Below are 61,113 nucleotides of genomic sequence, written 5' to 3' on the forward strand. Positions count from 1 at the left end.
GAGGAATATAAGGGGATGCTGGGTGGAGGATCTTTTCGAGGAGAAGATGGAGTGAGTATTGTAGGGAGGAGGAAACACAGAGGACAGCCAATCGTTCCACAGCCGATCTATTGAACTCGAGAACATGTCGTAGAAATTACCCATTCTCGTGTAACAAATAGTGTCAATAGTGTAATAGTGTTGGGCGAGTGTTTGGCGTTTTTCCTGACAATGCACCGGTGTCGAAGGGATAAATGACACTAGTTCGTCGGGGCATCTTCCATTGTAATACCGGTAGAACAACAACAGAATACCTACCTGACGCTTGGCTCTAAAGATGGCAATCCGTTCGTCAAGATAGGGGAATCTTTCAAACGGACCACCCGTTTCGGCACAGAGTCAAGGGTTTTCACATGTATTTTGGGGTGGCTGTCAAATTCAACGGTGGGGCGCACTTGCGATTTATAAGATCAGCAGTTGTGTACTATTAAAGTACCTGCGGGTCCTGTACAGTACGCCCAGCTTCTGAGATGCAAACTTTAATCTGGCTTTGGTGAAGCCCCCGTGCCTGAGCCGGTGACTTAGAATTAGACCAAGCATATCAATGAAAGGCATGTTGTTTGTCACAATGTGTTTCAGGGCGGTACAGCAAAATCACCCATTCTTCTAAGATAGAAATCCGAATTTGCATTGGTTTTTCAAAGCAATTCCACTTTTCGTAAAAAAAAAAAAAAATTTCAAAAACTTTTTTTTTTTTTTTAAAAAGAAAGACAAACATTCCCGGGTTACGAATAACCCAACAATGTTTGAAAATCTCCTACTACCACCACAGAAAGCCGAAAATGTTGCTTGTGTTGTGGATGGAGGACTTAGCCAGCCGAGGAATCGAACACGCGACGCTAGGGTGAGACCCAAGCGCTATGCCCACTCAACCACTGACCGGTCAAAATAGGGGAATAATAATAATAATAATAATCACAATACTTGTATGTATTGTGTTCATAGCTTTACCCACCTTCTACGCGGGTAGGTACCGTCTTCGTATAAGTATTTGTACATAGCCAGTCGGATTGCAGTCGGTCAAACAGATTTCGCATTTACTAAAATTAGCGATTCATCGAAAGCATGTTGTTTTATGGTACCCAAATGGCAGTGGACCGTTGAATTATGACAGTAAAACACAATTTAGTATCGTTTGAGATGCATTATGATTCTTGGCTTCCTTTGTAGAACCCTAACTGATTTTAAGTCATTGGATTGCATGAAAACACTCTACATTTCACTAGTTAGAAGCCAAGTGGAATATAATTCACCTATTTGGTCTCCTTTCTATAAAGTACACTCTAACAAATTAGAACGGGTTCAACACAAATTTCTTAGGTACTTAAATTTCAAGCTTAAAATTCCAATAGAAAACATTAATTATGTAAATTTGATGAATGGACTTAATTTAATTACGCTGTCTGACAGAAGAACCATTTCAGACCTAATTTTATTATACAGAGTCATGAACAACCTTATTGACAGCCCTGCCATCGTTGCTGCTATTAAACTCTATGTACCGACAAGAAATACTAGACAAAATACAACATTCTTTTGCGACACATATAAAACCAACTATCAGTCAAACTCACTTACCAATAGGATGCATGATTTGGGCAACAAGTTTGGTGGTATTATAGATATATTCCATGATTCCCTTTATAATCTTAAATTCAAATTAAACCAACACTTTGTGGAATCATACAAATTATTGTAATAGATTTAACGATTAGATATGTTATTGTAATGTTTTATATTATATTTTGTTCTTTGTTATTGTTAAATATTATGTTGTTTAAAATGTTTCTTTACGCCATATTCTTCAAAAACTACTTGTATATTTTTTTAAAATTCTTCACTTTTATAACTCTTAGTATAAATTCTAACTCGATAACTTATGTAAAACTTATTTATAATCTATGTAAAAGCCCCTATGGGCGTATAACAACAACAATAAACAATAAACAAATTATAACAAAAAACAGCAAAAATTTTCTTCCAAATCATTACCTACTGATAAGTAAGGACGCAACAATTTAAAATCCACACAAATTCAAAAGGTGTTTCCTTAGTTTCACGTCTCATTATGTGTGGATTACAAACCTCAACGCAAATGTTGCCAGCAAATAACGTTAAGACTAAGAGATGACATAATTACCAATAGAGCATTATCACTGCAATATCGAATGATTTTGTTGGATTCGCAATTTGCTGTCGATAACAAAATTAAAAGTTAAAATATTTAACTTACTGTGCTTTTAGTTATCTCTTGTGAAAATCTGGTGGAAATTCTGGCGAAAATCATGTACCTATTCCAAATATGAATGATTCTATATTCTGCCTATTTTCTTGGAGGTTTCAATATTAAAAACATATTTTATTGTTTGTTCTTACACATTTATTTCTTATTAAATTATTTACAGACAAGATAAATAAAATATCACAATAAACCAAATATGTACATAAAAAAATTACATAAATCTTTCCCCAAAATTCTCAATAAAAAACTTTTTACATAACTTTTATTTGGATTGAAATCAATTAAATAATGGTGCGCAAAAACATTAATTAGACCTCAAAATAACAGTAAGACTTACATCAATACATATAAACTTCTTAACACAACTCTAACTTTTGGTGCAAACGAATTACAGAAGGCACATTTAAATATTGGCTTAATAATTCAAAATAATGATGAGAAAATGATTAATCTTTTCTACGCAACTGTCACATATGTGATCCATCGGCGGCTATCATCGTACACGGATATTATGTGATCCATGAAATTTTACAAAAATACTTAATTGTTTCAAAATGTGCCACATGACTTTGTCTAAATGCCAGCATTGTAAAGGTAAATGAACCAGCTTTTTTAATCTATAAGCTGCTATGTGAACATATGTATGCTTGAATAAAATCCGCCTCCAGCGCTACACGCATAGATTTACACGTTCGACTTTAGCGGCTGTATACTATTTACGTGACAAATTTAGCAGATAAGTGAACTAAAAAACAGTTTGAACCTTTATGTTACTGTTATCTGGCATTCACCAGTTAAAATATTCCTATTTGTTTACGTAAAACAGTTTGAAGTCAAAGATAGTGTAATAGTATGTTAGCGTGTGAGAAGGGTGCTGCAGTAACGCATGATTTTTGTTATGCCTTACTGTTTATAATATTATAGCCATATCCGACGTCCTATTATAGTTTATCTATGTGTCTCACTATAATTCAGGAACCTTTTAAGATAATCAATTCGTAAATCTATCAAGAAAAAAGAGTTACTTATATTAATAAATGAGTAATAAATATTGTCAAAAAGAATTCAGCGTACAAATGATATTTGGTGTATATCAAGAACGCAGTGAACAGGTTAATCAAATTCACTATCAATCCCGGTTCGCTGCCACCATACCCAATTGGGAAAGTTCAGGTTTAGTTTGTTTATGGCAGCAAAATTTTGTGGCAGTGATTATGTGCATACTTCTATTGTGAAACTCTCTTATCCCTTTGCAACCGGCAAAAATTTTTAAAATTGTGATGGGCCACATTGTTAAAGCTCTTAGTTATGATCTCATAGGGCTGGGCGACTTTCTGGTTGAAACATGTGCGCTTGAAAGTACCCTAAATAAGCAGCTCCCGCACGTTCAATCGACACCGGTTCCGTTCACAAAAACAAATTTATTTTCTGTCTTCAAACACAAACTCACTCTCGTGTGAAGCCGGTTGTAAAGGGTTATAAGGTTTTCAAGGAACTGGTAATAAGACATTTATTTTTTGGGATAAATCTCATACAATACAGTATATCTGCAGGTAAGATTCTCGCATGTACACGGTGTCCGGAAACAAGTGGTACAAGTGGGAAACTAGAAAATCTACAAAATTTGGAGTTGATTTTGATGTATAACTTTTTTAAATACATACATCTATTTGAGTTACACTTTTGTTTTCGTGAATGAATGCAAATCTTGGAAGTGTAAATTAACCCACTTCCCGACATCTAATCGAGCTGAAACTCGGCAGATAGGCTCGTTGTCAATGACAATGCATTCTATCAACTTTGATGGCAATCACACATACACATGCGGACATAATATGTATAAGCATTTCTCTGAAATTCGATGACATTACAGCAGTTAGTCAGTTTTATCCAATCGGTATTGGGTTGGTTGATAGGTAGAGATGTTGACTCCAGTTTCTACGAAGCCAAAAAAATAAAAATACTTCATGTTTAAAGACATTTTAAAAAGATATATTATATAAAAAATCAATCTGTAAAAAGAAAGTTTTTTTACTAAAATACATATATTTTCCATTCTCGACCTAGTCGAAACATCTCTTGGGTCGGTTGCGCTATCTCTTCAATTTCAAAAATTATATTTTTTGGTTAATCTAAGGACTGAACCTTAATCCACAGGAACTGGCTCTTAAGTAGCTGTGAACTTTTAAAATTAAAAAAATTAATTATAAAAATAAAAAATTGGTTTGACTGAGGATTGAATTTTCTCTCCAGGGACTGGAATCAGCCACGCTAACAACTGCGCTATATTATATATTATATTTTTAGGTCAAATTTGAAAAAAATCAGTCGCTACGGGGAATATCAAGTGTTTACTATATTTTAAAATACATTGAAAAGTTTTTGTTTTTTTTTTACATTAACCCCACACTCCTATGTGTTCTATTCCCTCGGGGCCTATATCATATTTTGGGATGCTGTGTGGATAGTTTAACCTTTCCCTTACTGTGCTAAAAAAATCCACGCGTTCCGGTGCTGTGTAGTCAATACACATCTCAAAATAAGCGATTTAATATCGGAAAAATATGAATATAAATAGCTAATCGCTTATTTTTATTATATTTTATATCAAAAGTGATAATAATTGTAATTTAATTGCTGACAACATGAAAAAACCATCGGCAGATGCTAAAAAAACCTGCGAGGGGTCCACATCTAACGACGGTCCGCGACCGACTGGCTGGCGGCTAGCACACACACAGCTATGCTGTCGTAGGTATCGATGGTCTAAATCAAAATACAACTGCGGACGTGTGGATTTCTCATGTTCCCACATAGCGAACTAAAGCGGGACATCAATAGCGTGTCATTTCCTCGCACACTCTTTGCGTAGCAGTGTCACACGGTTGATTGTATTTGTGTATATGTTTCCGATTTTTAACAAAAATCTCTGATTTTTAATTAAATTTGAAAACTATGTAAAATTTTTTAATTCAAATATATAACGGAGGAATACCTAAAATCTGAACCCAGAATTTATTATATTTATAGAGTTATAGAGTGGGGTACCCAAATCCGCCTCACAAATTGAACAGACCATTTTTTTCAAATTTTTTTAGCCCTTAGGTGCCGAAAGTTAAAAAAATCGAAATTCACAGATTGAAAAAAAAAGTTTTATTGGTTTCTCCATGTGATGTAGATTCACCAGTTTCCTACTTTTACCACTAGCTTCCGGACACTTTGTATAAAAGGTTTTTTTTTCCAGTCTTCTCAAAAAACCTTATGTGTATTAGGATTGAAAATCAGGCCATTTTTTTAAGGTATGGGTACCTTGTATTCATTTTTTATAAATAGTAACAGTTTCGCCGATCATTCATACATAATATTTATATATGATACAAAATTATGTGTGCTTATAAAAGTAGTTTTTGGTACTTCTAATAAGGACGCTTTCATTTCTCTTAAATAATAATTCTCTATACTATATACATTGCCGATCAGTTAGCTACCGAGCTGGTACTGATAATTGCGGTGTTAAATAAATTTTTCTAGTAATAAATAAATTAACCGACACTATAATTTTCTATATAATTTTGTCTATAATTTTTAAACTATTGTTGTGGATTCTGTTCCTGTTGTTTGATAAGGTTCCAGTAGTGGCCTTTAAGTTTGCGGAGGCTGTCATGGTCGCCCATCTGGAAATAATAAAATTTAGAATTAATTAAATTAACCATATAGATATTTTTTACCTGATATGGTCTAGTCAGTACCTACAGAAACTAGTGGGCGTATGATAAAAAATTACAAATTGCAATATTGTGTTATGTATTTAACACATTCATGGATACAAAGTCTACTACGTAGCTTGAGAAAAGATGTGATATGATTCAAAGTACATATACATTAGCATTAAGTGAATTTATTTTTTGTTAGAATTTAGAAATTGCCAAGTTAGGAAAGATGCTCTATATACAGGTTTTCCAATAAGAGGTGTTATTTTGAATAGCCCGCTATTTCGGTAGATGTTACTTTTGAAGCTGTCATTTTTTGACATTTGACAAGTAGAAACTACGCCATTAATAAAAATGGAACGATACACGCTTCAACAACGCATTGAAATTATTAAAATTCACATGAGTGAATCAAATGCAAATCATCTTGAGTGATGAGGCCCATTTCCACCTCGGTGGCTTCGTCAACAAGCAAAATTGTCGCATCTGGGGCTCGGAAAACCCAAGAGTTATTGTTGAAAAGCCTCTCTATCCTCAACGTGTGACTGTTTGGTGCGGTTTATGGTCCGGCGGAGTCATTGGACCTTACTTTTTCGAAAATGAGGCTGGAGCAACAGTTACGGTAAATGGATTGGGCTATCGAGAGATGATTAATAATTTTTTATGGCCGGAATTGGATGGTATTGATCTGGACAACGTTTACTTTCAACAAGACAGCGCTACATGCCACACAAGCAACGAAACCATTGATCTTTTACGATTGAATATCAAAATAACACCTCTTATTGGAAAACTCTGTATTAGCAATTAAAATTGTATGATTATAATATTTTTATTTTCTGTAATCCCACAAGAGCTCTTCTTTTTTCATTTTTACGATTTTATTCAAGTATTTATGGCTCATGAATACGAAATATCGCATAGATTATATTTGTGTTTTAGCATTTATTTTACAGATAATACATTTATAAACTGATAAGGTAGAATCAATAGTGAGAAAAACAACTTGTCCTTAATAATATTTATCACATTGAAAAACCAAAAATTCTCTAAAGTTGCTATGAAAGCTTCTGTAAATTGGTGTTGAAAATGGACATATTTTTTTCTGATTCTAATCTTGTTTTTGTTAAGTAATCTTTTCTCAAGAGTCCACAAATAGTAGCTGACACTTTTGTTACAAATTTCACACATCTCAGTTTGGTTTGAGTGTGACAAGGAAAATTCTTTATCGTTGGTATGGTGACGTTGTCAATTATGGTATGATCGGTAATGACTTGTTCAATTTGGTGTGATCAGTAATGACTTGTTCAATATGGTGTGATCGGTAATGTCTTGTTCAATTTGGTGTGATCGGTAATAACTTGTTCAATATGATGTGATCGGTAATGTCATGTTCCATTTGGTGTGATCAGTAATGACTTGTTCAATTTTCTCATCATTTCAAATTTGATGAGCAGTAGCTTAGTTACATTTTTCTATTTTATAACATCAATTGATAGAAAAATCAAAAACAGGCACCTAAAGTGTAAGAATAATGTCTAATTGCATTTTCGTTTGCCGAGCTTTTCGTTTGTCGGCTAGCATGGCTAACAATATGATTTTGTGAAGCCCTAAAAACTATGATACTGGATTACTGGATACAAAATATCCTCTAAATAACATGAAAACACTATTGTCTTGTGTAAATTTCTAGCACCAAAAACGCACACCGTTTTCTTTTTAATGTTGAGCTAGGTTCGTAAACTGTTAATGGTTAGTAAAAAAATATTGTTAATGTAAAAATATTATGTGATGTTTTTTGTCAAGAAATGTAATACGGTTCGCTGTAGTGAGCTACTTGGAATGTATGATTTTACCAGGATTTCTTTTTGAGAAGTTTTGTTTGCAAAATCTAGAGTAAATGACTTCACATGATTTCAGTAGATATAGCTGATCTGTACTTGAATCCTACTCGTTGTCACCCTTGGCAATGTACCTTGAATGGCTTTAGTAGATACAGTTAACCTGTACTTGAATGCTACTCATTGTCACCCTTGGCAATGTACCCTGAATTGCTATAGTAGATACAGCTGACCTGAACTCGAATCCTGCTCGTTGTCACCCTTGGCAATGTACCTTGAATGGCTTCTGTAGATGCAGCTGACCTGTACCTGAATGCTGCTTGTTGTCACCTTTGGCAATGTACCTTGAATGGCTTCAAAATCCACGAAAGGAAATAGTTCACACTTATCTAAAGATTTTCCAATAATACCAATAAAACTTTGCGGGCCAGTCGTAGTTCTATCGATGTACCCAAAAATGTATCAAAATGAGCTTGTTTGCGTATACCTGACAGAAAATTCAGTGTAAAGGATGTTTGAGGTGTGATTCAAGGTGCCGAATGACATCACCTTTGTACCTCGTGTTGAATGCAGTTCTGTCGCATCCAAATGCAACTAGCTCCTCAAAATCAATATCTTTTGAAGACCGTAAGAAAATAATTCCATTGCTTACTGCGTCAGATTTTCCGACAATTAATAAAATGTGTCCCATGTAATCCCTAACAGATTCTTCAAAAGTATTTTTCAATTATTATTTTTCGCAGGTTATCCTCCAAGTTGAAATTTTCATCCTTACGTCCGTCGAAATATTTAACAAATTGATTGAAATTGATTATTAACCGCTTTCTAGTAAGGGAAGTCCTTTTCTTTATTCGAGCTTGGCGAATGTTACTTCTGTCCACAATGCGAGATGCATCACTCTGTGAAATTGAGTCAACATCTTTTAGTAGGTATAGCCGAAACGATGGCAGTTCCTGCTTGATCCTAATATCTGTCTAAGTTCTGGCCACAACAGGGAAATCTTTTCATATTAACTCCACACGTGAGACCCTGAGGAGAAGGAAAAAGAAAAAAAAAATCCCTCAGGGCCTACGCCATCTTTGGGAATGCTGTGTAGCGGGTTTTTTTAAGGAGGGAATCAACATTTCTTCAATAACCATGTTGTAGAAGGAAGGATATACAGAAACCAGGAAATTGTTCCACAGCCGAGCTGTTGAACTGAAGAATGAGTAGGAGAAACGTTCAGCATATTTTCTAAGTTGTACTTCACTTTGTACTGTTTCAACCAAATCCATATGAAGTTAATTTTTCAGACGTTTTTGAGTCTGAAGTTTAAACTAAACAGCTTCAGTTAATTTGTTTTTGGACTCAATCTCACTACATATTTGTGTTTTCAAAAGTTTTATCAAAATTCAAAGTGGCAGCGGAAATACTAAATAATATATATTTATTATTTGTAATAAGTAAATATCACAGCATCAATCCCGCATATGACGAATTTGATATTACGAAGAAAAAAAATTCTCCATACTAGACCGCTCCACCCTAAGGCTCATAGCGCACTAGCGGCTAGGCCGCAGCGGCCAGGTCGCGGCGGCCATCGAGATAGATACATTAATATGAAATCGCCATAGAGCACGCGCACCTATAGAGCAGCGGCCAGCGGCCACACCAAGCCGCAGCGGCCAGCGAGATCTAAGCGACGCATTTGCGGCCCGTGTTCAGTCGCTGGCCGCTGCGGCCACTGAGATCTATTGCATTGTAGTTAAATCACTAGTGTACGCGCACTAGCCGCGGCGGCCGCACGTATTGTGGAACTACAGCGTGATTTGTGATCATCGCGATGTCTTTCGACACGGAAAGATTGAGATTGAGACAAGGAGGGCATTGTGGGACATGTCCTGTGAAGACCAACGTCCCAGAGAACTGCCGCCGCCATTGGATTCAGGAAGAGAAGAAAATTCTATCCAATCAGACTACTCTCAGGCCTCGCAAGATTCACAAATAATTGAAACGTTTTTTAATAATTATTGAACAACTGCACCTTTGATTATGTTAGTACAGTACTTTAATACTTTTATGTACCTACTTGTTTCACTTATCTACCTGCATCCTTTTTCATAAAACAGACACTGAGATAAACAAAATAATTTGAATAAAAGTAGATAGGCATAGACTTACTTTAAAGTTACAACAAGTTTTTCCTTGGCAGAAATGCAGGGGCGAAATTCAGTAGAGTTACAGTGCCGGTGATTGATGGACTTAATTTTCTTAACAGTTCTTCAAACGAAGACTTGCTCATCCGCAAATAATTAAAGAACTTGTCATCATATTGCTGAAGGTCGGTGAAATAAGTATGAAATAATCCCTTTGTTCGCCTTTCACGTAGCAAGGGATGAACCCAATATTTTTTCCTTTTCTTTTTCCGCTTCTTACTTATAAGATACAAAAGCACTGCTATTTCCTCAACATCCATTTTGAAGCGCGCTGTATGTGCAACTGACGATAGTAGCCGCGGTTTTGGCCGCGTTGCAAATCGCAACCCCTGCGGCCAGGCCGCGCGTCGTGGCCGCGCTGCCAGGTCGCTAGTGCGCGTTGTCCCTTATATACATCTTTTATCAGGGACAGGACACTCATAACGGACTGGGAAGTCAAGTTTTGTATTACCTGTAATAACAGTATTATGTAGTCTGTCTATTCGTGTTACAACGCGAACACTCCTATACTTGATAGTTTCACGGCAAGGTAACACCCAAAGATGATAATTTTTTATTACATACTGATTTTCGTCAACTTCAGAAAACACGGGTCCTGTGACAAAAAAGTGTTGGTGTGTTAGCACGTGGAACAAACTTGGGGAACTCTGGTGTAGGGGAATCAAATGAGACTAACCTCAACAATCTTGCCTCCTTGCAGGACAACAATGACATCTGCATTTCTCACAGTGGATAGGCGATGGGCGATAACCAGGACAGTCCGGCCGTGGCTCGCTTCTTCCAGAGCTTTCTGGACTATCAGCTCAGATTCCGTGTCTAATGCACTGTGGAAAAAATAATTCACATGATACGAATATGAACATAAATGGCTTTCTATGGGCGTATTAACGTATATATTTTACGTATATATTTCTTAATATGGGCGTGTTTCTGAAGTGCCAAAAAATTTTGAGCTGGCAATAACGTTTACAATACATTTGTCTAATAAAATGAATGTATTTTATTTGTGTTCATTAACAGTAATTTTAGTTTGGTGTATTGTTATTTATTTGTTTTGTATAATTCTATTTTAATTTAAAGTTGTCATTTTATATACTCAATAACATTATAATTCAATCGACCGGTCAGTGGTTGAGTGGGCATAGCGCTTGGGTCTCACCCGAGCGTCGCGTGTTCGATTCCTCGGCTGGCTAAGTCCTCCATCACAACACAAGCAACATTTTCGGCTTTCTGTGGTGGTAGTAGGAGATTTTCAAACATTGTTGGGTTATTCGTAACCTGGGAATGTTTGTCTTTCTTTTTAAAGAAAAAAAAAAAAAAAAAAAAAAATTTATAAAAAAAACGTTTATTTATAAACAAGTTCTGCAATGTAATTGCAGTGTATTTATTACACATGACATCTGTTTCACCTTCTGAAGGCATTATCAAACAGTTTGATATTTGAAAATATTTGAAAAAATTCACAAAAAAAATGAAAAATTAAGTTTACTTCGTGCACATAGACACGGCAACAAAATACTTCTGTCCTTTTTATCACTTCAGTGCCCGAGACAGTTGTCTTTGTAGTTTGATGTTTCACCACCGAAGCAGGCAGTTAAAGTGGCATACCTCGTGGCTTCGTCCAGAAGCAGGATCTGCGGGTCCTTGATCAGGGCTCGGGCGATGGCGATCCTCTGCTTCTGTCCCCCGCTGAGGGCTTGCCCACGCTCCCCCACCATGGTGTCGTAGCCCTGTGGAAACTCCGAGATGAAGTTGTGGGCATTCGCCAGACCCGCTGCCTTCTCCACCTGGAGGGATTCAAATTGTGTCATTTAGAAATGTAGCTATAGATAAATAAGGTAACCGGATAAATCATCACAATGATAGTTCATCACATCTTTAAAAAGTTATATAAAGTCATGGAAAGTGATGAAACAAAAACTTTATTAACTGGGTTATGTAGGTTAGGTTAGGTTAGGTTAAAATTTTTATGTTTTTCATCGTTTCTAATTTATTTATTTATTTATTCCTTTAGATTTACACACAGTACAATATGATACAAGATTTAATTAAAATATTTTTAGTGATTATAGATTATTGTACCTTATCAGGTCGAAATGAATGAAATGAATGACTTTAATGACTTTGATGATAACGAAATTAATGACTTTATATCCCTTTTTAAAGGTGTGTTGAATTGTCACTGTGTTGAGTTATCATGGAACCAACAGTCTATGCTGTCAGTGACGGAGATAACCATCGGGAACATATAAATGAACGCTCTCCATGACAGCCAAGTTTTCAAACTAAACATGAATCAGTTAGAAGAAATGTATAACAATGAGCACATCTCTTTTGACGCGTTGATGGTTCATTCCGAGCATACTAAAGAGAAAGTTTTACATGAAAGTAAATGTAGATATTTGTGGATCTGTACAATGGATGGAGAGAGAAGGAAGTGCCAGTAGAATTGATTTTTTTTCATATATCCTTTTTGTACCAGTATTTAAAAAAAAAGGTGCTTCCGAAAACTAGTGTCATTGATCCTTTCGGAACTGAGGCAGTGTCAGAAGAAACGCCATATTGCCACATGAAAACCGATTATTTTTATGATTAATTCTTATGTTCAACAGTTTAGCTATGGAATGATTTATTAGCTTCTGTACAACATACATCCTTTCATGACCCAGGTTCCTCCTTACTCCTTCCTTTCCTCAAACTGAATTATTACCTCGACATCTGTGGCAGTTGGTTTTCCGTATCTGATGTTCTCCTTGATAGAAGTGGCAAACAGTACAGGCTCCTGGTTAATATAGCCAATAGCCCTTCCCCGCAGCCAATGAGGGTCCAATTTTCGGATGTCATGGTCGTCCAGGGTAATTTTACCCCCAGAGACATCATAAAATCTGAAATCAAAGAATACATTTGTACCTTCTCAAATGCTTGAATATTGTTACTGTGCCTGAGGTCTCCCCTCTGAAATTGCAACCAGTATTTTATTTCTGGCACCCCTAGGCAGTTCCGTCACATGACAGTAAGGAATCTACAAAAACCGAGTGCAGCAAAAATGCGGGAAATTTTGCACAATGTCACGCTGCATGGACTCACACACGGGTCTGCAGGGGTAAAGTAAATTTGTAGCCAGTAAACTATCGGTATTGCAGATTTCTGTTTTTGCACTCACCGCTGAATGTCATATCATCTGTAAATCTATCTGAATGTTGTCGAGTGATTCTAGTGATGACAACACTTCGTAATTATCAAAACTCACATCTCGCTATCGATCTTTTCTGTTTATGCTTACGAGAAGACTCGAAGACTCCATTTTATTTATTTATTTCACGCCTAGGCTTTTACATACATATATATAAAAAATATTTACGAAATTATACACAATAATAGTGCAGGAAATGACTATTTAAAACAATTGCAGAAAAATAAATATAATATCAAAATATCACTGAACTTGATCTACACAGTATGTAGGCACAAAACATAAAAAATCCCAAATATTTTTTTCTGTTTCATTTGACAAAATTATTATGTGTTAGTCAAATTAAATACCTTTATTAAAATATACCACTACTTGATGAAAAAAAACTTCAATAGGGTATGCTTATATATTGAAATTGATGTACTAAATATATCAACAACATCGTAGTATTTGTTTCCTAGCTGTTGAATCGTCGCATAGGAATGTGATATTGGGACGTTGATGTAGAATTGCTACAATAATATGGTAGGTACTGTCTTGTAACCGACCTGCTTGGAGTATGAAAAGAGATTACATATACATATATTTTGTGAACTTATTCAATCAAAAGACGTTACAGAAAAGAAACACAATAACAAATTACTAGAATACATAGAGAACTAACCGAAATGTCCTAAAACAAGAATAGTTCACCTCGGTTGCTGGTAAAATGGTCAGCTGGAGCAAGCTAGACGGCAGTAAGTATAGAAACTGAGTGTGTAAGAATGAGATAACCCAATATCCTCACTGGGATCTCCATTGCTGAGGATTTCATTTACATGTTATTAAAATTTAGAAGTATGAATAATATGAAGTAATAATAATAATAATAATAATATAATTGGAAAATTATATACTACCGAACCCTCTGATATGAAAATATCTGGAGTCGGTGAATTATTTTCCCATTTGATCTCTGGTGAGTTGACGTGTTGTTCTTGTATTGTTTTGTATTTATTTTGCTTATATAATGCACTTACATAATGTTGATTGACTAGATGATAATTTGTGGAAAAGTGAGTGGAAGGGTTAAGTTTTTCCTTTGGGGAAGATTTAACCCGGACAACTAAATCGGAAGTTAAAATTTGTAGAGCGCCGTTTTTGTGAAAAACACCTCATATTATGTAGTGTTTTTTTCTAAAATAATTATAAATACATTATTACATGCTGTTTTTTAGTGTGGTTGAGTGTTTTCAGTTTCAGTCTGTATTTGGTGTCAGTTTATTTTCTATTTCTGATCTCCCTGTATTTTGTATCCAGCTTTTATTTGATATTTAAATGCTGTAAAGTGAAAATTTGAAATTTACGGTATAATAACAATGTAAAATTGTTGTAAAGAAGAAACATAAAGTTTCATGATTTAATTTCTTATTTTATTTTATTACAATAACAAGTAAGGATACAATGTAAGTTTTGAAGTTATGGTAATACTATAGTGAAAAATTAAACTTGAAAGTTTGCAAAGAATTTATGGGAATAGTATCATGACAGATTGCAGTGTCCTTTCCGTCACAAGCTTTGAAATATACACAAATATTGTAAAAAAGTTAAGACAAATCGTCATAGTACTGCTTCATACTTTTCAGGAAAAATAATACATAAAAATACTTAAATTATCGAAGGAAGCAAACACTTTGTGGCTTGACATTATTACACAAATTAAAGAATAACTTTGTTTTAAACCACTTTATTACATTTATAGACGTCGACCGGTTTCGGTTGAACTCAACCTTCATCAGGACAGTACAAATATAAACTGTTATATATAACTGTTATAGTTTATATTTGTACTGTCCTGATGAAGGTTGAGTTCAACCGAAACCGGTCGACGTCTATAAATGTAATAAAGTGGTTTAAAACAAAGTTATTCTTTAATTTGTGCATAAAAATACTATTTCTAAATGCGAGCAATCAGGGTAATTAAATAAAATAAAATTACCTTTCTAGGAGGGCAGCAATTGTGGATTTACCATTTCCAGATGAGCCGACAATGGCCACGGTCTTTCCGTTGGGTATTTTAAGATTGAAGTTTTTCAGTACAACCTGAAATGTGAAAAATTAGTAAAAGATGGGAATCAATTTCCAAATTAAATGATCACAAATCAGCACTCACTCCTTCCTTCAGCATTCAAGAATGAATTAAATTAAATAACTAGTTAACAAACATGTCATCCGAAGGGTAGGCAGAGAGGATGGTCAGCCACACAACTTTATCGTAGATATCAGTTCTCACAATTCATATTGGGACATTATCTCATACACACTGTTTAATTTTGTAAATGATAAGTTCTTAATAATTCTGGATACAGTCGCCATCTATGGATTGTTTGAATAATTGATTATTAGAAATGGTGTGAATCTGCACTAACGTTCTAGAGCTCTTACCCTGTCGATAAACAGTTGCTTCTTTTTCATTGTGTATTTCCGAATCTGTCAATGGTTTAGTATTTTAACCTATAAAGGGACTGTTACCAGTCAAAAAGTGTTCTTTCCTTCAGAAATTTATTACAGTAAACAGTGTTTATTTGTACAAGGGTCGGGCCCGTTATCAATAAATTGTTATTGTCAATGTTGATATTATAAAAAGCATGTTTTGTGATTCAAAATAAAAAATTTAAAATACGCTCCAAGTGTTTCCAGTAAAGTCCATAAACCAGAAAAATATACACACACTGTTTTATTATTCTGAACATAGACTCGTCCTAACATTGCGAACTTGCAAACCACGTGACCATGCTTTTGACACCAGAGGGTTCAAGAATGCTATGAGTAAACTACAAAATCAATTGTACGCTGTCCGCCGACCAGCGCACATTGAAATAAACAGAATCTGCGTTTACCTTTAACATTTTATAAGCAGAAAACAGAAAATGTTGTTTGTGCAATGATGGAACTTTTGGATGATAGCTAACAGAAGATCGACCCCACGATTCCTGGGTGGGAACCTAATGACACATTTGTCTGCTCAATTAACCTCAACTAATCGCTCACATACTATTCTGTTTTTCTGACTCAAGAGTCAAGACATGACCCGCTTCTTCTGCCGTACACTTTTGTGTCATAGCATTTCTAAATAATAATAATAATATCGCTGTTTTTGGTGGAAAATCTCCTCAAGGACGCAGTACAAATATTACATTATTTGTGGGCTCAATCTAATTCAAACCATTTAAGGCGAAGCTTAATGACAAATCACTATTTTGATTAAACTTTATAACGAATTGGTGTACATTATGAAAACCGAAAAATATGCTTTAGTTAAATTGAAGGTTTTCCTATCGCTTTGCTTGAGTAGAATACAAATAAAAAAATAAATTACTCAATAAAAAATATTAATGCAAACTACTACAAAATTTTTTTTTTCAATACATAGTATGAACGAATATTGGAAAGAACTTTTAAAAAATACAGTTTTATAGCTAAGATTATCTGTGACAGTTTCACTTCATTAAATTTTTTGCTTTCTTGTAAAATTATTTACAAATTAAGTAAAAACAGTTTTTTGCTTGAAATGGAACGTTTCTAGACTCCGTTTGTCAAGCGATTTTATTGCCTATTACCTACTATATAAGGCATACCAAGAATATACACATTTTTGGCTTGTAGCTTCCTCTTAAGCGTCACTCTCTCAAATAACAAATTTAATAAACATAAGTTCATTTTGAAAATGCATGATTCATAAGAATTTGCATGATATTGTGATTATTTTTTGGAATATTATGCCATGTTGCGCTTCCTCCTTTAGCATTTAACGTTTCGGACAGACTTAAAGTGTTAGGGGAAATGTAGCAACACGGCACAATAACCTAAAAATTAGTCATAATAGTATTTCTGGCTGTGAAAATCTTAAATCGTATCCTCCCACGATATGTATTGGTTGAAAAACAAGTATGTACATATTACGTATTGTTGTATTTAGGTCTTACCGATCCTAATCTCGTGGGATATGCGAAAGTGACGTCCGAGAACTCCACATTGCCGAAGAACTCGTGGTAGGGGATGATGCGTCCACCAGTAATGGGCATCCTGGCTTCCTTGTTGATGTACTGAAAACAGATTATTAGCTAAGTTAAGTCAGATAATATAAAAATTGCTAACACAGTGAAACTCTCTTATGAGGTTTTACGAGGTACAGAAAAAAAATTCCCAATCCCAACTGCTGGAGCCAGTGAGACTATGGCATCCCCAATTGGGGTATGTTGTGAGGCTGAAGGTAGTGGAGAACGGAAGGAGATGGAAAGAAGAAGGTACCTGACTATTCAGATCTCGTCACCAAACATGAATAAAGTCATTTGAAGTCACGTTTCAACTCTGAACGGTGGTCTTTCACCAGGATATTACTGAGAAAATATTCACTATGAAACGTGCTGCAAATATACTGTGTACATATATATATTTGTTATTTGTTTTTGGGGTGTTATGCCGTGTTGCGCTAACTCCTTCTTTAGCCAACGTTTCGGACAAAGTTACAGTGTCCATCATCAGGGAAGATGTGTGTGATGTGATAAAACCCCAAAAACAAATAACAAAAATACTTTTGGCCGTGGAAATCTTAAATCATATTCGTGTACATATTATTTTTAATTGAATTATTGTGACGCATTCTTAGTTGAGAGAGCCTTCTTCCTCGACCACGGGAGCCGTCAATGTACTTTCGTTTCCAATAATCTGACGCTGTCTGTCTCCGTATACAATAATAATTGGATAATTTTTATAGTGTCACTTTTCATCGCCTCGAGGGTGCTATACAAATATGACTTGTTAGGCACTATCTAATTGCATATGTACAAACAGATACAGAAAACATACTTACCTGGCAGGTCACTTCAGATAAACACAGTTTTATTAAAAAGTTCATGCTTGGAGTAGATACGACTTTGCATGCAGAGGACACTGTATTAAAAACACTGCCCGTTGTATGATTTTACAAATGCTAATTATTTTTATCCTCCTTTGCTATTAATATTGATATTATATTTATGTATTAGAAGATAAGTGATATAAGCGCAGTTGATATTTATTTTTTTATATGTATTTATTAATGTTCAATTTTAGAAATGGTGAATTTTACTATAAAATGACCTTAAAAAACTTTAAAATACTATACAGGTTTAAACATGAAATTGTCACGATGTCCAATGTGTATACACAGTGTCCAGAAACTCGTAGTATAAGCAGGAAGCTGGTAAATCTACATCGCAGTCGATTTTGTGGCATAACTTTTTTTGATTAAAGCTTTCGTTTTGGAGTAAATCGAGTCCAAAGTTGAAACTTCTAGGTCAAATTTTAAAAAATCATTTGCTAGGTGGTTAATATCAGCTGTTTAAAGTTTTTTTCAAATGTGTTGAAGTGTAGACCTAGCAACAAAAGTTTTATTAACTCTTTGTTTTGCGAAAACAAAAATCGAAATTCTCATATTGAAAAATGGGTTTTTTTGTGTTCTCTACGTGATGTAGATTCACCAGTTTCCCGCTTATATGCTTAAAAAACCACGGTGGTCAGACAATTTTATCGAAAAATCTTTAAGCTCTTCACTTAAACTAAATGAAGTAATTTTAAAGTTCGCTGAGTGGAAATTCCAATTAGGGTTATTGATCTTCATCTGGTACAAGATTATTTGAACGGTCAGGAAAATGTACTGACGAATAAGCTTGGAAAGGGCAGCATCCTATTTCATGCGTCATCGCATCTTGAAAGTCAGACTTGAAAATATTAAGTGAGTGCGATTTAGAGTCAACCAAATCACCTTGAAAGAATATTTCAACAAATTAGAAAAAGTTTGGAAAACGTTCCACTTGAAATTACACTAAACTACGATAAACAAATTTACAATTAAACAAGAATTTTCTTCCATTTTTTTTTATTATTTATCACTTTATTCGATCCCACCGTCGATTTGAAAAAAAGATTTTTTTTGTCATTCAATATCTATTCTCCCTACATCAGTTGAATTCACTTTAAAGAGAGAATTTGACAACCGTCCGAAGTCACCACACTTTGTGAAAATTTTCTAAGTAAAAAATATCATTGTATTATGTTGGGGGAAAATACGTCACAAGTATGTACTTCGGTCGACTTAGTATAATTCATTTTTTTTAATTATATTGTCTAACCAAATCCACGTAAACTTAAAAAATATACGAAAAACTGTCCAAAGCTTCCTCGTTCCACGGTACCTCAAATACCCTTCCACCAGCGCTAAGCCCTTTGATGACAGAGCCAAAGAGTAGTGACAGCTGAGCCGTAGACCGTTGGATGGTCTGCGAGTTGATGAGGAAAGCCATCACATCTCCGGCACTGAGCTGCCCGGTGGACATCAGGTGGCCACCGAGGTACAAGGTGCCCAGGACCATGCTGGAATAAAAAAACAGGGTTCCTTGACAACAGTACAGAGAAAAATCAAAACATTAAAGGTAAAGTGAAGATATGTGAAGGAAAACAAAAACAAACTTAACCCAACCTAACCTATTATTTTATCATATTCAGTTTTATCCGGTTACCAACAAACAGGATGTGTATTTCAGGAATGGTGACTTTGTTTTAAAAGTTGTCCAAAGAAGTACTGATACCAACCCTGATGAATGTCAGTGAGGCAAAGGAAGAATGAAAGAAAAGGAAAGAAATAACTCGCATATTTTATTAATGTCTCTCCGCACCGAGACCAGCTTTTTTTTAAATATTACCAAACATAAGATTCTTTTGGAATTTATTCAAAGACCTAGGTCAGTGATGAGCAACACGCGGCCCGCTAGCAGATTTCGTGCAACCTAAAAGCCTTATCGTACGGCTCACTTTACTTTATTGGATCTCAGATTATGTGATAATTTTACAAGATTGCTAAAGTGGCTGTTAAACAATCTAGAATCTTTTTTTAAAAATAAATACAAACATTCCCGAGTTACGAATAATGTGACAATATTTTAAAATCTCCTAATACCACCACCACAGTAAGCAGAAAATGTTGCTTGTGTTATGATGGAGGATTTAGCCAGCCGAGGAATTGAACACACTACGCCTGGATGGGACCCAAACGCGACGCCAACTCAGCCACTGACCGGTCTCTCTCAATCTCAATCATTCTAAGTAATATTTTGGACAGTTCAAAGATCAAGATTATCACAGTTTAAGGATTTCGAAGAAGCAAAAACTGTCAAAGTGAAACATTCCACTAATCTCATGAAGTAAAAATTACAAAATTTGGTTCATTTAAATTAGGTATTCATAGCTTTTAGGAATATAATTTGTCATTCTTCTCACCTATTGAGGAAGAGGTTGGTGCCAGCCTGAAAGAGCCCGATGCCCCGGCCTAACTCCTGGGCCAGTCTCGCGGCCTTCTCAGTCTCCTCCGCAAACACCTTGCACTCCTGATCCTCTGCTGCAAACGCTCGAACCGTTCTCACATTACTCAGAGCTTCCTCTGCTACTAGTGTGGATTTTTCAACCTGTTGGTAGGATAATTATAAAAGCATACATTGCTTTAAATTGTAAAAACTTCTCCATCAAAATAATAAAAACAAACTGTTAAGTTTTAAAAGGTTTCTTCAATTAAAATACTGCAATCAATTCACTTGGTTTTATTTTCCATGGAACAATCACATAATTATTTGAAGCCTTCAGGCCTCTGGCATATTTTGTAAGAGGGTCGGAGCATTTACGCTTTGCAATAAAATCCAAATAAATGGAAAATTTCAGAATGTATCCGAAAACTAAAAACTGTTTTCGAAAGGTGATGAAATACGCTTTCAAATTTTATTATCTGTAATCTCAAAATAGTATAAAACAAAGTCACTATCCGCGTCTGTCTGTTTGTGCGCTTAGTTCTTCTAAACTATGCAACGGAGTTTGATAGGGTTTTCACTATCATTTAGAGAATTTCTTCCGGAAGGTTTATAAATATAATACATTTATATTATATTTATTGAAGGTAGAGAAAATTCAAGCAACTCCGGGTGCACGTCAGCTAGTTAGAAATAAACATATAATTTTTAAAATATTAAAATTATTAATGCAAACATATTTTTTATTTAAATGGTTCACCCTAATTTTTTGTAACTAAAATAATTGCCAATCACAAAAAAAAAACACATACATTCTATTAAACAAATGTAAGTATCACAAACGTTACACTCACTTTGTTATTTTGTACAAAAATAATTCATAAAAAATTAACAAAGTCTCTTTTTATAACCATTTAGATTTTTAGATCATATTTCTCACCATGACGGTAAGAGAGACACAACGATTTTATATGAGACCATATGACATATTCCTAAAAGCAAAAAATTACCCTGAGGCGTTAATATCAACAAGGCCCGAAGCCTCCTTAGCAGTCTTGAAGACCTTGCTCGCTCTGCGGTTATAATGGAAGAAGAATTTTTTTATTAAAAAAAAAACGACTCCATATTTTTCAAATAATAATAAGTATTGACAAGTCAGAGCAGACTAGAGACCTCTATAGATTTTAGGCTAACGAATATACAAAGATTTAGTCAAGTTCCAAACCTTGCAATCAATAACTTAAGAAACAAACCAATAGAGGGTGACTGTTAACTTTAACAGGTTCGCTGCCGCCTATGCACAATATAACTGATCCTAGGTGCCAAGCGGCACCACGGTTGAAAATCACTTAGCAGGTGCCGGCGGTTTCATCCGTTTAGTCGCACTCTTTTTACTCTCTTCTTATTATTTTGATAAAACAAAAATAGTCAATTTTTTTTTGTCTTTTGTTCAAATAATAACTAAAATACTAGTAGCAAATCAAATAAGATAACGAAAGTAATACACATCTCATGAAGAAAAAATATTTATAAAATTTGGTGGTACTCATTGACGCACTCAAGTTCATTTTCTAACTCCCTCTCAATGTCTTCAAGTTGCAGAGATTTACGTAAGGGACGAGACTTTTTAGGACGAGATGGTCTAGCATCATCACTCATTATGACAATAAGAAGATTTTTACACAAAAAAATTAAAAAACACAAACTTATCGTTTACTTTTTTAAATTGCCCTTTACAACAATAACCTAATTTTTTCTTGAAAACCATTTGCCATAAAATGTTGGTACAATTGTCAACAACAACGCCAGCTACAGAAACAACCATTCGCCGCGAGTGCCGGCAGGAAAATGATGTTTGTGCAGACATACTACTCATGGCTCCGGCCGGAGCCGCCGGCACCCAGTGCCAGATGCCGAATGGCTCCGACCGGAGTCGCCGGCAGCGAACCTGTTAACACAACCTTTTTTTTTTAAAACACACGAACTAGTAAAATGATCTAGGATAGATACGTAGTAAAAGAGAACGAGACGTCCCAGGCTGATCGTCAATTGTCGTGCTTTTGATTTTGTAGTTTTAGTATTAAGCTGTCATGTGCTACCTCTAGCTAAATTACATAAAAAGTGCCAAAATGCTCTTATATTACATTATCGTACAAATGCAAATACTAAAAAAAAGCCAAGGAATAACATTTCATTAGTACATACACGCCAACATACATAAAAATAGCAGCCAATAAAAATGTGCGGTGAGAAAATGAACATAATGTTGGTAGGTCTTATTAAAAATATGATACAGTTAAATATGACCGAAGTAGATACGGTCCCATTAGCTCAGTTAGTAGAGCGGTGCCCCGGCAAGGAAATGGTCTTGAGTTCAAGTCCTAGATGTGACAGTATCTTATTCTGATTTTTCTGTTAAAATTTTTCGTTTAAGAATCGCTAATCGCTTGTTTTCAATAATTAAATATCTATTACAATTTGAGGTTCTCAAATTATAATAATAACATAAATAACTCATTAATTTATTCAAAAATAATAAAATACAACATATATGTATCAACTGTTTCCTAAAGATTTTCGTCGCCGTGAGATAGCGAACGTAGCAACACATAAGTATAAGGAGGACAACCTGCTCGCAGTAGGTCGTCTTATACAGTATTTCGAATTCGTCTCAGTGTAAGCGAGTAAGTGAATCTTGTCATATCAGTGACATCCGTGATGTAGAATGTAGTATTCTTTTTAATACGAAAATGCCGCCAATCATACAAACTTATTCTTTGAATGTCTATCTTTGTCATACATGACCAAAGTTCGAATTAAGAATTTACTGGAAACATAAGAGTGTAGTCATATTCAATGGTAAATACTTCTTACTTGCCACATTTTGTCTTAAATTTTCTAGATGTATTGTAACGTCCTTGCAAAGATTGTGTACTTTTGTAAGATCTATCTGCCTACGTCAAATGAAAGTACTTTATCAAAGATCAGGTACTTTCGTTTTCTACCAGCACAGCGGGTGCATTGATCTATCAACGGCATATTTTCCACTTGCATAAATATCCAATCACTGGCGGCCGCTGCCCTAAAAAGGTGATGGTTCACTGACAATCCAAAATAAAAACAATATGACAAAAAGATTATGCGTAAAAATAATTATTCCACCTACCTTATTTGTAGACAAGGTCTATTCTACATTGTTTGTGAAGAGCAAAAACTTCTATAACTTTCGAAGTGAAATTTGGGATTGTTTGCAAAAATTTTTTTCAATACTAAGTACAGATAAAGCATTCATACGGTCTTGACTCATTGTGTTTCGCAAAAACAAACTGTTTTCAAACAAACTGTTATTATTTCTTATATATTCGACACTGATTACACTCATTTTTATTTCTTATGAAGTTACAAATTAAAAGGATTAAGTTCAGTATTTAGCTTGATCAAATTACTCGATAAATCAATACCAAAACAATGACAATAATTACGTCACGGCTCACGATAACGACGCTAGCTGATCTGTGATATATTGTCCACTATCGATGAAGTTCGAAGTTCGACGAACTTCGGATGTATTCGTGTAACCTCGGGTCAAGGTTCATCGATTGGTAATCTTCGGCAATGATCGGGTTATGTCGGCGGCGTGTGTCACACGAGAATCAGCGAATTCCTGGTACAAATGGCTAGATTGACGTGCGTCCAGTGTTTTAAAAAATACATACAAAAACGTATTTTCGTCCGTTTGCAAATCTGTGCACACGGCGGATCCGAGCGCCGCGCAGCGGCCATACTTTATACTTGGAGAGATTAAAATCGCTCTCCCTAATAATATTCATTGCATTGTATTGTTAAGTAATATTTTTAAATGATTTTTATAGATTTTATAGTCTTCAGTAAGATATTATAAATTAATTTTAGCCATTACAATTTAGATAGTGCTGCACACGAACGCACTATGCGACCAGCCGCCACTGGTCATGTTAAATGATCCAGTTTTACTTTATATACCTTTATATACCTTACATCCATCTCTTTCATGTTGTCTCTTTCATATCTATACGACAGTTTATACTGCGTATACATTTGCGAACCGAAGGGCGAGCCGAGCCATGAATTATGGAAAGGAACGAAGCAACCGAAAGCGGCGTTTCGCGGCATTTGCGGTTGCTTCGTTACTTTCCCATAATTCGTGGTACGGTTCGACAGTTTGGCTTGCGTGTGTATACGTAGTCTTATAGTCGTCACAAGAGTTCTTCTTAGTAAGACTTTTGAATCGATGGGAATGCTGCCGTAGTTCTTTCAATGGGAAATGCACCCAAGAACTAGCATCATTGATCCCACCGGTAAACAGGTCAAACGTACGCTCAACATTTATACACAGATAACTGCCATTAACTTCATTTATTGTTTTCCACATTCTTGTGTTCGACAGCTGGGCTGTGGAATGGTTTACCGGCCTCTGTATTTCTTTCCTCCTACAATATGAACTACTTTAAGACTTTTTTCGCTCCTACTTATCAAAAAACTTGAATTTGAGTGGCAAAATAACTACGGAGACTTTTATTGGGACTCGAGACAAGAGCATACCAAGTAACCTTGGATATGTACCTAATATTATAAATTATTAAGGGAAATACCTGCGCTTGGGATTCCCTCGAGAGTTTCCTCAGAAGTGAGCCAATGAATGAGCCTCCAATGACCACAGACGGAATACACAGTAAAGTCAGACCAGTCAGCATGGGAGATATAACCAGCAAACTGCCAGCGGAACCTATCACCTGAAAGATTATCAACAAATATTCAATTAAAACATGTAAAGAGAAAGAAGAACTACATACTCACATTAAATTATGCACTAATCTATCCATTCTGAAAGAGATAGGCAACCAAAACAGGCTACGAATTGTCTGCCAACAAAGTATCTGTGATATATTGAGATGTGAGTTTCAGTTTCAGAGCGTAGATGACCCTAGTGACAGAGTTATCGGCAGTTGTTTGTAAGGTAGATTGCTAGTCCTAGAGTGTTAAATATCATGTCAGCCATATTTAAGGTCAGAGAGATTTTGAGATTGCTACATACACAATATTAATCTCCCAGGCTACATATTAAAAGTATTATCGCATAACAAATTAGACAAACAGCTTGTTGCATGAATCAGTGCTTTATTTAAGATACACAACAGTATCTTAAGATACTTTAAGCAGGTAGTTCGCCAATCTGAGAAAGTGGAAGGCTAGAGAAGCAAAGGGAGATCACTGATACGTTGGACAGATCAAGTATCACAGGCATCTGGAACGTTGGTGGCCGAGACTCGCAATGTAATGCAGGACTGTGAGGATTGGAGGATTACATTTAATAATGATAACGTATCATTTATATAGCTCAGTTTAGTGTCATTTCACTTCAAGTGCGCTTTACTACAACAAACTATTTGGGAGGCGGTTATGTGTACCGCCACCCCGGGAACCATTTATTAGATTACCAATAGGTAACCCCATATGGTTCACTACGTTTGGTGACTTAGCAGGGGTGCCCGGGTTCATAGGGTGAGATTTGTCCAGGTCTTATCAGCGAATGCGTCTACCCACCAACTGTGTGACAGGTCAGATCGGGAGAGACCGGTTGATGGAGACCTTTTGATATCTACAGCAGGGCTTCTTGAGAAAATGGCCTTGCACCGCAGTGGGAGAGATGGATTCATACGTCTGTTACTCCTTAACTTGACTCCGTTAAGCCCAGTTCATTAGGGTTGTAGGTCGTAATTGTGTGAGTCACGATCCTTTTTTTTTTTTTTTTTTTTTTATAGTCGGAGGCGGTTTACTTACGTTCCCCGCGAGCACTTAGGCCATAGGCCCATTGTACTATCTCCCATTTTACCTCATTCCCTTGCCAGTAACCCGGTCCCTTTTATGAAGTTCACCAGGGCTGTCATTGGATATGTGGCGATGTCTTCTGGTTCCACACTGTGTCTTCCCAGGTATCTGAGCCTTATTCCCAGCAGAGCCGGGCATTGGCACCATAGGTGAATTGGAGTCTCTTCCTCCTCTTCACATTTCCTACAGATGTTGGTGTTTTCCACTCCCAACAGTTGCATGTGTCTCCTGAGATGGCAGTGTCCCGTTAATAGTCCTACCAGTTCCCTCAGTGAGTTTCTGTCCATATCGAGTAGTTGCCTGGTTCGGTTAGGGTCCGGTCCGTTTATGAGTACTTTAGATTGCCTCATTCCGGGTGCCTTCTTCCATTCCTTCCAGTGTTGGGATTTGACCCACCTCTTGATATGTAGTTTGGTGTGGCAAGCTGCTACTCCTACGGCCGGCTCAGATCCCACAAGTGGTGCTTTCGCCCCTTTCCTTGCTAGTTCGTCAGCCCGCTCGTTGCCCTCAATACCTTTATGTCCTGGTACCCAGAGCAGGGTTACTTTATTGATGGTCGCCAGTTCTATTAGGATAGTCCTGCATTCCATCACCAGTCTGGAGTCGCATCGGTTACTTTCCAGTGCCATTAAGGTCGCCTGGCTATCAGAACATATGTTTATGTTCTTATTTCTGTACCCGATACTCATATTCTCCTGTGCGCAGACTAAGATGGCTTTCATCTCAGCTTGAAACACAGTGCAGTGCATTCCTAGAGGTATACTGAGTTCCCTCTTAGATCCCTGTAGACAGACCCCGGCCCCTGTTCCTTCCTCCATCTTGGACCCGTCTGTGAACCAGATTAGTTCCTGTTTGGAGTTTGGACCTGGGACCGTGTCCCATTCCTCCCTTGTGGGGTACGTCACTTTAAACAGCTGTCCGAAGAAGTATTCGGCTTGTTTGCCGTCCTGCTTCATCCCAGCTGTCGGACTAATTGCCCTCAGTCTTATTCCTATCTCCGTGTGACTGTTTCTGGGCAACTCTCCTCTCCATTGGCCATTGCAATGTAACCTGTAGGCTGCCGCCATCGCCGCCCCCTCTATTTCTATGTTTAGTGGGGGTAGGTTCAGCAGCACTCCCATGGCTAGTATTGGAGTGGTTCTCATGGCTCCTGTGATGCTTCTGCATGCAAGTCCCTGTATGTGATTGAGTGTGACCATCACTGTTTTCAGTGTTGTTCTCCTCCACCAGACCAGGGCTGCGTGCATGATCCTTGGTTTTACAACGGCTGTGTAAAGCCATTGCATCATTTTAGGTTTGAGACCCCACGTTCTGCCGCAGATTCGCCTAGTTGCCCACATCAGAGCACAGGCCTTTCTGCCTACAGTTTCCACCTGGTTTTTCCAGCTCAGTTTGGCATCTATGATGACTCCGAGGTACTTAACCGTGTCAGAGGGTTCTAATTCCTTTCCATAGAAGGTTGGATTGCTCCATCCTTCTAGTTTCCTTTTACGCGTAAAGATTACTAGTTCTGTCTTGTCTGGGTTGACTGACAGTCCTGTTTCTTCACACCATTCTTCCACTGTTGCCAGTGTTGACTGTATAAGGCCTCGGGTTGTGTCTGCATCCCAACACCTTATTATAGTTGCAATGTCATCCGCATACCCTTGCGTATATAGGCCCCTGTTGTTGAGTTTCCGGATGAGGTTGTCCACCACCAGGCTCCACAGCAAGGGTGATAAGACCCTTCCCTGTGGACACCCTCGTGTCACCAGCACTTTGATGCTTACCTCACCCCTTGTCACCGTAAGTATCCGGCCTGAGAGCATGTTCCTCAGCCACCTTCTGGTGGTTTTGTCGGGTCCATGTCTTTCTGCCGCTTCATCAATGGATTTAATAGTGGTGCAGTTAAATGCTCCCTCTATATCCAGGAATAGCCCTACCGCCAGTTCCCCAGTCGCTTGTGCCTGCTCCAGTTTGTACACCAACCTGTGCAGTGCCGCGTCGACTGACTTACCTGCTTGGTAAGCAAACTGTAACTCGTGGAGGGGCTTCTCTTTCAGTGCCCCGTCCCTTATGTGCCTGTCCATTAGCCTCTCCATTGTCTTCAGAAGAAATGAGGTGAGGCTAATTGGGCGGAATGCACCTGGTTGGTCGTAGTCAGCTCTCCCCGGTTTGGGTATGAACACTACCCTTGTCTTCCGCCATGGTATGGGGATGTATCCGAGGGCACAGCATGCCCTCAGGATCTTCGTCACCGGAAGTAGGATTGTATCTAGGCCCCTCTGTAGAAGTGCCGGAAAGATTCCATCCTCTCCTGCGCTTTTAAAAGGGTCAAACCCTCTGATTGCCCATTTAACTCTGGAGGGAGTGACTATTTTAGCCGCAGTGTCCCAGTCCTTACCTTCCCGTGTAACTCGGGCTGGTGGTGGACCGGTATCATCTGCTTCTAACTTTTTGTAGCCGGGAAAATGTTTCCCCAGCAGTACCTCCAACTCCTCCTCCCAACTGTTGGTATATCCTCCATCAGCTTTTTTGAATGGGCCTTTTGCTGCCCCTGGGTCTTTTGCAAGAATTTTTTGGATTCTTGCAGTCTGTGGGATGGTTTCCACCTCCCCACAGTATTTCTCTGAGGAGCATGTTTTGGCTTTCTGGATTGCCACCTTGTACTCTTTCTGGTATTGCTTGTGGGCATCCCAGTTTCCTGACTTTTTGGCCTTGTTGAAAGCTTGCCTTACTATTTTCCGTAGCTCCTGCAGTCTTCTGCTCCACCACGGTGTTTTGTCCCTGGTACTTGTCTTCGGAGGGCAGCTATTTTCGTATGCCCTTATCATTGAGTCCCTCAGTACTTCTACTGCGTCCTCAATTTCTTCGGGGCAGCCGTATTTAGCTGGGAATCTTGTCATTCCTATATTTAGTTCCTCCGAGTATCTAGTCCAGTCAGTTGCTTTTGGGTTCCTATATGTATCGGTCCCCGTTTTGCTTGTTTCTCCCTCTAGTTTAAATTCTATGTGTCGGTGGTCCGACAGGGATGGTTCGTCCGATACTCTCCATCCTGAGACTCTTAATGTTCCTAGGGTGAGGTCTATCACCTCCTGTCTGTTACTTATAACGAAGGTGGGTTCCCTACCTCTATTAAGAATCTCAAGGTTCACTGTCATCAGGTATTCCAGGAGGTCCTGTCCTCGTTTGTTGATGTCCGTACTCCCCCACACAGTGTGGTGCGAGTTAGCATCTGCTCCGAGTATCAGTTCCCTACCCTTCTCCCTGCAGTCCTGGACGAGTCTCGTTATTTCCCTTGAGGGTGGTGGTTCCACAGAGTCATAGGGCATGTATGCTGATGCCACAACTACTTCCCTGCTTCTTTGGTCCAGCGTGACCTGTAGCTTCACAGCCACTAAGTCCCTACTGCAGTGTTCGGGTAGCAGTGTGCCAGGTATCCCTCTGATGAGAATACAGGCCCTGGGTCTGTCCCCCGACTCGTTATAATAGATTAGACCTTGGTTCATGTTTAGTCCTCTGACCTTCCCCCTATAAGTCCAGGGTTCTTGGATCAGCGCGACGTCCACACTGTCCCGAGTGACTCTACTGCTAAGCACTGCAGTCGCTGCCGGACTGCGGTGCAAGTTTATTTGAATGAACTGTAAGTTTTTAGCCATTACTGCCTAATCCTTAAGTCATTCCTCCTATTTACGCTCCTCGGTGTTAGGAGAGCGCACCGTGAAAGTGGCCTTCCTTATCCCGACATGCGCCGTCATCCCCATCTCCCTCAGCACCTTCACACTTTCCTCGTCCACACTCATGATCAGGCGATACATGTTCTTATCCCTGATCGAGTCGTGGACGATCCATTTTTTTGTGTGTAGCCGGGGAGTCTGGTTCTCCAGCAGTTGTAGCAACCTCTCGGTGCTTACTGCTCCATTTTCGGGGATTACTGCCATAACCTTTACGTACTTTGGCAGTTCCTGCAACCCCACCACCTCCAGGTCGCAGCCCTGCCATTTCCGTATGGTCGGCACCATCTCCCTCAGCCATGTCTCTGACTCCTTGTCGGAGCAGGTCATTTTCAGGACGCCCCTCTGAGTGAAGCATTCGTCGAATCTGGGTTTGAACTGCCCCTTTGGGATGCTCAAAATCAGATCCGCGGCCGCCTCACTCACGAGGGCCTCCTGCTCTTTTGTAAATTCTTCCTCTCTGTTCCTATGTACAACAGCCACTCGAATTTTATTTCCAGCGGCTTCCGCACAGGTAGCAGAGGTGAGAATTCCTCGGGGCTTTTTCCTGGAATTTCCCGGTGAAAGCCCCAAGGGTTTAGGTTCTGATGAGGTTCTTCTCCTCTTCCCAGCCTTCTTTTCCTCGGGCGTTCCAGGTTGCTCCCGGTTACCTTCTGCGGTCCCCGTTAGCTTCCGGTCTGTCCCTGGTTTGCCTTGCCTGGTTCCGGCCTTCGAGGTCCCTGGTTGTCCCCAGCGGACTTTTACAGTCCCTGGTTGTTCCCGGTTTCCTTCCTGCCGCCCCTGCTTCTCTCTTTTGAGTTTTCTCCTCGCAGCCCCACTGAGTTTCTTACTGATGTGAATTTTTTTCACATCGTCTGACAGGGACTTTACCTTGTCTTCCTCAGCGGTGGTTGTTGGAGTGAGTCTCTTCTTTAAGTCCCCCCCTCTCCGCTGGTTCCCCGAGGGCCCCAGTTGGAGTCGGGGGTTCTTAAAGAAGTTATTTTCCAGGTCCCCTGATGGTCCCTGCATTTCCACGTCTGGATCCCCTGGGGGATCCCGCCGTGTTGCGTCCGTCGGAGGTCCTTCTTTATGGTTCCCAGAGGGCCCCTCAAGGGAAGAGTCCACCAGGGTGGTCCCATCTCTCCTCTCCGCTTCCTCTTGGTTCCTCAAAGGCCCCAAGAGGGATGAGTCCACCGAGGCGGCCTCAACTCCTCCTTCCACTCCCCCTAGGTTCCTTAAAGGTCCCTCGTCAGTGTTGTTTTGGTTTTTGTTTTTACAGTCCATATTTGGTCCCACGAGTATCTAGGGAAATAAAAGGTCCACCCCAGCAGAGCCCCGAATGCCGGGGTAAGGTCTGTATACTCCGAGATGCGACCTTGTGTCTCGGAGGAACCGTTCGTGACACTGTTCCCCAGTGTCATTCAGCCCTGAGCACGGTATATCACACCTTAGCTTGGGATGGCTATTGCAGGTCGTGTTTCCACTCCCTGAGCGATGGGTTCGCCACACTCCCTACGCTGACACGATCCTTAGAAATGACACAGACTCAAGAAGAAGTATGTGTCAAATGTCTAAAATATACTAGAAGGATCACTTTGCATGTAGTGCATTAAGTATTAAGTACCTGTGTTATGGCCCGTAATCCATTTGATATTGTCTGTTTGAAACTGCTCTTGAAGTCTTGTACGTCAATGGTCAATCTGTAAATATTATTGCAAAATGTTGCATTATTAAATTTGCTATTACATGATGATTAATTAATTAAACATACAAACGATTCGAATGTTTCATGACAGATTATGAAAAGCCGCATACTCATCTGCGGGCTGTAACTGTAACCATCGCAGACACAGAAACCAGGCTCTAGTGTGTGAGCGATGTCCCACACTACTGTATTCCCGAGCAGGTGAAGAGCGCCCTTTGATTTGCGACAAAAACTGTCAGCCATCTGTTTGCAAGCCACTATGATTTTTGGTAACACTTATACTTAAAGCTCGCAGATGAATATGCAGGTTAACTAAATTCCTGCTAAGTCATTGATAATGTTGTACCTAGTCCTCTAAACAAACACATTTAAAAAGGTTTATATATTCTAACAATGTACATGGAAATTTTATTTATATTACGGTAGCAGAGCAGAATTTTCGATTTTTTTTCAATCTATAATACTATTGTGTGTCTTTGGAACTGAGTAGAATTAAGTTTTGTGAATTAACCTGTTTAACAATTCTCCAGTTCTTTCTTGATCGAAGAAAGCAATATCCTGTTTGATGATAGACGAGAATAGATCCTGTTTCATTCGACAGGCAACTCCTTCGCCAATCTCTGCCAGAAGGTGGATGTAGACAAAGGTGAACACCGCCTAGAAAAAACAAGTAATTCAAACCTTTAAAGTTTCAGAAGTGCTAAACCAACACCTCTTTAAAAGGAAATACATATACAACTCTTACGAATATATAGAGAGTTGATTTAAATATGAGATTTTGGCAGTGTACTCCAAACATGGTTGATTCAAATAATATAATCATGAGGTTTCAAAATTGGATTCCTCTGCTCAATATAATTTTTTTTTGTCACACTAGCGATCTCTTCAGAGTTGTCAGAAATATGTTTATTCGTTTTTATATCATTTCCACATGAATAACTAATATTTTCCTACACTTTACGCGCCTCCTCTCTCGTGGGGCCTTCAGGGAACCAAGAAGTGGAGAGGAGAGATGAGGCTCTCTTCCCTCGTGGGGCTCTCAGGGAACCAAGGGGTAGTGAACTCTTTCATTGTGGGGCCTTTAGGGAACCAACGGGGAGTGGACTCTTCCTCCATGGGGCCTTGTGGGAACTAAGGAGGAGTGGGGAGGAGAGATGAGACCCTCTTCCTACGTGGGACCATTAGGGAACCAAGAAGAAGTGGAGAGGAGAGATGAGGCCACCTCCGTGAACTCTTCCCTTGTGGGGCCTTAAGGGAACCACAGGGGAATGGAGAGGAGAGATAAGGCCCTCTTCCCTTGTGGGGCCTTCAGGGAACCAAGGGGGATTGGAGAGGAGAGATGAGATCTGGGAAGACACATTGTGGAACCAGAAGACATAGCCACATATCCAATGACAACCCTGGTGAACTTTATTAAAGGGCCCGAGTGACTGTTAAAGGAATGAGGTAAAATGTGAGATAGCACAATGGGCCTATAACCTAAGTGCTCACGGGAACTATATGTAAATCGTCTCCGCTCTATAAATATTTAAATAAAATACACTTCAAGCATCTGTGCAAAGAGTAGGAGGAAGCCAATATACGCCCCAAAAGGAAAACAGCATAATAAGTCATAAAAAATATTTAAACATAAATACTATTGGATACATAATATATGATTTCAGATTTTCACATCCGGAATAGCTGAGTTTATAAACTACATCTGTATAAAGAGGAAACATGGTTTTTGCAAAATGTGACAGACAGAATTGCCAAGATACTGAGAAAATAAAGCATCAAGACTGTCTTCAGTACCACAATAAAAATACAAGACTCACTGAGGTCTGCAAAAACCAAGTTTCCTCTTGAAACAGATGGATATAAAAAAAGCAGCTGCTCCCGATGTGACAAGGTTTATGTAAGCCAGACAGAATGGACGATCTCCAAAAGAATATCAGAACACTTTCGAGCATTTAAACTCAGCCACCCTGACAAATTGCAAAACAAGCTATTAATTGTACCGGCCATTAATTTGGATTTGTTCCTAAAATTCTGAGAAGACCCTAGACACATAGAGCACGCCTAATTATGGAGGCAATTTAAATTCATAAAAATCTAATCAATATTAATAAAGGCGACGGGGCTAAGCTCAATAGTTCTTGGTATCCGATAATTGACGGCTACACCAAAACTTAACCCAAAAAACTCTTAAATTATAATGTGATACCAGCACTTGTAGGATCGTAGGACACAGTATCAAATCTATATGCATAAGCACACACTTCACCACAATCTTTACACATCTGCCCTGATGATTGACACTGTAATGCTGTCCGAAACGCTGGCTAAAGTAGAAGTTCTCATTGGCCATGAGAATCTTAAATTGTTTTATTTATCATTGCTTTTAGCTTTATCATTGATCATTTACTAATAATGTACACATTTTAAATACTTCTGGTTTAGAAAAATATTCTCAGCCTATAGTAAAAGTGATTAGTGATAAGATCATGGCCCAATTAGAAATTGTGTTTTTATATAAAGATAATAATAACAATATATAAGAATGTAATAAAAACCTTGTTATGAAATAATCAATCTTGATCGAAAATATGTCATAATATAATAACACTACTACTACTAATAACATATCTGCCCTGATGATGGACACTGCAATGCTGTCCGAAACGTTGGCTAAAGAAGGAGTTAGCGCAACATGGCATAACACCCCAAAAACAAATAACAAATATGTCATAATATTCATTGGCAAAGATTATTTTTAATGCTTGTGCATCATTGAAAAAGTTTAAAAAAAAGCCTAAAGAACTTGTTTGAATGTGGACAAATACAAATTACAGAATGAATTGTAAAAGAATTCCCCCTCTACCAGTTTTTCGGAAGCACATCGGTGCTGAAAAAAGGTACCGATATTGTTGACTGGTTAAATAACATCAGCATTCTTAGGATCACACTTTGACCTCCATTGTATGTATAAAAAGAATTGAAAAGGTGTATAGTAAGTATGTACATATAGTAATTACTCGCACTGAAACTTTCCACATTGAAAAGGTTATAGTAAATAACTTAAAATATGTGAAATTTAACCTGCGTAATATACAAGGCGACAAGCTTGAATGCTGGAGTTTTTACATCATCCAGAAAGTCTGGATTGCGTCCATCCCGAGCACCCGCCATTACATTCACTACGGCGCCAATCAGCTGGGGAATGTAGATATTCACTGCAGCTACAGCTAAAGCAGCCTGAAAACAAAAATTTATAAATTTACATTAAATAATACAGTAATATTCTTCATATTGAACCCAACTGCAAATCAACGCTCTGGAATTGGTGCTAGTATTTTATGCAGAAATCGGCCTTGTGGCATTCTGAGAACATATTCAAGCACATCTCGGATCGTAGAGCTTCGACAACCAGAGATGCATCGAAGGCCTATAACTCTTCATAGAAAAGTCACAGATGAGTTGTGTTCCATCATCTTTATTACCCTACCTTCCGAGCATGTAACTTCTTATAGTCTTACGAATTATGCCAGTTAAACACTGCCACAAAAATTATTATTATTCTCTATCTGCATATGGACAGTATTTTACCAGGTGTCAATCGCCATTATCCCAAGACAAATAATAATCATCTTAGAATACCATAGAACTACATAAAATTCTGGCAGCAAATCCAGATGGAAGATGTTCAGAGGCTCGGCGTGGAGAAGCTGGATGTATAGTAGGCGGAGGCTGCTGAAGTAGCCCAAGGAAAGGGTCGACTAGAGACGCCTTGTCGAAGCAATGGGTCCAAAACCCAAATAGGATAAGGAGAAGATAGAACTCGGACAGAGTCATGAAGCAGCTCTTTGCAAGAAACATTCTGGTTTCAAGAAATTTGCACCAAAATACAATACAAATGAACGCAAATCTACATAATACCGAGCCAAAAATAAAGAACTACTACAAACTCATTTTGCTAAAAGTACCTTTGGACAAAGATATCTTAAATACAATATACTACCAGGTACGCTTTGAAAAATAGAAACACTGACTAAATTTAAGCACGAAATAAGAATTAGATTGTTAAAATGGGTCATCCCACTATGTATTACAAACTACTGTAAAACATATACTTAGATGTGAATATTAGTTTACATACAACCTAAACTAACCTCTGTAATAGCTATACATCTTTTAATACGAATGGCTAATGAGAAAAGATCACAAGGAAATTGAAGACTTTGTTATTGGTTTGAAACACTTTGTTATTCTTACATTGCTAATAGTGTACCGTTATATTATATAATCGTTGTCTTTTTAACCATATGTCTAAAATTTTACTTTATTTCTTCTTCTTTTATGCACTAAATACTTTATTTCTTCTTCTTTTATGCACTAGATACTTTATTTCTTCTTCTTTTATGCACTAGATACTTTATTTCTTCTTCTTTTATGCACTAGATACTTTATTTCTTCTTCTTTTATACACTAGATACTTTATTTCTTCTTCTTTTATGCACTAGATACTTTATTTCTTCTTCTTTTATGCACTAGATACTTTATTTCTTCTTCTTTTATGCACTAGATACTTTATTTCTTCTTCTTTTATGCACTAGATACTTTATTTCTTCTTCTTTTATGCACTAGATACTTTATTTCTTCTTCTTTTATGCACTAGATACTTTATTTCTTCTTCTTTTATGCACTAGATACTTTATTTCTTCTTCTTTTATGCACTAGATACTTTATTTCTTCTTCTTTTATGCACTAGATACTTTATTTCTTCTTCTTTTATGCACTAGATACTTTATTTATTATATCCCTTCACTGATTTGAGATTTTCATGGCCAGAAGTATTATAGTGATTTATTTTTGGGGTATTATACCGTGTTGTGTCCATCATCTGTCCTGCCCTATAATGATGTCCGAAGTGTTGGCTAAAGAAGAAGGTAGTGCAACACGGCATAATACCCCAAAAATTCACAAAGAGCCAAGAAGAGGTTGAACAGATTTCACCTTGTGAGTTAGGTAATGTAAAGCATACAATCAAATTATATAGAAAATTAATTATGGTTCCTACAAATATAGATATGTATATATTTATGTATGAAAATGAAAAAATTTGATTTTAATTTATTGGCACTGAACATGTCAATATAACATCATAAAATTTAACTTCCATATTATTTATTGGCACTGAACATGTCAATATAACATCATAAAACTTAACTTCCATATTATTTATTGACACCGAACATTTCAATATAATACCTTAAAACTTAACTTCCACATAATTTTTTTTTATTTCATTTTTCCTTTCTATATTTTTATTATTATTCTCATTTATAGGATTTAATATGTACTTTTTATTTCTTTCTAAAATCTTCTGTTAACCTTAAAGTGATGATGTATAACTCTATTTAACCTTAGTATACATGTACATTACTTATATGTATCCTCCGTCTTTCTTGACTCAGGATTTTCCCAGTGAGACAGGCATTGAAAAATCATTTGTAATTATATAATTTCAAGATAAATAAACAAAAAGTAAGCACTTATTATAATATAATGTAAGGAGACTCACGGCTATAGCAGCTAGGAAATGCAATCTAAAAGGCTTCAAGTATTCCCAGAACTTCTGCCAGTCAAAGTGATGTTGTTCTTCTAGGGGTTTTCTCAATAAAAATGCTCTTGTTTTGGGAGCTTCCTTGCACTCCGCAGTCCACTTATTGAACACAACATTCAGGAAGGTTCCAGTACATAATCCAAGGCCAATTTTAGCCGAGGGACGGAATATGATCCCCTCCACTCCCTGCTTGAGAGAATTTCCCGTACATTTTGTGACAGCATTTCTAGTGGATTTGTAGAAGTTTAAGCTTTGTTTGGGTGAATAAAATAAGTGCCTCCAACCGCATTTGATACTGTTTACATTGCTGCAAAATAAAACACGTTTCATTATTTAAAAAAAACAACTTAAATGCACGGTAAAGAATGGTCGTACATGTCTAGATAAGATCGACAAACATCTTAATTTAATGAGATCTTATGGATGTTTCTCGTAAAATATGATAACAAAATAGATTTATATGATTAAACTTTTGTATTCAGAGTTTATATTAACATTTTTAATACAGAATACAGTTTTGAAACATTATGTAAATGCCCTTTGACAGTTTGAGGTTATTATATACAAATGGATTTAAATGCATTTACAGTACCTTATTGAAGCTCTACTATTGAGCGTCAACTGTAATACTTTAAACATTTTAAGTTAAAACATTTCTTTCATTCAGATTTTAAAAATATTTACAAAACTTTTGGAAATGTCAAAATTATGTCAATGTCAACGACAGAAGTCCATAGTTCAAAACTGATAACATTTTTTTTCTGTGGAAAAGTTACGGAAGTTCGGTGTTGCAGTAGAATAAAAAGTTTTTAAACCGTTAAGTATTTAGTACCTAGAAATATTAGCTGGAAAGAGTTATTAGAGAATAATTTAAAACCGCGGATGAGGGCGAAGACAGTTGAAAAATTCCTTTTAAAGTTTATTTTAATGACATATCTAATTCCCTGTTTCATCAAAGAACCAAAAAAATCATAAGTTTTCAAAAAATTTCATTCGCCTCAGATATGGCTTTAATGTAGTTTATACAAAACGCCACATTTTATTTTATTATAAGTTTAATAATATAATATTTAATTTAATGTTTAATATTTAAGTTTAATTTGTGGAACACAAAATGAAAAACTTAAAATGGCTCTGTTTGTATTTTAAGGTTTGTGTAGGTTGAGGACAATGATTAAATAAAGTAATGGTTGAAGATTTGTTAACTGGGTAAGCTTGAATTCATGGTTGCTTGCCACATTAGGTAAGTTAGTTAGTTGAGATCAATAATTTTTTGTGTTGGCATATTTTGTTTTTCATTTCATAAACTCGGAAAAAAATAATTCAAAATCTGAACTAATTGCTTAGATTGTGTTTGAAAGATTATCTGATATTTTCATCTATGATTTATCTTTTTCACGTTACAAATTTTTACTTATTGCAATGATAGTTGATTTATGCTTATTACTGACCCACAAGTAAACAGAAAGCGCATGGAGAGTTGGCTCAGTACAAAAAACCCGAAGATATTGATCTAGTGAGTAGTTTATTTATGGATGAGATTAAGCCCCCGCATATCAAATTTCTACCGATTTATTACAAGTTTCTCGTCAACTCAAAGTTTTTAAGTTACAAAAAATATATGTTATTTTTAAGATAATATCTGGACATTTGTTATGCAGAAACGTTAATTATATGAATTTCCCTCGATATAAAAAAATCGTAAAGTCAGCACCGAATATTATTAAAAACACGTTTTTTCTATTATTTAATATGTTATCGACATGAAAAATTCAAGGTGTATCTTTGAATGCAACTAAAGCATGTGTCGAGAGATTTTTGCTCTTTTTCAAACGAGACGTGTTTTATCAAATGTTTCACCATTTTCGCTTGAGGCGAAGCTTAATGCTAAATCACTATTTTCATTAATCTTTATAACTAATTGGTGTACATTATGAATACCAAAAAATATGCTTTAGATAAATTGAAGGTTTTCCTATCGTTTCATTTGAGTAAAATACGAATAAAAAATAATTTACTCAATAAAAAATATAAATTTAACTACAAAAAAAAATTTCAAAAGAATAGTATGAACGCGTAAAGGAAACAACTTTAAAAATACAGTTTTATAGCTAAGATTATCTGTGACAGTTTCACTTGATTAACTTTTTAGCTTTCTTATAAAATTATTTACAAAATAAATAAAAACCAGTTTTGTGCTTGACATCGAACGTTTCTAGACTCCGGTATAAAGATATAAGGTATACCAAGAATATACACATTTTTGGCTTGTAGGTTCATCTTAATTATTGTCGTTTTTTTAAATATAAGCGCGCTCCCTCTAACATGCGTATTTGCATATCTCCCTTTCCATTCTTTCCAACCATCTTTGAATGGCAACATGAAGATGGTTCGTATATAACTTCAAAACGGCACCCTCGTAAGTAATAGGTAAGTTGATGGAAAAGTGTTTTAGTGTTTTTAACCCTTAGGCTTTAACATATTTTTTTCCTACATGTCCACAACGACATCGTAACAGCGAACTTTCGTGGAAATTCGGAATGCTTCCGAGGTATTTTGAATGTGTCGTATATTTCTTATTTTTTTAACTGTTGTAAAAATAAATATCATTTTAGAAACTAGATAAAATTATACAGGGTTTTCCAATAAGATGTGTTATTTTTATATTCAATCGTAAAATATCAATGGTTTCGTTGCTTGTGTGGCACGCAGCGCCGTCTTGTTGAAAGTAAACGTTGTCCAGATTAATACCATCCAATTCCGGCCATAAAAAATCATTAATCATCTCTCGATAGCGCAATCCATTCACCGTAACTGTTGGCCAGCCTCATTTTCGAAAAAGTAAGGTCCAATGACTCCGCCGGACCATAAACCGCACCAAACAGTCACACGTTGAGAATAAAGAGGCTTTTTAACAATAACTCTTGGGTTTTCCGAGCCCCAGATGCGACAATTTTGCTTGTTGACGAAGCCACCGAGGTGAAAATGGGCCTCATCACTCAAAATGATTTGCATTTGATTCACTCAAGTGAATTTTAATAATTTCAATTCGTTATTGAAGCGTGTATCGTTCCATTTTTATTAATGGCGTACTTCATTGTCAAATGTCAAAAAATGACGGCTTCAAAAGTATTATCTACCGAAATAGCGGGCTATTTAAAATAACAATAATAATTTTTGGAAAACCCTGTATATGAGATTTTTATTTATGAAATAAATATTGATATTTTCAAATAATGAAATTTTAATATCAAACATGAAAATGTTAACAAAAAAACTTGCCGAAACATTTTGACTCAAAACGTCCATAATTTTGAAAGAATTTGAAATTTAGAAAGCACAATCCTTTTGTTTAGTATGAATGATCTACGGTCTCCGTGTCTAGGATGAACAAAGTATGCATGAAGAATGAGTTAATGATGAATGTAAGTAAGTCTAAAGATGGTGTTTGAAAGAGAGAGTACGAAAACAGTGTGCAATATAGTTGTGAATGAGGAATACTTGGAGCAGGTGGATGAGTTTGTGTATTTAGGAAGTATGTTCTAGAGAGATGGGAAGGCTGACAGAGATATTGAAAGTAGGGTAAAGGCAGGTAACTCCATTAATGGAGGACTAAACGCAGTTGGCGGTAACAGAAAAATATCCAAAGAAGCGAAGTTAGCAGTCCACAATGGAGTGCTGGTACCTACCCTGATGTATGGAAGTGAGGCATGGAACTGGCAAAGAAAGGATGAAAGTAGATTGAATGCTGTTGAAATGAGATCCCTGAGGCGTATGTGTGGTAAAACCATGTATGATCGTGTGCGGACTGTGCAGATCCGCAAAGAGTGCAAGGCTGATGTAAGCGTAATGAGTAAGATTAAGAAAGGGACGCTTAGATGATTTGGGCATGTAAAGCGAATGAGCGAAGAAAGGAGTGCAAGGAAGAGTGCAAATGCGAATAGTAGCAGAAGTCGGAGACGCCCGAAGAAGACATGGCCCGATCAAGTGAATCAGATACTCGAGTATATAATAATAGAAGAGTATGTATGAGACGATGTATGAATGTGAATGAGGCAAGAAGTGTGTGCCAAGACCGAGTTGTTTGGCTTTCCGTCCTCTCTGCCTACCCCTGCGGAGAAACGGCGTGATTTTTAGCTAGTTAGTTAGTTAGTTACTAATATAATAATCCTAAAACGTGATCATGCACTTGTATTTGCCGTGATAACATACAACTACTAAATGCGAAAATATTAGGTTTCTTATGAACATGTGTTTAGATATCGTGATAATACATTCGTATTTTACTAAAAGTTTATCAGGAAACCTAATAATTCGTTCATTAATTTTAATAGATTCTTAATAAATTATCAATACTCATTTTTCTCCGTGCACCCGTCCTGATAATGAATTCCGTATAATTCAGTCTAATTAGCCAAATAAAATGCATAGCGCCCCTGAGGTGATATCTCACAAAAGCGGCGCTATACAAATTGTCCAGTAAATAAATTAATATAAAGTGCAATACAAAAATTATACTTTTTTCTAAAAAATCCACCAAAAGAAAAAATACGTTATTCATTTATGATCAGATGTTCGTGAAGCGGATTTGAAACAAATTGTATAAGTTACTCGCAGCATCAAGTGTGGCGATGTGAGTAGTACCAGGAAACAATGCCAATGAAACAATTAAAGTTCAGAGAGGGTATCAAGTGCCCCGGGGCTGTTATTATGGAATTAGAGGTGGGTACTAGGACTAGGTAGCCCCACTCGTACATCTGGTACGCCCCTGCGCAAACGGCGGAATGGACTCAAGCAGCAATCATCCGGGTTCTTTAGGGTATCGGGTATTGATGGATGTATAGATTTTACAATTCAATTCAAGAAAGGCCTGAAGTAAGGGGGGAAGCGTAATATTTATTGTATTTGGCGAATTGAATTGTTATGGTTCAGTTTGTTAGATATATAGATTAGATTTTAAAAAATACCAAAGTACCAATTTTAAAATTTCCTTAGTTATGCAGAATCATCTACTTTAAGGGATTACCTACGACTAATTTCTGAACTCACTTGACTTGACAGTTCACTTGATCATTACTGCATTTTTAAAGTGTCCTTTTTCCTTTCAACTATTTTTGTGTTGATTTCGAATACCATTTAAACTATCCGATTGTAGCGTCCTCCATATCTGTCTACTTTTTTTTAGTAGACTCTAGATACAACCCATTACCAACAAACACGTTTTAAATTTTACACAACTGATATCCAACCATTTGTGTATGGTAAACGGTTGTTTATCAATTGTGTAAAATCAAAAACACTTTTTATTAGTAAGGCCCCTACAGTCTAGATCAGGGGTCACCAAATGGTGGACCGTGGTCCGGATCCGTACCGCCGACCTATTTTGTATTGTTAACACATGGAGCAATGAAGCTGTAAATATTTTCGGAAGTAATAAAGATGCTCTCCAGATGGAAATGATCGATTTCCAAGAAAACGCAGTTTTTAAACACCAAAAACAGGAAGTTTCTTGTGAAGAGTTTTGGATAAAATTTGTTTGTGGTAATAAATACCCAGAATTAAAAGAAATAGCCTTGAAACTTTTCACTTTGTTTGGGTCAACGTATGTTTGTGAAGCAGCATTTTCCAAGATGAACTTCATTAAAAATAAATTCCGGAACAGATTTACCGATGAACATCTCCAAGATTTGATGACAATAGCCTGCACAAACTTTAGTCCAAACTTCAGACGGATAGTCCAAATCAAAAAATATCATTTTTCTAACTTCTTTTTGTTCATAATTGTATTTATTATTTAATAAAAATAATGTTCCGGAACACATTCGTTTTATTATAATTAACAATACATGTGCATTATTTTTTTTAAACATGGTATAGTGATATTAAACACATCTATATCCGCTGATAGGGCATTTAGCAAGTTCATACCTCTTGTCATGCTATGTTGGGCCATGACATCTGTCCGACACTGCGGTATACAGAATAGGTCGTGGCTACGATTTCGACAGTATTTATCAGGAACGAATAATCCACAGCATGACAGGAGATATGGACAATCGATAAGGCTAATGAAAGTAATTGGTTGCCCCTGGTCTAGATGGTTAAATTCTTATTTAATTTGATAGAGCGTATCTTTTTAAGTCCTTTTTTAACTAGGCCGTTTTGCAATTCATCTGTCTGTAAATTTGTTTGTACGTTCAGTTTCCGTTTCAAGATGGTGACCGTTTTAATGGTTCAGAAGAGTTAATTTTTTCAAATGAAATATCGTCGTATTTATTTGGACATTCGTGGTTTTTTTCTCAATATTATGTAGGTACCTACCTGCGTGAAGGAAGTTTTAAAAAATATATAATTATTATTAGAAAACTTATACAGGGTGTCCGGAAACTCGTAGTACAAGCGGGAAACTGGTGAATCTACATCACATTTGGAGTCGATTTTGTAGTATATTTTTTTTTTATTTGAGCTTTCGTTATCGAGTAAATCGAGTTAGAAGTTGATTTTTTTTTTAAATCAAATTCTTATAAATTATTACTGAAGATCAAAGTACCCAACTAATTAAAACTATTTGAAAGTAAAACAAATGAAGAAACTCGGATTTGAAGCATTATTTTGAAATCACCCTTCATTTAATCCGGTGTAGTCATAAAATATTTCTGTTCTGCAGGGTTAAAACATCTGTTGTTCAACCCTAAACACCAGAAAAAACTTTAACCCCAAAATAGCCGAAAAATATTTTTTTTGTGAAAATGCTCAAATCAAAAAACTTTATGTTTATTTGGGTTCCCCATGTGGTGTAGATTCTCCAGTTTCCCACTTGTACTACGAGTTTCCGGACACCGTGTATATGTATTTTATTCCTAATTTTAAATTTTTAAATTTCACTTCAAACAATATTGGTTTAGTAATTAAGTAGATAGGTATTTAAGTACCTAGTAACAAATCTTATGATTTAGAGTAAATTTTAGTTTTGATTTATTCAATAAGAGAAAATTAAAACATGCTTTTTGTAGTCTAGTAATGTTCACAAAACTACTAAGTAGATACCTAGTTATCACAAGTCGCTGGTGTAGATTTTGTGGATACAAATCAATTTAGGAATTTTAAAAATGCAGGTACCTTCCTACTATAAGATATAAACTTCAACGGCCGATCTTTGCCTACAGATCATCTGTGTCCAAGTGTGCATCGCTCCACAATTCCTCGCGCCCTCATTGCTTACAAATTCGATAATATTCAAAGGGGGGCTTACTCGTTTCGATCCCCCTCTCCAAACCCCTCTCTCTGCGCCAACCTATTGACTTAATAGCTTGATTTATACACTTGTTGTGCCGAATACAAATCTATTACTGCCGTTTTATTAAATCTTTTATTCATATTCGCCGGGGGCAGATCTACTGCGGGAGGGTTTGCACTTGGTGCGCTACGGGGAACGCACCAACTTATAACAGATGCCGTTGAGTGTTGGGGTAGTGACGTGATCGATGGTAGGTAGGTACTCGCCGCGTCTAATTCATTCTTTTTTCAAATGATATAATAAACTACTAACCCCGGGTACAGATCCAACAAAATACAAATTTAATTAAGCACTTCAAAGAGTAATGAATTCACAGCCATTCTGAATACCCAGATCGCATAAAGTAAAAAAAAAACCTGTAAAAAAATAATTCCTTGAAGTGTCATCTAATACCAACTTGAGAAAAAACTCATGTCGCCAATTGATACTAATACTAATAAAATCATGTTAAAAACTGGATTACAGACCATTTCCTAATAAACTTTTAATACATTCATCATATATCAGAAAACATGTTCAAGCACCTGCGGTTGTTCTCCTATTTTTTTATGAACACGTGTTACGACATCATGATAACACTTTCGTGTTTTGCTGAAAGTTTATTAGGAAACCTCATTTTTAATCCCGTTTTCAACGGGATTAAGAATAATTCGAAGAGATTCTTAATAAATTAGCAATATTTTATATCAGCAAGTTTTCTCCATGCAGGCGTCGTGGGTTGAATTCCTCAGCTGGGCTGAGTCATCCATCACGACACCAGCAACATTTTGCGCTTACTGTGGTGGTAGTATGAGATTTTTAAATTATTGTCAGTTTGTTCATAAGCCGGGAAAGCCTAAAAATTGAAAACATAAAAATCGATTACAAATAAATAAAATGTATGTATATTAGTAAAGCGCGACGGGACACAAATTCGCCAATAATGAATTTAACCCACCATTTAATAGATTTAAAGCTGACCTGCTGCGTTTAATACTTCGTCATACATCGAAATCAAACAACCAACCCTCAGATTAGGGATGATTTACTGATGGAATTATTTCTTCCAATTTGTCAGAGGTTACCATTAAATGGTCCCGCCATATGACACTAGCCGCGAACAGACAGCCCCCGGGTGTAAAATGCTGCTGTTATGTCATTGTGTGGGGATATCATATTAATGACCGGTCACATTTTCTGCATCAATGGATTAGGTACTGCCACAGATAAAAATCAATAATAATTCGAAGATATCTATTATTTATGTACAGGGTTTTCCAATAAGAGGTGTTATTTTGAATAGCCCGCTATTTCGGTAGATGTTACTTTTAAAGCTGTCATTTTTTGACATTTGACAAGTAAAAACTACGCCATTAACAAAAATGGAACGATACACGCTTCAACAACGCATTGAAATTATTAAAATTCACTTGAGTGAATCAAATGCAAATCATCTTGAGTGATGAGGCCCATTTCCACCTCGGTGGCTTCGTCAACAAGCAAAATTGTCGCATTTGGGGCTCAGAAAACCCAAGAGTTATTGTTGAAAAGCCTCTCTATCTTCAACGTGTGACTTTTTGGTGCGCTTTATGGTCCAACGGAGTCATTGGACCTTACTTTTTCGAAAATGAGGCCGCAGCAACAGTTACGGTGAATGGATTGCGCTATCGAGAGATGATTTTTTTATGGCCGGAATTGGATTGTATTAATCTAGACAACGTTTATTTTCAACAAGACGGCGCTACATGCCACACAAGCAACTAAACCATTGATCTTTTACGATTGAATATAAAAATAACAACTCTTATTGGAAAACCCTATATATAATGACATAAATGAGATAGGCTGACGAGCTGAAGCGGGATGCAGGTTTCGGATCAAAGAGAATAGCCCCTGAATCGGCAAACCTGAAAAACGTTGTAAAACCTTTAAAAAATGGTTAAAAAGGTAACCTGATAATTCAAAACAATTACAATTCAGCACATCTTTAAAAATTGATATAAAGTCAAGAAAAGTGATGAAACAAAACCAAGGTTAAATAGGTTACTTAGGTTAGGTTTATAGTTTAGTATTTTTCAACGCTTTTAATGACTTTATATCACTTCTAAAGGTGAGTTGAACTGTCATTGTGTTAGGATATCATGGTACCGTTTAAAAAAAAACCAACATTAAACAATAGAAGCTATCTTAATAGTTAAAAACAAGAGTGTTATTAAGTACATGATAATATTATACGTGAACATTGTGTATGTAAGTAAAAAAATATATTTAGGTATCTATTAGTTACAATCAATTTTGACGCTCTCTTCAAGGAACTTAAAGTACTAGATGTCCGACAGTGCTATATAAAAAAAAAATGTAATCCATGTTCATAAAAATAAAAACAAAATGAAAACAGCCGAACATAAACATCAAACCAGAAGTAAGGGAAAGAATGACCTTTCCGTTCCAACAAGCAAATGAGCGGCTTATCAAAAAATATTCTCATCTCTCGGTCCTAAAATATATAATAAAATCCCATTTCAGCTGAAACTGTGTGAATTGTCATCCTTCGGTCCAAGAGTGACAAAATGGTTGTAGGATCTAGGCAGGACTGATTCCGAAATGATACTAAAAAATGTAATTTGAAATCACGGACGCCTCTATGTATCTTTATGTATCATTTTTATGTATGTTTTTTATGTATCTTTTTATGTATCTTCGTTTTAACATACTTATTTTAGCTAGTCTTAAATCCTGTATTCGTCTAGGATAACTTGAAACTTGTAAATTTGACTGTCCTGAAACGGGAATCCTTCCTAGTAGGACAGTCAAAATCATAAAATGTAATCAATATTATACTATAAAAAAAAATAAAAAAAATCCGGCTTAGTCCGGACCAAAGGTGGGTCGAATCCCGGCCCTGGGAGGAATGGGAAAGGGCACCCGGACTGAGGCAATCCAAAGTACTCACAAACGGACCAGACCAAGACAACTGATCAATATGGACAGAAACTCACTGAGGGAACTGGTAGGACTACTAACAGGGCACTGCCATCTCAGAAACGCATGCAGTTGTTGGCAGTGGAAAACACCAACAGACGCAGGAAATGTGAAGATGAAGAAGATACTTCAATTCACCTTTGGTGCCAATGTCCCGCCCTGTTGTGGGGCCTTCAGGGAACCAAGGGGGATTGGAGAGGAGAGATGAGACCTGGGAAGACACATTGTAGAACGAGAAGACATAGCCAAATATCCAATGACAACCCTGGTGAACTTTATAAAAGGGAGCAGATTGCTGTCAAAGGAATGAGATAAAATGGGAGATAGCACTATGGGCCTATGGCTATTATGCGAAAGAAAAGCTAGTTAAAATTTCTGATCGCCAAAGCTCATCGTGTAATAGATATTGGCTACTTCGTTGCCACCCCTAAATATATGTTTGATTTTTTTTACACTTTCCTTCTTTTTAATAAATAGTTACATGCAAATAAAATAGCGTCTTGTCTTATTTTTTTGACATTGCTTACTGTGAAAATGACTCATGCCAAAATAGTTGTGTAGAACCAGAAAATATAAACAGGAAAAGCTACAAAACTCTGAGCTCTGGTGCCGTGAATTTTGCTTTTTCTGTTCAAAACTGTCAACACAAGTATTTTCATCTACTAATATTATAGAATTTTTTAACCTATTAAATTATATACTTGTTAAAACAAACAACGATTGCAGTAAATATTAATCAAAATTATATCGATTAATTAATACATTAGCACTAAAACATAATAAATCATGAACTTCTATAGTGCCATATTGCCAAGGAGCATATTATGTATTATTTGAATGGACAATGACAGCAATAAAAATATTTTTGTTCAGTGATGGCCTTTATTGGTTTGGGCAAATAATAATATTTTAATATCGATGAATGTGTGGATTAGCGGTGATCCCCCTAATGTATGGGGTGACACGGCACTATTGTCGCATTTGACTGTTGCCACAATATGCCTGTTTTTATCGGCCACCCTGTCACAATAATATTTATATACAATTATTGGATTTGTTGTTTATGGTTTATATTATTAGAACCTAACCACTTTTAAAACGCACGGATTATAATATGGCGACGGAAATAAATAAAAATTGATCAACAAAATAAATAATTCGATATTATAGTCATGACAGAATTTTTCATATAATTCGAGGAAACCGGAACAACGTTCCGGTTTTTGTGTTCAGGCAACTCTTACTGTTGATTGTCGATTGATGGGTTGTGTGTATGGGAGAATAAGAGCATTGCAAACAAATATAAATCATTTGGATAATATCTAAGTAAACCGGAACGGTGTTCCGGTTTCTATTTCAGTCATCAATGGCTATTTTTTAGTGATGGATATATGACTATTTTGGTAAAGATATATTATTAATTCTAATTATATTGGTAAAGATATATATTTGGTATGATTGGTAATGTCATAAACATCTAATTGATAGACTTGCCCAAACATAAAATCTATGTATCATTTCGACGTTCCGGAGTTAATGCACGTGACCTTTTTTTGGCACCAGGAAGGTTTGAGAATGCTTTGAATAAGCTACGACATCAATCGTACATTGACCGCATTGAAATAAGCAGACCGTGCACAGAAAAAGTAAAGTTCGCTAGAATAAGGCAAAAGGTTTGCAGCACAGTTCTCTGTGGGAATTTTCTGCGCAGGATCTGAATGTTCATTTTTAACCAAACCAAGTAACGTGGCGCTGAAAATGAGTGAGGTAGGTAAATTATAAAACATTTGTAAAAATTTCTAACTAAATGGTCTAATAAAATATTTCATTTTGGAAACAAGCACGAACTTTTGTTTACCCGATTTGTGATTTGTAGTTAAGTTAATTTGCGTGTCATTGCAAAAAGGACTAGCAGTTCGTAAGTAGATTTTATTTTCGAGCACTAAATGGCGACATTACAATTCGAGTTGCCTGTATACTGTCAGATTAATTTATTGAAAAATCACAGAAAGCGAGCGCCACCTCCATTCCTCGCAACTTGGTTTGTTCCCCTTTTTCTAATGGGCTGGTTTTTCAATTTGGATGTCTATGGGTTTGACCTGCACTTTGATAAATCTAACTGAAGGAACCCAAAACGCCGATTTTGATCTGCACTTTGATAAATCTAACTGCAGGAACCCGAAACGCTGATTTAAACCTGCACTTTGATAAATCTAACTGAAGGAACCCGAAACGCTGATTTTGACCTGCACTTTGATAAATCTAACTGAAGGAACCCGAAACGGCGATTTTGACCTGCACTTTGATAAATCTAACTGAAGGAACCCGAAACGCCGATTTTGATCTGCACTTTGATAAATCTAACTGCAGGAACCCAAAACACTGATTTTGACCTGCACTTTGATAAATCTAACTGCAGGAACCCGAAACGCTGATTTTGACCTGCACTTTGATAAATCTAACTGAAGGAACCCGAAACGCTGATTTTGACCTGCACTTTGATAAATCTAACTGAAGGAACCCAAAACGCTGATTTTGACCTGCACTTTGATAAATCTAACTGAAGGAACCCGAAATGCTCTTCTTTTGCAGTTATTTAAGTTAATTAAATAGAGCAGAAAACTCCTGCGTTTTATTAAATTCTCTAAATGATTGCGTTTATCATTACCCACTTATCGCATTAAATGTATGATTATGTGGCAGGTACTTACGAATAATAAAAGACGCTCAGATCCCTATATACATATTACTATAAGGACACGAAAATTCCATACAATATCCTCCGAACAAACGTTTGCCTTTCTCTTGACAAATCTCATAAAATTCCGCCATACGTCGCGGCGTGTTATTGACTCTATACCCACGCAAAGCGGTAGGTGTAACAACACGACTTCAAAGCATCCAATAGGCAAAGTTTCGTGTCCGACACAGGCAAAAAGCTCCGACCACAACTCAACCAAAAACAATCTGAATAACACTCACGCACCAAAAAGTTATACCAAAACCACTCATCGAAATTTTATTATTCTGCTTCATATTTTGCATTTTTGGTGCGAGGATTTGTTTTAGTTGTATCACACCTGAGTTTTGACGTAATTTGGAGATGTGACTTTTGCGAATAAGTTCAACGTTGGTCCTTTGAGCCGCGCTGCCCTTTGTGTTTGAAATTTGATATTTGAAGAAGGTAAACGTTTCCCTTTCCGGAATTTCTCTTTTAGCCTCCGAAACAAGATGGCGGGCGCGTGTGTGCCAACTCTTCAACAGAATAAATTGTGAAAAGTTTAATAACAGCCTTTGATGTCGTTTCTTTCTATTTCTTTCTCAGTCAACAGGCCCGCAAAGAGGAAGTTTAAAGATGACGACATGATGTGATGACTTTAATAAATTGAGGGTCGCTTTCACAAATGGCAGAAGTGGACGAAGTGGGAGATGAAGGCGCGGCGGATAAAGGGACACCATTAGTGCCGGTAGGAATTACGGGACACAACGAGATTACAATGCGTCGAGGATGTACGTTTATCAATTACGACCTTTTATTTATTACTTACAGACTGTTTTAAAAGTTATATAATTCAAATAATACGAAAACGTTATTTTAAGTTTATTGTTAGCATATTTTTGTTGTTGTTTTGACGGCCTACGTAGTCGAAAGGTAAGGAAAGGCTCTCGACAAGCAAGCCCAAGGTCACGGGTTGAAATCCCGGCGACAGCAAGTAAACTTTTGATTAATTTGTGTTATTTCACAATTTAATATATATTATACTAAGCAAAGTGCACATAAGATTTTTTACTCCAAATGTGCTAAGGAATAGCTGGTTAAAGTTTGTCGGGTACGTGCCGATAAACCCTGTATAGGACGAAAATCGCTAAATATGTGCACGCAGGTGTGCAAAAACTTGCAAACCGGTAGAAAAATGTTTTTTTATGTTAGTGTAACGGAACCACATTTTCGTTTTGTTTGTGATTATTAGCTAAGATCTTGGATTGAATTTCAGATTTCGTGTGTCAAACTTAACCCTAGAAAGATAACCTACGCCGCAGAGGCGCTCGCGAAAATAAAATATCGCTGGCTCTTTTCATCTTTTCTTCGCGGGACGACCATGTTGATTCTGTAAGTACACTGGTTTCACTGTTATGACAAGCTGATGCGCTCGAGAGGCGCATGGCTATATTTTGTAATGTGATTATTTTTTTGCTATTATTATTATTTTAGTGTTGTAATACTTTTTTAAACTAATTTGAAAAAACTAAGTTTACATTGTGTCCTAATCATAAAGTTCCTAAAAAGCATGCAGTTACTAGATATATTTTGAGAGATCTTAAGAGTATTTACAAAACTAGAACTAAACTTCAGTTTTGATAAAATAAAAATATTTTTTTAAACGTGCGCCTTTGAAGCGTATGGTTATCTTCAACGTTCCTTGAAATTTGGTTATCTTTCTAGGGTTAGGTCGTAACCATCGATATATAATTATCATCAAATAATTATAAGCAATAATTAGTCATCCGAAATACTAATACAAATTGAAAATATCTCCCGAGTAAAACTAAATGCCGCCGACGGGAATTGAACCGGTGCCTTCTGATGTCCGGTCAGGTGCTCTGTATCCACTGAGCTATGTCGGCTTATTTCCAACCCGCCAAATGATTCAATATGTACTAGTACCTCAAGAAACAATTACTGCTTATTATATTTTTTTCACCTGTAAACATCCAACTTTATTTTTGTAGGAAAGGCTTTGTTAGTGCTTAATTTCTCACTAGATGGCGTCGAGACATATGATATCTTCATTTATTGGTGAAATGTTTTTGACTTGTCAAATATTATTATTTTTTAATTATAAACTAACGTTTATACGACAAGGTTTTATGCATTGCATAAAGAATAACAATTCCCGTTGGCGGCATTTATTTTTACTCGGGAGATATTTTCAATTTGTATTAGTATTTCGGATGACTAATTATTGCTTATAATTATTTGTTATCCTTTATGCAATGCATAAAACCTTTTCTTATAAACGTTAATTTATCATTAAAAAATAATTATTATTATCAGATATTTTATGCTGTGCGTTTAGTAGTAATGCAATTACGCAGGCGCCACCCTAATGTGCCTTAGAAGATGGTACTAAATACTACCTTCACCATGGGAGTTTAGTATATTCTTAGCTTATTTTAGTCGATGTTAAATGTCAAATATCAAGGGCGTTTAACGTTCGTGGTAGCAAATGTCGACTAATTACCGATATTGTTAATAAAAAACCTTTATAATGCAAGTACTGATAATTTAAAGACGTTCGTGTCAGGAACACTGGAGAATGAAAACCTACCCTTGTAGATAGATCTAGATTATAAGTACAGAATACAGCCTCCGCCAGGGGGAGGTGGTGGGGGGAGCCCTCACAAAGCGGAAGGGGGGCGGCTCACTGAAATGCAATAACGGATCTGGCTTTGTCATGCGCTTTTGCGGCGGTGTCTAGTGTCAATATTTGTTGACACGGGTGCACTTCCGCCGATCCGACGCCATATTGGATGCTCGCGATGCAAATACGTATTTTGTTATGCGATGAACTGTTTTTGCATTGTATTCTTATTTAATTTATCACTAAACAAATTTGCATATAGTTTTTTAAACCATCAAATCCATTGGTAACTTAAATTTTTGTGATTCTTTATACCTACTACCCACTTACCGAGAGAACACGTCGGAAATTTTCTTAAAAAAAAAAATTATTATTATTTCCACAAATTATTCGAATTTCTGTTAAAAATAACACGAATTAAAAGAATTAGACGGGAAATCGAGTATTGCTCATTTATAAAGAATCTCTTGAAGTTATTGCTAATCCGATTAAAAACGAGATTGTATAAATGAATTGATATCACGATAAACTTGTATGAAAATAGGCATGCCAGTAATTAGGTATAAAAGGAGGTTTCAAAATAGGTATTAAAACAGTAATCTATCGATACACTGCCTTACCACTACCACTGCATGAGATAAATGAGTAGGTACACGGAAAAAATGAGTTATGGTTAATGTAATAAGCATCTCTTCACTTATTAGTAATTCGTTTAAAATCAGACTGAATTAACAGGTTTCCTAATAAACTTTTAGAAAATTTACGAATATAATTATCACGATGTCAGAACATGAATTCGTGAAATTCCAAATATTTACGCATTTTATCATATATAAATATTTTAAATTCCAAAATAAACAAAAAATTGTACTACGCCCTTGTTCACTCTTTACTTATCTACGGCATAATAGGTTGGGGAGGATCTTCTTACAACAACAATATAAACTAGGTAATAGTTTAGCAAAGAATCATAGTTATTTCAAACATGGTTCAATAATTATTATTATTTTTTTTTTTCCTTTCCTTCAAGAGTTCCTCTTATCTGATAAGATATACAAGACCAATGAGGACTTTAAATATAATATATCATTGAAGAAAAATTAATACTAATAAAGCTAAACGAAACATGAAATAGTACAAAAACCAAAAAAGATAACGGACAAAAAATATTAAAAAAAACTTTTAAAAAGTCAATGGGCATACCATATAAATAGAAATCAGGTATGTTTTTCCGATATACTATTACAAACCGATTTCATTAGAAACTGTGTAATTATTTAAAAGTGTAGCTGCCAAAAATAAGGGAAAAATTTGTTGCAAGGTTGTATTGTTTATTCTGAATTTGAAACATATGAGATCGACAAATACGACGTTTAATTAATAAGTCCCAATTGTCGGGTGGTTTAAGCGACACCTCCTAGATCAGAAGGCCGGGACACTGAATCAAATCAGCCTTCTAACTTGTATGAGAACCTTCAAAAAACGTATGTTTATTTATTTTTTTAAATCAACTAAAACATGTTAAGATGCATTAATAAATAATAAAAAATTGAAAAAAAAGTTAATTACTGTAAAATCCCATAGAACTCAATATTGGAACATCCCATGAGAACCTTCAAAAAACTTATGTTTATTTATTTTTTTTCTTCAACTAAAACATTTTAAGGCGATGCACTACGTCGTGTAATATTTTAAATTGAGCCGCTTTCAATAACAACCCTTACGTAGATGGCGATAAGGTTTAAATTCCCGCTTAACACCATCCGCCTGTTTTGATTTATGCAAGAAAAAAACATGGCCAAAAAGTGCCTTTTATTTTATTTTGTGGATGTTCAGGCATAAATATATAATTTTTTTCGACCATTTTATAAATAACATAATTTACCACATTATACAATAAAATCATAGCCGAAAATGGGTTCGTAAGTAGGAGATTTTGAACTTTAAAGCAGTTTTCATATGCCTTATACATTATTTTTTTCTGGGCTTATAAAAAGACTTATCTAAAAAATACTCGATTATTTCAAAGGCCAAAATGTACTCTACTCGCAGTATTTAATTAAATCATCTGAAACATTTCTAGGCGACCAAATTTTAAAACCAAAAACACATGATTTTGCATTACTACGTATGGCATCGCCTTAAGATGTTTTAATAAATAAGAAAAAATTGAAAAAAAAAGTCAATTATTGCAAAATCCTATACAAATAGGAGGCTGCTTTGAATGAGTATCCCGGCCTTGTGATCTAGGAGGTTTTGGTTTAAGACGCCTATTTCGGTAATAATAGAGATCCTGGGTTTGATTCCTAGTTGTGACCGTTATCTTTTTATATTCTTTGTCTTGTTCTGTTACATTTTTAGTTCAGATTTATTATTATTAAATTCTTTTTCAATGATAGATATACGAGTATTTCGTTGGTGGGTATAATCTTTAAAATGAGTTAGAGAAAAAGTTGTTTCTCAAATATAATATTTTGTGAAATGTAAATGTTCAATCTAACTCATAATCTTTTACAACTAAAAAAATAAATATATTTGGCACGTTTCTTGGTTATGTGCTAATAGATCTATTGATTTTTATGAATTATTTCGTGATCCAATATGAAGTAACTTAAAAACAAACATTGTAATACGCAACATATTAGCTCAAACATCTTTGAATTAATTCTCCTGGCGAAACGTTGTTGCATTTATTTTGTACCGCGAGCCTCCCTAAAAGTTTGAGGCAGTATTTGATTTGGCATTGTTCCCAGCCGACAGTACAAATGCTCTGAAACACCAGTCCAAGAGGCTGACAACGGATTCTCTCCTGTACTAGGTGATGCAAAATTGCCATCATTAAAAAATATAATCTTAGCAGTTTAAACTTAAAGGTGGTGGCAATGTGTGTCATACAATGGATTTCTATGTTTCTATTTTTCGTAACCGGTTCTCATCAAGTCCAAATTGTCGTCACAAACGGTTCCATGATAACTCAACACGGTGACAATTCAATACACTTTTAAAAAGTGATATAAAGTCATTAGAAACGATGAAAAAAAATTATACCTAACATTAATAACGTTAATAAAGTTTTTGTTTCATCACTTTCCATGACTTTATATAATTTTTAAAGATGTTATGAATTATCATTGTGATGATTTATCCGGTTACCGATTATATTAGATGTTGTGTTCGCACAAACAGTTCTCCAACTCGTCGTGGAAAGAGTTTTATAAATAATTGGTTCTTTTAGATTAATTAGTGATTTATTAATGGCTAATTGGAATCTCTGACAGCGAGATCCTCTGAGAGCCTTCCCACTGGCCCTGGCGACAACTGGCCACTGGCTCCATCTTGCGGACTTCCACGCAAGCTCTATGCACTGCCATCTGTGCGTGCATCTATGAAGCTCTTACTTCCTAACACTATTCATCAGTTATCCTATCGGAAAATTAACCCTGCCGTTCGGAAAAACTAACTAGTACCTACTGCAATTATTCACTAACATGGGTTTCGAAGCCACGAGGTAATACGACTTTCTCAAATAAGCCTTCAAGCCTTTTTTTGTGAAAAATCACCTCGAGGTCGCTGTACAAACTAATAAAATATAATATTTAATAATAATTAAAATAAAATAACTTTGTTTGAATAACACTTTAATAAATTTATTTCTAACCAACCGATTTTAGTTCAACCCAAACCTTCATCAGGGTTTATAAAAATATACAGTATAATATATAATATAATTAGCTTACAACGAAGATTTCCAATAAAAACTAGTAATTTGCAACTAGCATAATTACAAATCATAGCGGGAATAGTAGAGGTTCCCAACGGCATACCCAATTTCTACCGTATTTCCTATTTATAAACAAGTTTCTCGTTAATTCTTTAAGGCGATGCCATACGTAGTAATGCAAAATCATGTGTTTTTAGTTTGAACATTTGGTCGCCTAGAAATGTTTCAGATGCTTTTATTAAATACTGCGAGTAGAATACATCTTGGCATTTGAAATAATCGAGTATTTTTTAGGTAAGTCTTTTTATAAGCCCAGAAAAAAATAATGTATTAGGCCTATGAAAACTGCTTTAAAGTTCAAAATCTCCTACTTACAACCCCATTTTCGGTTATGACTTCATTGTATAATGTGGCAAATTAAGTTATTTATAAAATTATCGAAAAAAAATTAAATATTTATGAATTAACATCCAAAAAATAAAATAAAAGGCACTTTTGGCCTTGTTTTTTTCTTGCATAAATCAAAACAGGCGGATGGTGTTAGGCGGGAATTTAAACCTTATCGCCATCTACGTAAGGGTTGTTATTGATAGCGGCTCAATTTAAAATATTACACGACGTAGTGCATAGCCTTAAGTTTTAAGTTCAAAAAAATATATCTTATTTTTGAAGATAATTATGTGAAATTTCTTCGATAGAAAAAAATAGCAAAGCAAGCTCCGAATTATTGTCCTAAATATATATATTATCCTAAAGTATTGTTTTGTTTTGTTTCAACATTTCGCTTAGTTATGATTTTTTTTTAATATTAGCGCGCTCCCTCTAACATTCGTATTTACATATCTTCTTTTCAACCCATCTTTGAAAGCTTACTACGGGGCCTTAAGGAAACATATTGTTATATATAAGTTATTAAATTATGTCTGAATTCTTGACACATCAATTCCAATGTTGAAAACGACAGTAAATTTTTTTTCTACTAAAATATTATATTATAGGTAGGTACTAACTTCATCACTTGCCTGAATTCTTGTTACAATCAATTTCAATTTAGAAAATGACAATTAAATTCAAAACAAATTCTAGTTCATTGAAACAAATTTATACTTACTCACAGACAGACCCATAACCTAAATAAGTATTTTTAAATAATAATTTAGCGATCGATATTCCTTTACAATATAGTAAAAAAAATAATCATAGCAAATTCCTATGTCTTTGAGGGTTGTTTACGTCTAAATCTGAAGCTTGCCAAAAACGCGTTGAAATAATATGTTGACGCCATTTGAACAGCCTCTTTGACGCATTTTTATAGCTTTTCAACTACTTCTGTCAAGCTAAAGATTTCATTCATCGCTTCCATCTCACGTGCTGTACTCACTTAGAGACTCGGATCATTTATCTGAGTAAAATAAAACCAAAGGCAGAATAACAACAACATTACGAATGGACAGCGTAATTTGTAACAATAATACAGAAGAACAACTTATAGATAACAACATCATAACCAATATATATATATAATAACAATAATACAGAAAAAACAACAAACAGTTTTTTTTACTACCGAAAAAAGGTAAAAATTTGTGATGAAAGGAATTTTTATTTTAATTTTTTTTTAAATACGCCCTATTTAAATTATGGTCAGTCAGTCATGGTCGCCCAAAGTCTTGCAATCACCGCTGCATTATCCAAGGTGGATATTTTCAGTTGCGAATTTACCAAATACAAGAGGTCTCTAAAAGAATAGTTCTCTAATGGTTTGTGAATAATTTTATGTCTCTATTGTTTATATTTCTTTTATGAATTGATTTATATCTACAACCTCTCTCCATGGCTATAAATTTATTGATAAATGTTTTGTTATGTAAATTTTTCGTTTTATATAATCTTTTGTTTTGTATAAATTTTTGATTTCATATTCCTTTCTTACAAATTTATTTTACGTATTCCTTATTATGCTGTCTCAGTAGAGGTAAAGTCACAAGGAGGAAATCCATAATTGGTTTTTTTCCCACTTGCGAAACAGCGATTGTTTTGTACCTACATGAAAAACTTTGAATTAGTTTTTGAATGACCCGTTCTCCTGCGATAAAAAATTCGACCGTGTACAAATATTGGGCGTGCGTTTGACGTGTTTCTCGAATATACAACAGTGCCTAAGGGATCAATGGCGCTAATTCATCGGAGCACCTTCCATTGAAATACCGGGAGAACAAAGACAGCATTCCCATCTGACGCCTATGCTCTAAATATTGCAAACCGTTTGTTAAGATAGAGGAAACTATCAAGTATTTTGGGACTCTAGACCAGAGGTGGCTGTTAAACTTGGTGAATGGAAGGCCTCCATGTTCGCGGAGTAATATTCTCGACCAGCAAATCTGGAGGTCGTGGGTTCAAATCCCGGCGTGCGCAAGAAAATTTCATTTGATTAATTTGTGTTTTTACCGAATTTCTTAATTTTAAATAATATATACCTACTACATCAGAAGGTGCGGGTTCAATTCCTGTCCACCGCTTTTTTCACTCGGGAGATATTTTCAATTTGTATTGATATTTCAGGCAACTAATTATTGTTTATAGTAATTTGTTATCCTTTGTTCTATGCATACAACCATGTCTTATAAACATTAATTTATCATTAAAAAAATAACACTATTTGAATAATATAGATATAATATGTCTCGACGCCATCTAGTGGGAATCTTTAGCACTAACAAAGCCTTTCCTACATACCTAGTATGTTTGAGGCACGTTCCATAGCGGAAGATTCTCTCAGTATCGCTCTGGTGTAAAATCATCACTAAGTACTATCATATTGTAAATTTAAAGAGTTGCGTGGAAATCAATCTTCATTCATGTCCCCACATATAAATATTCTGAACAACAGAATAAGGAAACTAACATATATATTTAGATGTTTAAGAGATATTTTAAACGAAAAATTACTTAGAACACATAGACATATGAATATTAGTAGACCTGCCCTAAGTGATTAAAAGCGTATTATTCCCCACTCCCCATTCCGGTTCCATTGGAGCCGGCTGGGCTCGCGTATGGCTTCCCGTGAATCTTGAGAATGTGACGTCATCATTCTTGTTCGAACTAGCGTCGAGCTATGGTCGAGGCATTTTACGAAATAACACGGCAAAATGGTGGCTTGTGATATGAAAACTTGTAAAAATAGATGTGAAAAAGAGAATAAACCCAATTGTCGTATTACATTCCATATGCAAGCATTATTTTAAGCTTATTCACATCGTATAATATGGATCAGTTGTAGAAACATATATTATCACATCGAGATACATCTGGACGCAAAATACAAAGCCGTGTGCATAAGAATCAGGGATGTGCCTTTGCCTTTTGCGCTTTAGGTACCACGTGTTAGGTACGCGCTTGTTTCGTATGTACGGTACTGCTGGAACGAGAAGGAGTGCATATCACGTAATGCGCTAGGTCATACCGAGTGGCGATGTGTGATAGAATATCATGTCTTTTGTTTTTAATTGAAAAAATGTCATCGGAAGGCAAAATGACGTCCAAATTTTTACTCCAAATACTCTTAGAAATCGCTGGTAAAAACTGTGTGCATATAATTTCATTTGTTTTTCTAGTTGTTTTACTTTTCTTTCTTAAAGATTTCAATATTTTATTATTAATAGGAACATAGCGGTTGTGACAACCCTCCAACATTGGTAGAATGTAGCGATTCCCAAGTGTGCGCATCGTTGTTACTGGGAAGTAAATTATGAACACTTATAAAAGTGTCTTAACTAAATACGTAAGCAAAATATTCGACTCTGAAAATAGAAGAAATTTTTTTTGCCGAATTTGGACTTCGCAAATTTGTTCATAACGTGGCGAGTAACTTGCGCTCCCGTGTAAAAATGTCTATTCATTCAAAAGCAGATTTTACTTTTAAGAACTAAATGGTGATATTAAAATGCGAGATGCCTATATACTGTCAGATTGATTTATTGACGAATTACAGTCAGCTTTACCCCCTTCGTTCTTCAACAGTTGATTTTACCCCTCACCTTTAATTTCTAGTCTATATATTCATATGTCTGTGTTAGAACCACATACTTCGCTTTCTGTCAATCAATTATACAATACGGCATTATAGGCTGGGGCGGTACATATAAAAATCAAACTCAAACAATTTACATATCACAAAAACTGATAATAAAAACCATATTAAAAAAACCCTATTCATATTCGTCTGAACTTTTATTCAAACAATTTAAGGTCAGAAAATTAAGTGCATTATACTTCTACCATGTAACATTACAAATTTATAAAAACTATGTTCAAAATAAAATTGCACCCTTTAAAAATAACAGAAATCTTAGACAAACGTCA

At 36.1% G+C, this 61,113-nt stretch overlaps 1 protein-coding gene across 1 annotated transcript; it reads right to left on the reverse strand.

Moving 5' to 3' along the window:
• Positions 1 to 5,261: 5,261 nt before the first annotated feature.
• LOC149418539 (mitochondrial potassium channel ATP-binding subunit-like) lies at positions 5,262 to 38,136 on the reverse strand. Its single transcript, XM_089638560.1, has 14 exons — positions 37,999 to 38,136; positions 37,365 to 37,713; positions 34,883 to 35,038; positions 32,313 to 32,458; positions 31,721 to 31,796; positions 25,168 to 25,308; positions 20,517 to 20,701; positions 19,436 to 19,613; positions 17,186 to 17,305; positions 15,199 to 15,302; positions 12,738 to 12,912; positions 11,636 to 11,814; positions 10,704 to 10,851; positions 5,262 to 5,955 (listed from the first exon to the last, which is right to left on the reverse strand). Exons 1-14 carry the CDS (start codon positions 38,043 to 38,045, stop codon positions 5,872 to 5,874), a joined length of 2,088 nt encoding a protein of 695 aa, XP_089494686.1. The 5' UTR covers positions 38,046 to 38,136; the 3' UTR covers positions 5,262 to 5,871.
• Between the last annotated feature and the right edge of the window lie 22,977 nt (positions 38,137 to 61,113).

The sequence above is a fragment of the Hesperophylax consimilis genome, chromosome 13 (genome assembly GCF_061612785.1).
Source record: "Hesperophylax consimilis isolate HC1 chromosome 13, BYU_Hcon_1.0, whole genome shotgun sequence".
In the NCBI taxonomy this organism is placed as follows: domain Eukaryota; kingdom Metazoa; phylum Arthropoda; class Insecta; order Trichoptera; family Limnephilidae; genus Hesperophylax; species Hesperophylax consimilis.

Bases quoted from the DNA above. Each gene is read 5' to 3' on its own strand.
- LOC149418539 (XM_089638560.1), bottom strand. From the start codon at position 38,045: ATGTTTAAAGTATTACAGTTGACGCTCAATAGTAGAGCTTCAATAAG. The intron at 31,797-32,312 runs GTTAATTCACAA...TAATATTTACAG, and splicing joins ACTGGAGAATTGTTAAACAG to ATTGACCATTGACGTACAAG. The intron at 20,702-25,167 runs GTATTTCCCTTA...TCCTACCAACAG, and splicing joins CGAGGGAATCCCAAGCGCAG to GTTGAAAAATCCACACTAGT.